The sequence below is a fragment of the Phoenix dactylifera genome, chromosome 14 (assembly GCF_051530095.1).
Source record: "Phoenix dactylifera cultivar Ajwa chromosome 14, Ajwa_hap1_PhDact_Kaust_v1.1, whole genome shotgun sequence".
Lineage (NCBI taxonomy): Eukaryota > Viridiplantae > Streptophyta > Magnoliopsida > Arecales > Arecaceae > Phoenix > Phoenix dactylifera.
The window spans coordinates 18,887,921-18,960,009 of NC_143203.1; the positions used below are offsets into that span (position 1 = coordinate 18,887,921).

At 41.0% G+C, this 72,089-nt stretch overlaps 3 protein-coding genes across 8 annotated transcripts; all 3 read left to right on the forward strand.

Annotated features, from left to right (window-relative positions):
- The first annotated feature begins 3,042 nt into the window (after positions 1 to 3,042).
- LOC103717828 (phytyl ester synthase 1, chloroplastic-like) lies at positions 3,043 to 41,460 on the forward strand. 6 transcript variants are annotated; one of them, XM_088710472.2, is made up of 13 exons: positions 3,043 to 3,614; positions 3,718 to 3,769; positions 7,939 to 7,994; positions 11,502 to 11,660; positions 11,776 to 11,880; positions 16,243 to 16,349; positions 20,093 to 20,214; positions 27,866 to 27,974; positions 28,553 to 28,683; positions 28,770 to 29,139; positions 29,846 to 29,959; positions 36,805 to 36,887; positions 37,006 to 37,319. In XM_088710472.2, the coding sequence occupies exons 1-13, from the start codon at positions 3,308 to 3,310 to the stop codon at positions 37,289 to 37,291; spliced, it is 2,001 nt and encodes a 666-aa protein (XP_088566598.1). In that variant the 5' UTR covers positions 3,043 to 3,307; the 3' UTR covers positions 37,292 to 37,319. The 6 variants fall into 6 exon arrangements, with proteins under 6 accessions (XP_088566598.1, XP_088566603.1, XP_088566602.1 ...); XM_088710473.2 differs by lacking the exon at positions 37,006 to 37,319 and adding an exon at positions 40,506 to 41,460 and having other exon boundaries at positions 3,049 to 3,614; XM_088710477.2 differs by lacking the exon at positions 7,939 to 7,994.
- A 6,157-nt stretch (positions 41,461 to 47,617) lies between these two features.
- On the forward strand, positions 47,618 to 50,808 carry LOC149751382 (uncharacterized). The gene is made up of 2 exons (XM_089927141.1): positions 47,618 to 48,295; positions 48,378 to 50,808. The coding sequence occupies exons 1-2, from the start codon at positions 47,973 to 47,975 to the stop codon at positions 49,441 to 49,443; spliced, it is 1,389 nt and encodes a 462-aa protein (XP_089783267.1). The 5' UTR covers positions 47,618 to 47,972; the 3' UTR covers positions 49,444 to 50,808.
- On the forward strand, positions 49,506 to 50,339 carry LOC149751383 (uncharacterized). The gene has a single exon (XM_089927114.1). It carries the CDS (start codon positions 49,506 to 49,508, stop codon positions 50,337 to 50,339), a length of 834 nt encoding a protein of 277 aa, XP_089783240.1.
- Positions 50,809 to 72,089: the final 21,281 nt, after the last annotated feature.

The following is a 72,089-nucleotide window of genomic DNA, read 5'->3' on the forward strand; positions in this document are numbered from 1 at the left end:
TATATATAGAAGTGGAGTAAGGATCTAGATTAGTTAGTGATGCTAATGGGTCTACCCATTATAGAGCTCATTAACTGAATTAGGCCTACAATAATATTCACTACATCACACGACTGAGACAATAAAACCCAAAATAATCATATGATCACAATAATTATGGACTCCTTAAATATTTATTTAGACGACAATTTAGTCTGTATTATGTTATAAATCAAAATAAAATCAGTTTATAATCAATGGAAGCCCACCTTATGAAAAATTCCAACACAAACAGCTTGGAGAAATCATTTAATAGTTTTTCTCCACTATTACCATGAATTTGACCCACATTTCGAGTATGGTTGTGCTTTGGTGACAAAAATATCATCAAGCAACTTGTGCAGCATATTCTTCATTTAATTCCTCATTTCGTATGTATATGTATATCATTTTTAAATTTCATACTGTTGTAGTATTTATACAGAAGTGCATTATTCACTGGACATAGGTTCAAGGGATTTGTTAGACAAAGTAGTATTGCAATATTTAATATGTTGAAAATTTGTGTATAAAAAACTTTTTTTTTAATTGTTAAATGCACTTTTGGAGGTCAGCAGCCATCACCTGTTGCCTCAACTTAAGCATTTACCAATATAATAGTCTTGCTAAATGCCCTTTTTTCCTGCAACCCGGAATTATTCCTACCATTGCTGTGATCCTTATTGAAGCAATTTAGAAGATTAATCACCATTCTATATAAAGGTGTGCTTCAGGTAGGCAGCTCTGTAAAAGAACCATTAAATCAGGTGATAGATTTGTGCACTTAATTGAACTGTTTGGAAAAGAAGCACCCTATAAGATGTGAAACTCTTCGATAAAAATAAAAATTATTAAAGTAAATAAATTACACATATTTGGAAAGAAACATCACAAGTGAAGAGTTTTGAGTAAAGCTTTAAGATTTGTTGAGCATAACGTTTTCATTAGGATTTTGTCCGACATTACCTGCATATATAGAAGTCACAAAATAGGCACCAGGGAACAATGCCACCAGGGCAGGTTACAATATTTAGAATAAAAGTGCTGCTACTTTTCCTCAAGAAATCCCTTGGATACAGTGAGAACCTAGTTTTTTTTATTTTCAGGAGGTCTGGATGTTAATTTGTGTAACTTCTCTTATGATGTTCTTGTGTTATTCATGCATTTCTATCTTTGGAATAAATATCTTACTGTATAGGAGAGGAACAATTTCTTATAAGTTGGAATGCAAATATTAGGTTGCTATTTTTCGAGCAGCTGAATACGGGTATGTCAGAAAGCTTATTTAACATGTCTCATGGCTAGGGGTACATGCACCAACGTTCCATCAACGTTGGATTAGCCAAAAATAGGATGATTATAGAAAGATAATGAGAGCAACGTGGTTCCAGATGCCTTGACTTTTAATAACTTTTTTTGCTACCACCACTTCGCCTACTATGAAAGAAGATAAATAGAATTGGATAGGATATAGTGGAGGCTATGATCGAAGAGATATATTGCTACTGCTACACCTAAGGGTAAAGTAGAGTCCTACTAGTAAACTATGAGCAAGATAAACTAAAGGTAAGGCAAAGATAATTAAAGATAAATTGGATTCATTGATATGCCCAAAAGGTTCTTTTTTCAGAGTAGAATTCACTTATTTATATTAAAAAGCAAACAACATAGCAACTGCCCACTCTCCATAACAGTCCATGTTTGGCCTCCACTTTTAGTAATTTTGATAATTGCACTACCCATCCTTCCGCTACACATATTCATCAAAATGGCTAAACTTTATACCGCATATCAAATCGATAATCATACCCAATTAGTCTCAACTTGTTGCTAGCCTCCATTCGGCCTATCCTATAATAGTTTGATTTGGCCATCCCCCTCTAATCGGCCTATAACACGGTCCTTTGCACTTTGAGAATGTCTTTGGACTGGGTTGATTAGCTTTTTCTATACTGTACTGATTCACTTCGGTACATCGAACATCATTTTTACTTGCCATCTGCTCAATTACTAGCTTTAGATCTTAGCTCAAGGTTTTGGAGTTACTATCTAGTCATACTGTATAGCCACCATATGTACAATGATTCCCAAGCATCAAGATGTTGTCTAAACAGTTACATAATGAATAAACTTTTTATATAAGATAGAGAATCATGGTTGCTCATTACATATTTTACTGCGATTCATCCTTTGGATTGACTGTCATCTTATGTACATCCTCTATTGGTTGAACATTTTACTACCCTCTTCTTTCAAACTATATATCTAAGCAAGATTATATATAAACACATATCGTATATGCAAATCAGCAGCCAAGCTGTGAATGCGGATTAGAAGCAAAATTTGCAAGATAATGAGAAGGAAAAATAAAGGTTTCTCATAGAAAAAAGTTATTTTGAAAGCTAGTTATAAGTTTTCTAAGTTTGTTAATTTTTTTAAAGAAACAAACTATTAATAAAATAAGGTGCCTGTTGGTCATCGTTGACGTTTTTCTATTTTTTTAAAGAATTTTGTTCAAAAAATAAAAAATTATTCCACCGTAATTTTTTTTTCTTCTTAGATTTTTCTAAAAAAAATGAAAGTAAAATAGAAGCAGATTTTTCGGGAATGTTTTCCGAGTAAAACTGAGTCCTAACCCACCTGGTGGTGTGGCTCATCATCTGCTTTGAAATATTTGGATGATGATAAAGGATAAAATGATCTTTCAGACTAAGTATATATTTAGAGAGATTATTGGAGCTGCAGATTGAGTGGCTGCTTACATAGTTAGTCATTTCAGAGGCATCATATGGGCCGAAGAGGGAAGCATTTTCGGACACTTTGTAATTTTTTATTTTTTTATTTTTATTAAATAAATTCGTACATGAAATACCTATTTTAGAGAAAAAGAAAAAAAAAATCCATCCTTTCTCACCTTCCTCGCGTGACTGGTGCCTCCCCAGTTCCCGCTGCGTCGGCTTTAAACCTCCCAGGAAAAAAAAAACGGGAAATTACTTTCCCGTCCCTCAAAAGACCCCGCTGGAACAAGACCGCGAAGCAAATTCCCCAAAAAAAAAAACCTCGGAAGAAAATGTCCGCCTGCACCCTCACACCATCCACGCCCTCTCACTTTCCCCACGGCGTCATCATCTCCAACGGAATCCATTATTCCCGTGAATCCTCCGCGGAGGCCTTCCCGGAGGCATGATTCCAAGAAACCCCCTGTCAAAGAACAAAAGGAACGAATACAGATTTCTCCAAAGAAACCATTCCAAAGGAGTCGGGGAAGCCTAGCTCGAGCCCAGCGACCATGGCCTCCTCCCTCCCTCTTATTACTCTCTGCCCATCTCTCCTCCCATCCCGATCTCCTCCTCTTTCCCTTCGCCGCCTCCTCCATCGCAGGAACCAATGGCTCGGCAGGGGAAGGAGGATCAATGCGAGCCATGAAGGCCTTGAGGCGTTGTACGATGACGGATACCGGAACGCCGGAAGCCTTCACGACTACCTCCAAGCGGTGGGTGATCTGCTGGAATTCGACCAGGGCCCCCTCCGCTGGTTCTGCCCCGTCGACGGCGGGCCGCCGATAAAAAACGCCCCTTTGCTTCTCTTCTTGCCCGGTACTCGTGATCTTTGTCCTCGTTCAAGATAAAAAAAAAATCTCTTCTTTTTGAAACATATGCATGTGAATTTGGGTTTTATATGGGATGTTGGGGTTTGTAGGTGTGGATGGCAACGGCTTGGGGCTCTTTATGCATCATAAAGCTCTCGGAAGGTATGCATCGGATTTTTCTTTTCCTTTCCTTTAATGTTTCCTTTTCAAATTTTAAGTTTTTGGGTGCTATCTGTTTATGTTGTAACGCTTTCAAGAATTTTGAAGCGGATTGATGGATGCTGGAAGAAGATTATATATTATGCCCTTGGCAATTTTTAAGTTCTTTGTTTAATTCTTGCTTATGGTTTTTATATTCACTGAATATGGATTTAAATTCTTGTGACACTTTGGAATGTGTTTCTTGTTGTTCGATTAACTTTGGCAGATATTTTGTCTAGAGTTGGACTACTCACTTCTTGTTAAGTCTTCGTGTGATTTTTGCTCAATTTGATGCTTTCAATAAGTTGAAGGTAGTTGATATTTGTCACCAGAAGATTCAATCTGATGTTTGGAAACTTCAATGCTTACTTGTCTATTCTTCTTGCTCGCTGAATGTGGATGTAATTTTGATTCTTGAATTTAAGGGGAAGGTTTAATATCTACTGTTAGATTTTTAAGAAATATTTCCCAAGAATATTTATTCATCCTTCTACTGAAGAGTCATGTTATTCATTAAGCTCTCCATTATATCCAAGCTGTTTGGGGTTCAAAGTTCAATTCTTGTATCACTCTTTATGAAAATTTTCATGCGAGCTCCACATGGATAGGGGTGGGCATTGGGCCGTGCCTGGCACGGCCCGCTGCTATAGTAACGGGCCGTGCTAGGCACGGCTCATAAAAGAGGGCCGGGCTGGGTTAAGGATTTCTGACCCGCGGGCCGAGTCCGGTACGGCCTATAAGGGTTTGGGCTGGCACGATTCGTGGGCCAAGCACGGCACGGCCCGCGGGCTAGCCCGGAACGGCTATTTTATAGGACTCTAATTTTTTTTCCAAAATACCCCTCAAATTAGCCGTTTTATGGCTGTTGGGAGGGGCAAAATGGGTAAAAAGCCACAAATAGCCATTATGGGCCAAAAAAATAGCCGTTATGGGCCACCCATAACAGCTATTTGTTTTTGGACAGACGGGCCGTGCCGGGCCTGGCATGGCCCGCCACCCCACGGGCCTAGGGCCGTGCCGGGCTTAGCCTTTAGGTTAAGCAGGCCGTGCCAGGCATGGCCCATTTGGTCTGTGGCCCAGTGGGCCTGGGCCGGGCCGGGCCCGGCACGGCCCGATGCCCATCTCTACACATGAATGATATTCAAGGATGTTGTTTAGGAGGTTGAAGAAGGGAAGATAAGAAGAAAGGAACCTGCTCTAATGATTTCATATGAAAAACTTGGGAATGTATGCATATGCTATTTTGACATTTTTCTTACATGAATGGATGCTAATAACTTTGAACAACATTAGGGTGAGATTAAAGTAAAAAGTATGGTCAATAATCTCCTAGATATTTAAATACTTAGCAACAAAAATAGCAAAAGAAATTGCAAGGAATTTATTTTGAATATGATGGAAATGTGAAACTGATTGCAACAAGTCCACGGATAAATAGGCTGGAAAATATTTTAAACAAAGCAATGACTGAGGTTCATGAGTTGCAAACAAAAGGTAAAATGGGTGACTCATTGGTATCTAAGCTGAATCCAAGACTGTTTATGTAGAGATCTACAACTCCACGGATAAGAAGATAAAGAAGTGATAATTAGGACCAGAGAGGTAATTGGTGAAGGAAGGTAGCAAGAGAAAACTAGAAGAAAAGTTAGGGAAAAGAAGAGCAAAGAAGACAAATCTTACCATGAAGCAAATAGTATGCATAATCTACCATGCCTTCCATCCATGCATGATATACGGTGAAGAAGAGGAGAGGTTTGTGAATCTGGATTAACCACAATAGAGATGTCTGAAAGGGAACCTTCCTGATAAAATCTTGAAATTATCTATTGTCTTTTGCCATGCTAGATGACACTTATATATATATATCTAGAGAGAGAGGATTTTGGGCTATAGTTGATTCTGAACACCCAAATCAGCCTGTGGATTTAATTATTTGCATTTGATCAACCACTAGATAGAATATTAATGTTGTCCACCCAAACCTTTCCCATTGTGTTCAACTAGAAAGAGGGGCACTTAAAGAGCCAAATGGGGCTTTCGATTAAGTGATTCCAGTTACCCCAAATTAGCCTTTTAGATTGAGTTATAAGACTCTATTCAAATCGAACATCAATTTTGATGGGCATTTTAGCATTAAATAGATCTCTTTTTTTTGACATTTTGTATATTAAGACATTTTTGATGTTTTGATGAAGGCATGACTCACCCAAATTACTATCCGTTAGAGGCCACAGAAAGAAGGATAGCAAGAATTTAAGTTTTGGCATGTATGGTAGATACTATACTATACTAGTAAGGAACGTGTATACTGCGCTCCTTGATAATTCTGCCATATAGTACATCAACTCATGTTTGAGGTGTTGGCATCAAAAGGTGTAAGATGTGCCAATATGGTACCATACCATACTGATACTTTAACCTTTATGGAAGAGGGTTAAATGCTGATTTTTTCCTAAATTTCATGATTAGAGGGCTTACCGCTTCTTTCTTGTTAGTAAACTTGGAATTTCATTAACAAAACATCATCAAGCTGCAAGTTCTGCAGATCAGGGATGAATTGCCACACCTAGTCAAACCCTACATGCTTATAGCAAATAACAATTTAGTCAACTCCAGATTTTTGTTTTATTTTTAAAAAAAGATCAGAATAGATAATTCTTCTGCTAGGTTTTAGAGTCCTATTTAAATAGAAGTGGTATGTGATTCCTGCATAAGGTATATACTGGGTTGCGGAAGTCATAGTCATTAGGTTTTGGCTTTGAGCTGTTTTAGGCCTTTTTTTGTATAGGATTATGCCGGATTTCAAAATATTTGCATTTTTAGAAAAGATTTTGAGGTTCTAGATAGAAACTGTTACTTGATTCTCAAGAGCTATAGATTACTTGCTGAGCAAGTTACAAAGAGATTATGGAAGGACATATTAGGGTTGGATGATAAATTACTATACATAGAATATTTGAATAAATGAAAGAATTTTCATGACCAAGTTTGGTTCTTCGGTTCTTCCTATCCCCTCCATCTCTCTCTCTCTTTGTTTGTCTGTCTCTTTGTCACTCTCTTCTTGATCTCTTTTCTATATCTTTGATTTTTTGTTATGTGATCTCTATATCTAGATTTTAACATATACTACTTTGATTTTCTTTTGTACATCAACTCCAGACCCTCATCTTCAGCCAAAAATGTTTTAGAACCTTTTTCATCTTTGCTTTTCCATCACAAGAATCCCAAGCCATGTTTTTCTGACTTTTTGTTTGCACCCTTAATCTCCAAAGATCATTGCTAGCCCATATACAGGTCTAAGGCAATAAGCAATCTAATCAATCCTAGCTCTAAATAGATCCCTGTCCTAGGTCCATCTACGCCGTGGTCTGCCGTACCGATCGGTACGGGCCGGTACGTACCGGTACCGGACGGAACCGGTACGGTACAGCTATATTTTTCGGTTCCGACTATTCGCAATCCGTACCAGTCGGTCCCGGCCGGTACCAACCCGTACCGATCTGCTATCGGTTGTACTGGCCTGTATCGATCCGTACCAAACCGGTACCGGCCTGTACCGACCGGCTCGTACCAACCTCAAATTTTTTTTTGGCTTTTGGCCCGAACCAGCCGAACCGGTATAGTACCGGTTCGGTTCGGTATGGTACTGGTACTGTACCGGTATCGGTGCCCATTGGTACATCGGTATGGTCGGTACAACGGATCTTGACCTACGCCCCTCTCATACCATGCCCAATTTATCTTGCATCACATGCCTGATCATATTTGTTGCGCAGATGAAGATTATGACAGAAATTTGAGGTATGACACTTGATAATGGCAATTTCCTCCTTGAGAAAATCTCTATCTCCTATATATAATGTGACAACATAAGATTATGTGGTTTGTTCTACTATTTACTCAATAACTCTGGTATATGATGTACTACATAGATCATCAAAAAATAGAAATTAGGCATCTTTAATAACTCTGTTCAATTTTATAAAACGTCTATTATTTTATTTCCACTTCATGTATTGGTATATAGTTGTATGATAACATAAGCCTGACTTTTTAATTTTTTTTAGTTCTGTTGGTTGTTGCAATGTCTATTAAAAAAAGAATACTAACTTATTCAAATTGAATGGCAGGATTTTTGAAGTTAGGTGCATGCATATACCTGTTTATGACCGCACGCCATTTAAAGGTCTCTCTTTGTTATGTACAAAGTTAGAGTTTTGCTTTAAGTTTAAATTTATGATTGATTTGCAATTTTTTATTAAATGCTATAACAAAAGAAGTATTGAAATTTCTTATATGACAACTATAAATACCAGAGTACGCCGTCTCTATACTCGGCCCTGTATTGGTGCCATGCTATCATTGTGTCGGTACGGGGCTGATTCAGCATACTGAGTGTCAGTACGCCCTCTATACCATGTACTGGTATCGAACCGGTACGATATGATGTACTATGGTAAATACCGATTTGGTGCACTTACAGTTGTTGGTGCTGCAAAATTCTGATCTTGGAATGAACTATTTTGTTGCTGGTTGAAATATATGTAATATTTACATATATGGCTTTGTAAGTTTAATTAGTTAACTAATAACTACTTAAATTTTTAAATTTTGTACAACTTGTCTGATCAGCTTTCACAACATTTATCCCTTGTTATGTTTAGCATACAGTGCAAAACTAGGTTCGAGGCTGACTTAGCTTAAACTTGAAGGATGACCTACCTCTAAAATCTCCACCACAAATAATAGTTTCTTTTTGGTATGGCATCTAATAATTTCTTTGAGAATCATTCTCACCAAGGACTTGCATGGTGATACATTCATTAGCTCAATAAAGATGAGGTTGTTGGAGCTGATTTCTTGGGCAAGGTACTTTCTTGTCAGGTGCATGACAATAGATATGTGAATGTCTTCTTGCCTTGTGACGAGATGAAAAACTAATTAGGAAGATAAGGGGGACTTTTATTATCTAATGGAGTTTTGAATATCCACTGGAGTTTGTCTGCTTACACTAGTCTATATGTTAAGTGCACAAGATTAATGTCTCGATTATATAGTCTATCGCACTCTTGATGAGTATGACCAGCACCTTTATGCAAGTGTTGATAGAAGGAAGCTAGCCAGACTCTAGAGGCATAGTATATCTTCTTCATGAGTAGGATTCAAATATTTATGTCATCCATAGGCCAGGTCAAGAGCATGCGCATTGCAACATGCTGGTCGATTCTCTGAATGCAAGTAAAGAGCATGACAATGCTGAAAGATGTGCAAATCTCATGCTATGAGACACATCCAAATCCTTTCTTTACATTTAAGGTGCTTCGAATCACTTCTTATTATGTACATGACATGCCTCAAATATGTAAACATTATTGTTTAGAGAATTTTGATACTCAAAGTAGCATAATTTGCATTATATTAGATCAAACAAACAACTAGTGGTTGAAGCTTTAGTATTATAATTTATAAATATTACATGAAGAGCCAAGGATACAAAACAAGCTGAGCACAACATGCTTTTGTGCTGTTGTCTTTTAGCCCATACAATAGTTTGCAACACCAAATGCTGTCGTACATGATATTACTATGTCATATAAATTGGTATCATGGTTTATGATAGACATCCAGTGCCATGTTGGTCCTCCACCCTTCCTAGGGAGGTGGGCTGTAGGCTGTACACTGGTGCCTTGAGGCTCATTCCATAGGTGCTGGGAGATCTGTTAAAGAGATTAACAAGTTTATACACCCAGGATAGTAAGTTGTTCACTTTTATTTTTTCAATTTGGATTGGGCTATTGCTTTTCATAATGAAATTAGATCTTTTTATCCTTAAAACCATGGGAATGGACTAGGTATAATATTTATGCAAAGCTGTGATCTTCTAATGGTACAGAATTCGATGCTACAGAACAATCTATGCTTGCAATTGAAAATTAAATCACATAATCTGAGAAGATCAAATGATTTAATATCTTTTAAATATGCAAACTTCTATTTGAGAATCCTAGTTTGTATTGACCTACTGTTTTTCGTTATGAAATGGGATAATGTTATCCTTAAAACCATGGGAATGGTGTCGGTCCAATATTTTATTTGAGATCTGTGCAATGCACCCTGACCTGAACATCTAGCGATTGAATCACTAATCAAAATTGTAACAAACTAGGATCTTACCTAAAAAGCTAGCTGGAAGGTATTATTTGAGTTCTTTAGATATATAAGTATCCAAGATCTACTTAGTGCATAATCGACGTGGGACAGAAAACATGCCCTTACGGATTCTCACAGATTCTCTTTATTTAAGTTCTGGCATCCTTGATAGTTTAAGGATCCAAATCCAATTGCAATTCTATTCAAAATAAATCACAAATACCATAATTGGCCTATGGTCAGGCCCAAATGTGCCCATGCTGCAGTGTTCCCTAGTCCACATAGGCTATGAGTGTGGTCCGCTCTGATGCTATTTGTAATAGTTCTAGTTGATACAAACCTTAGATTCGGAAACTCTAGAAGCATAAAGTTACTGTATATCCCAAATAAAGCATCAACTCTTTATTTAAGCTTTTCATCATCATCATCATGTTCTTCTTCTCCTCATCCTCCTCGTTCTCTTCCTCCTCTCTAGCCTAGCTACCCTTCATCACTCTCTAAAAAGCCTACCCTCTTCTTCCATCCTCCCTAACCAGCCCCAACTGGCCTTGTTTTGTATGCTTCCATGGGCATTTTAGGAAGTGGGACCCACTAGGTCAGTTCAAGGGTAGGTTAGTTCCCCCGCCCTAGTAGGTCGTTTGGTGGCTAGTCAATGAACAAGTTAAGTAAGCCGAGTCACTAATAAGTGGGCATAGGAGTAAAGACAGATAAACAGCATGCTAGAGATAGACTTATTTACTAAATATCATTTTTCTAAATGCCATTTGAGCCATTACATGTAATTCAGGAAATACCCACCATTTGAATTTAATAAAAATACTTAAAATACAAATTCCTTAACAAGAAGATGTTGATTTCCTAACTTTAGTTCAAAATCCAGATTTTTGGCCTTGTCCCATTTTTAAATGTAGTAGTATTTCTAAAGTCTTGAAATCTTATGTTTTTATAAATACCTACACTTTGTGGAAACTCAAAAATCTGGTTAGAAAATTCTTGGAAATTAGTTGCGAAAGCATTTAACCTAGAATGATGCTTAACAGTACTTAGTGCTTCCACAGATTGATCCATTTTTAAATTTTCCCATGCATCCACATATATTTATTTTTTTTAAGTATAAGTTGGGCATTAGAAGACTAAACGAAGCTATAGTAGTGTAAGGAATTTGAATTTGAATAAAATTGGTGTCGAGTTGGAGCGGTGAAAGCTTGGGCTGAAGTTACAAGAAGAATATGAAATTGTTATGAAAAACACAAAAGCAGACCTTATATAGATCCTTTGGGTCATGGTACAAGTTTTGTTGTTTATTCATCTTAAAAGCTATTATATTTTGATATGTTCTTTGGTTCTGCAGGGTGGCATTATGTATGAGTAATGCGTAGTTTTTTTTATTCCTTTTTTTTTCAACCATGTCTTTAGTTAATATTAAACTTGTTACTTTGGGATATTATTTTTATGTTCATCCTGTTATTGGCTTTTGTCATAATTATGTTTCTTTATTCTCTTTTAAGACATATTTTGTCTTTGTTGTTTTTTAAACTTGAAGGACTAGTAAAATTTGTAGAAGATGTTGTGAGGTTTGAGAATTCCATTTCTCAAGATAAGCCAATTTATCTAGTGGGCCATTCCCTTGGAGGATGCCTGGCACTTGCTGTCGCTGCTCATAATCCTGATATTGATCTAATACTAGTATTGTCTAATCCAGGTGAGTGAGCAAATTCTTGAAAGTATATTGTGTTCAAACATGTTGCAGGTTAGTTTGTAAATCTAGTTTAATAGTGTTTTGGATGGTACTTATTTTCTCTTTCTTTTCCTGTTAGCAACATCATTCAACAGGTCACAATTGCAGCCATTGCTTCCAATTTTAAGAGGCTTGTCTAGCCAGCTAGATATTTTTGTGTTCTATCTGCTAAGCATCAATATTGGTGAGTGGGTTAATTTGAATCTTCTTGGTGGTCATCTTGCTTTTTTGTCATATATTATAAGGGAATCAAACTATCTGATCTGATGATATGAATTTATGCTCTGCTTTTATTGTCGGTGCTTATATTTTACTATATCCCATGATATGACTGCAAAATCTGTATGCTATCTATACATTCTTGTGGCTTTGTTCTTCTTGAAATATAGAATGTGCATTGTCAATAAAACAAGTTTATATGAGCTAGTATTGAAGACATCCAGGTCATCCATCTATTTGTTCCTCTATTAGGTCTTCAGTTGACAGCTAAATAGACTAGTAAAATAGCCAAAGAGATTTTATTCTCCTCTTTTTTGTATTTTTCTTTATGTTCTTTCTCTATGATGGCGGGTCTTAGCACGATGGTGAGGTTGCTCCATTGTGATCTAGATGTCATAGGTTCAAAACATAGAAATAGCCTTTTTGTATGATGGGGTCAAGTTGCGTCTAACCTTACCCAAATCCCGTAATGATGGGAGACTCATGCACTAGGATGCCCTTCTCTTTACTGTCTATCTTTTTACCCATCTATCTATCTCTCTTTCTATCTATTTGTCTATCTATCTATCTATCTATCAATTTATTTATCTATCTAGTTATCTATGTATCTCTGTCTATCTATCTATCATATACTTATCTATCTATCTATCTATCTATTTATCTATCTACCTATCCTTCTACCTATCTATTTGTATATCGAGCTATCTATCTATCTATCTATTTGTTTATCAGTCTGTCTATCCATCCATCCATCATCTATCTGTCTAACTATCTACCTATCTATATATATGCTTGTTTGTCTGTTTATCTATTTATTTATCTATTTGTTTGTTAGTCTATCAATCAATTTATCGATGTATCTATCTGTTTGTCCGTCCATCCATCCATCCATCCACCCATCTGTATATCTATTTGTCTATCTATCTATGTACCTGCCTACATATCTTCTATCTATTTATCCATCTATCTGTTTGTTTATCTGTCTATCCGTCTATTTGTCTATCTATCTGTCTATCTGTTTGTTTCTCTCCACCTCTCTATCTGTCCGCCTTTCTGTTTTGCAATGATAGCCAAAGATTGTTTTCCTCCTAAAGTTAGTAAGCTCTTGTTTTTCCTCTTAATTCCTAACTTCTTTTCTAATGTTATCCACATTCATATGCTGTTGATAAGGAAACTCTTAATTATTTAATCCAAAATTCTTGTTGATTCCTAATGTTGATTAGTACTGACATAAAATAGTTGAAACATATTAAAAATTGTTAAAATACGTAACAACAGTAGAAGGATCCATTTTATGGTGTGATGTCTAATTGCTTGATTCATTGAATTTGAGAACAGTAAAGTGTGTTAAACATTTGAGTTCTTGCTTTTGACAAAATTCTAGGGCATGGTGTATTTATCTTACCTCATGAGCTTTCTAATGTATATGAATCCTTGACCTTGAGAAACAGCCTGGCACTTTCAGGCAGATCTACAACCGAACTTATTGGTTATTACTTTAGATACACTTGATAGGAAAATATATTAGTAATTATACATTCTTATATCTTTGACATTATGATTATTTTCTTATCTAAAAATTATTTGCTATTTTTTCTATATATAGAATGTTGCACATTTTACTCATCTAAAAGTAAAGGCATTATTATAATATTTAGCAACAAGTTAAAAACTCACAAAACATATAAGTCCATCAGATAGATATGACCAACATCAAATACATATTCAAGAATTTTTCCATTTTTTTTGATACAAAATTGTTGATTTTGTAATTTCCATCCCCAACCAATCCACAACAAATATTAATAAATTCAAAGTAAAGTGCCATCAACATTAGAGATTCATGGTCATTCTATTCTAGATACAGTCATTGCATCTGCACATCTGTAATGATCTGCACCTAAAAGAATAAAAATTGTCATTTTTGATAAAAATATTTTACTATGATTTTTGAAGCTAGCAATATGAAATAATGTACAACTAATGTAAAACAAATAAAATAACAATATGCCAAATTAGTCTATCTATCTCAAAAGGAATTATTGTACAACTAATGTCAGAAAGATCAACAGAAATTAATTAAGAAAATATCCAATTTTAAGGGATCAACAAATACTGTACCACTTATGTTTGCCTACAACATACTGATAAGCACAAAATTCATCTAGTAAACTACTCACTGCAGAGCCCAAATTACAAAGTCAAAGAAGAACATAATTAATAGCAATAAATATGAAAACCTCCAAAAGCTTCTGGAAAACGAGACAAATAATCATGCCTAGCATGACGTATGTGTAATTTCTTTTACCTTCTCTTTCTACTAGTTCCCTTTATCTCTTTGCTTTTACAACTTCTTCAATTTTTCCTTTTCTCGCCCCTTTTACTTTTCCATTTCTCCCATGACCTTGCTTCTTACCTAATAATGATGTTTATGTGTGTTCATCTGTACATATATATATATATATATATATATATATATATATATATATATATATATATATATATATATATATATATATATATATTATATACACAGCTAAGTAATGGAGCAAGCAGGTAAGATCATCTCAACTATACAATTCTGCGATAGGGGAAAAGGAGTCAAATAATCATAGCTGAATTATGAAAATGTACGACCACCATGCAAAACCTAGAATAGAATGCATCAAAAAATAACCATTTACTGCAATAGACAAATAAAAGACAGATAAAAATAAGCTAACTTAACACCAAAAAGATATAAAACAGGCATCACAATTCATTTGCAAATATATATGATGCAATAAAAAATGGCTTAATTGCTTTTCTCTCAAATCATTTTCCAATAAAAAAATTTGCCATGAAATGTTTTCTCTTACATCCATTTCATCATATTCTCCTTACGTGTGAAAAGGGACATCTGCAGTTGTTGTTTCCTGCCAAGGAAGGAAATACAACACATTACAATTCTACCCACACAAACACCAACCCTTTTTTTTAACCAAGAAAACTGCCAGTGAAAGCAATAATCCAAAATCACAGAATGAATAAAACATAAATAATAGGACTAAATAATTAAAAAAATGAAAATCTCTTTCATTGAACTTGTTTTGTATGCTGCCATATATAATCTCTCAGAAACAGTAACTATTGTTTCTAAAACAAAAAGACAAATCGTTCATTATAGCCCAAAAGTCAGAACTAAAAGAACATCCTTATCCCTTCATTCGAAAATCAAAGAATAATGTTTTATAATCAGTAGCTATCAATAAGCATTGTGATTTAAATCAGAGAGTCGGAGCCATCATAATCATTTTCTCTTATAAAAGAATTAAAACCTAGCAAATTTATCAAAGAAACATATAACTACTAAAAATATAAAGAAACAAGCAATCCTAACAATATATAATGAAGTTTAAAATAAATTTCTCACTCAAGCAATGGCAAAATCCAAAAGACATAAATGACAAAAAATGATACATACATTCAATTAAGAAAATAGAAAAACTTAATAAGAAAAGGAAAAAAATTAGTCATGAGTTACCTTCCAATCACTCCATAGTAAAGCTAACAACCACCCAAAACACAAACAAAACCTAATTTACTAATATATTCAATAAAAGAAATAGCATTTGCATGTTTATTACAGAAAAATAGATAAAGTAAAAAGAAATAAATTTGCAACACCCCTCATACCACTGATAACAAAATACTATCACATCAAAAGTCAGCTTAAACTCAAATTTATATGAAGGCAAAAACTTTCGAATCATTAAGCATCTATAGCCTATACTATTTAGTACCCACAGAAACAAACTAATCTATACCATTCTTCACTCAACAACTGTTATACAACTTCAATCAATATTTTTAACTCCCTATGCAAACAGTTATCTAAAACAACAAAATATCTTGCTAATGGTTTTCCTATTTCCCTCATTGAGACCAATCACTAAACTTTAAAATCATATTGTAGAACCATTTAAAAACTAACCAGATGAAGTTTTGAAGTAGAATCACCGAATATCTGTTGCCTAGCACCTAACACTCAAACTATGCTAACTAACATATCATACAAGTTATTATTCCAATAAGTTTGTATACTGATCATTTTATGCAAGATTTCTATTATATAATTTGATGGAACCATCTGGATATTATTTTATGGCCATGTCTATTGAGGATAAAGTCGATTTGAATCTTCCATACTCATATATACATTTGCTATTGTTTTAACTGTAATATTTTACGATCGAGTATATGTTGTTGAATACAATGGTTGAATAGTCATTTAATATTCAATTTGCATATGCCTCTAATGTTTTTTTACTTCTGCTCTTGATATTAGATAATCAGGTGAAAATGGCTTTGGATAGTATTGGAGATGGGAGCCACCCTTTACAGACACTTTATAAGCTTTCAAGAAATCATTCGTCACCTCTACCACGAATTTTAGTATGATCATTTTGTTGCTTTATTGGATATTCTTAGATTTTATACCTCTTGCCGTATGGAAAATGCTTTCTTACATATCTTATGTTCCTCCTTTGTTAAACTTTCAACTTAGTAACATACAATCACTTTGGTTCAAGTCCATCTTTTGTTAAGGAAACAAACTAGTGGATTGTGCAAAAAGTATGTCGTGTGAATCATATATAATGAATAACAAAACACGCAATAACCAAGGAATTTTCTTGTGGAAGATTATGAACAAACAATATTGTTAGCAAGCATTGGAATATCGGAACCGATCGTGGTACTGCTTTTTTGTCGGGTTATCTGGTACCAATCTATCCCATATTGACTCATGGTTCGGGCCTGTGTATCAATATCATTCCGTGGCACAATTTTGAATCCTTTTTCTATTTTTTAGACTTTTTTGTATAATATGGAAAGTAATCGGGCTTTATAATTTGGATTTTTTAACTTTTTTTCTTTTGAGGTGCAATATGGATGGTAATTAAATTTTTACTTTTTTCATGTTTCAATGATGTTAAAGTAACATGGCTTTTCCCTACCCTTAGGTTGTTATCTTAGATTGTTAGAATATAGTCACTATAAGCAATTGCTCGCTAGATAGTAACCAATAACTCGTAAGTCATACAAATTTAAAGGATGACTTACCTAATATTTTAAAAATGTACCCAATCATCAAAAGAACATAAAAAGTTTAGAAATGTACCTGACTAAAATAGGGTTGTGGTAGGGGAAGCCAATTCTCTTGTCTAGGTTCAAATCAAATTGAAGGGCTTATGCATAAGAGTTTAGGAAAAAATACGTCCTCATTCTCATATAAATTTCATCCTCTCTCTTCCTAGTCATATCAGAAAAGGGGTTCAAACAAAAGAAACTGTTAAACAAAAGAAACTATTATGTGTGGAAAAAAGATAATTGAAAAGTCAAATGTTTTCAATCATCTATTTGCACCATGGTCCGCCGAACCGATACCGGTAGGCGTAGCGGTGGCCTACCGGGCCGGTACGTAAGGGTGTCGAACCGGTCTGCATAGCCAGCGCGCTCGGGCGTGGGTGCGCTTCCTAGCGCACACGGGCGTGGGCGCGCTGCCCCGCGCGTGAGCACGTAGTGGGGGCTTACGGTCCCAACCCCGCACTAAGACCCTTTCTTGCGCTCCACGGCATGCACCCTTGGTGATTCGGACCGATTTGTAGGTAACGCCTCAAGGAAGTGCTTGCTTTCAACGATGGAATCCTAGATTTAGCCGTGGAACTCCATTCTCACGCCTAAACTAGACAAATCAATAATTCAAGAGATGAACAATGAAAACAAACTAATGATTCAATTCCACTCAACAAAAAGAAATACAAATGCAGAAAAATAAATCTATTGAGAGATTGATTTATCCCTTAATAACCTAAGTCAAAGATTTTAGACCTAAGACCGAAAATAGGTGCAATGCCTCCCAAGCCTTGCGCCCGACTCTCACAAAGAGAAAACAATGATCAAACTCGACTAGAAGATGACTCACAAAAGGCCTTAACGACTCTTTAAATAGACTAAGACCTTCAACAAAAGGAAAAGACTCCAACCCTAAGAGATAAACTTCCAAGTTTATCTAAACACCAAAGATGGCCGCACGAGGGACCTAAACTTGGAATGATCCCTTGTGGTGTGCTCTAGCAAATCCTCCACATATAGTAGGCGGGCTCCCGGGACGCGCATCCTGGTTGGCTGGGATGCGTGATCCGATTGGCATGGGAGATCCCCTGCTAAGTCTGGACTCCTCTCGGGACGCGTGTCCTGGATGACCAAGTCATGGGATCCGGTTGAGCCTTGCCATGTGTCCCGCTGAAGCTTCTCTTGCTGTTGGCGCCTTCCCACATGGCACCCATGAAGAACTCTCCTCTTTTGGTTGGTCGCTTGGTAGAGGAATCCCACTAGGTTCGGAATCTGCTGATGTGGGCGTGGAGTCCTGGCCAAGCTAGGACTCTCTTGTTGCTGCACTGGCGGAAGGCCATGCGGCGCGCATCTGGGTTGCGCGCAGCCTGGACGCACGCTGGGAGAAGTCCCAGTCCGCCTAGGATTGTGCTGATGGGCTGACCGCCTGCTGCCTGTGCATGGGCGCCTACTGGTGCATGGCCCCGCTGGCTGAGGCCCTCTAGTTGTGCACAGGCTTGCGCGCGGTCTCCTGCTATGTGCGGTTGCAACATGCCAAGGTCTGCTGCACGCGCTATTGTGCATGGCCGCATGTTGTCAGACGCTCGCGCGCGCGGGCGTGGACATCGGGCACGTGCGGGCTGGCTGTGTGTGGGCTTGTGCGCGCGATCATCGCGCGTGGCCTGCCAGGCGCGCTGGCCGCTGGGCTACGGCCTGGCTGGGCGCGTGCGCGAGCACTGCTGGGCGGGCGCGCTGGTGCCACGCCCACTGGTGCTGTGGCTGCTCAGTCGTGGCCTATTGTTGCTGTGGCCGGGCGGGCCTGCGCGCGTTGCTGTGTGCGCACGGGCTGGTCCTTGTGTGTTGGCGCCCGTTGGTCTGACGGGGCGAGGTCTGGCACGCAGGCTATGCCTGCACGCTGCTGCTGGTGTCGTGGCCGCGCACAGGCGCTGGGCATGGCCTGTGCCCGTGCCCATCCGTGGCTACTCCCCTTGGCTGGCCAAAGGTCGGCCAGCCTCAAGGCTCATCAAATGCCCCATCTGGTGAGCGAGGGGTTTGGAGGAGGGAGGGGATGGAGCTTGGGTGGCTCCAGTGAGGAGAGTGTGTAAAGGGCGATCCTAAGTGGTGGAGTGGGAGGACAGGAGAGCATGAAAAAATTGCGGATGGTGACTAGGTTGCTAAATGTTGAACACCTAAACTGGGCACTAGCACTTAACCAGCTCTGAACCAGAACCTTCAAAAATATAATTCGGGTCGGTTTGGTTTAAGTTTTTTTGGAAACTTAAATCGAAACCAAACTAATTTTTCTGGTAACCAAAACTAGATCAAATATGAAAAAACCTGACCCAAACCAAACGGTAATAATAGGTTTGGGTCAGTTTTGTGGTTTGGTTGGTTTTCTTGCACACCCTAACACGAATGTGTCCTTACAAAATTAAATACCAAATAAAATATGAAATTGGCTTAACACATGCATGGTTAGCTAGCTTATCTTGTGCTCATCCTGCATTGCACACTCATATGGCATGGTTGGTGGAGCTAATATAGGAAGTTGCATCTCACATGCACAGCACGTGTCGTTTAGCCTAGAAGCCAACGATCTGCCTAGGCCTTTTTGTGGAGGGGTTTAATAAAGGCACAACGTGTTTTAATTTATTGCATGTTGGGCTACAATGCAAGGAAAAACAGGATAAAGTGTTTTCTTTTCTTCCCTTTTTGAGAACTAGAAGGGAGGAATCCTAGCCGAATTTGGGCTGAGGGTGGGACTCAAATCCGGAACCTTGGTACAGACACTCAAAAGACTTTAGCAACTACATTATTGGGCACCTTCAAAGTTGTTTAAGTATTTAAGAATTGAATCCTTCAATGTAGATTTCAGACACGGACAATGGTAAACTTCAAAATAAAACCCAATTAAAAACCAGAAAATTTCTTTGAAAATGTAAAACTTGGGGGGAAATTTGTTCAATGCAGACACATATTTGTGTTAAATAAACTGGCTATTTATTCAACTGGACTTTTTGGTATTGCTACATGCATAGATATTTTTTCCGTAATGGGAGATGATTTTGATGAGTTTCTTGCAGAAATTACTGGATACAGTACCCAAAGAAGCTTTTTCTTGGAAATTAAAGCTACTTAAGTTTGCTTCCTATTATGCTAATTCCCATCTTCATGCAGTTACAGCCGAAGTACTCGTGCTTGCCAGGTTTGTATCCCCTCAATTGCTAGGCCATTCCGCTTATAAGCTGATGATGCACAGCATATCAGTTTGATGGTTTGCTGCTGATTCGTAAAATAAAATTAGAGTTTGGCTACTTGTTCATATTATGTTAGACATCAAAGATATCTACTCTTTTTGTGAATGCATTGAATGCATATGCACTTAATAACTGGTTTTCTGTTTTGTTTGATGTCCACTGAACATCTTTCTGCTGTCTTGATGAGCATGGTTCCGCCTTTGTTTCGTGCTTAAATAAAGCTCCTTATATTCATTAACACTCGGTATCCTTGGTCATTTAATGCTAATTTTGAAAGAAATTCATTTATGGGACATTTTTTAGATTTATATACTGTTATATGCAGTCTATTTAAGAACTAAATTACGAAAAATACAAGTAATAGAGTATTGGAACTAAGAGAATTAAGAGGCACAATAGAAGAAATAACTGATGAAAAAAGAGAACGTGGCACAGACTGCATATATTTTATGAACTATGGGTTGGTCAAACTGCTGTAGCACTATCAACTATAGAAGCAGAAGATGTTGCTCATTGTGAGGCTACTAGATATGCAAGTTGAAATATTTCTCACTGGTCATAAGGTTGTTGATGGGCTTGATAGATCTGTGCAGATATTTCATGACAATAATACAGCTATATCTTTCACGAAAAGATTCAGAGAAAATGGTTTACTTTTTTATAAGTTGTGAGCCCAATAGTCCCACATCGGAAAGACTCGTTCCAGAGCCTAGGCATATGAGGCGGGTGTCTCCAAATCCTGCAGACGTGTTTTGGGTGGAAAACAAAACCGGAGAAGGGTGAAGGACGCTTGCGTGAGGAGGAATGAAGGACGCTTGCGTGAAGCCCCGGAACCGGACAATATCTGGTAGAGGAGCCCCGTGTTTCCCCCCTCACGTGCCCCGCGGAGGCGGGGGCGTGACATAAGTTTCCTTCATAATCTCTCCAATCTAGTGACTAAGGTCTTGATCAGTTGCATGTGAAGCCCATGGCTAGTTGCATGTTTTGAACAGCAGGATCCTTGTATCAAACTTTTGGCTTGTTGACATTTGTCGTTTGAGCATTTGCTTTTTGCAATGTTGATGTTGTAGACATTGCCTTTTTCCTACCATGTGGTATGCGTGCATACTTTGAACTCATGAATTAAATTTGGTTACTTTCATTCTGAGTTGTGAATTAGAATAAATTTAGTATAGACTCTCCAAATAAAATATGCAATTGCTATCATGTAAAGCATTGTCTTCCTAGAGTTGGGAGCAAGGTTCGTTGTACCGACACTAGGACTTGTACTGGTTGCCTAGCAATACGGTACGATACAATATCAGTACCATGCCGTTTCGGTTCATTTTGGACCTTTTTTATTTTCAAATTTTGAACTGAAGTCGACATATCGTTTGCCGACTTCAGTTCAAAATTTGAAAATAAAAAAATAATTCGAACCCTCACTTGTTCGACTCTCCCCTGTTCCGAAATGAAGACAATTGGAGAGAAGGGGAGAGGGAGAGGAAGGAGAGAGAGAGAGGAAGAGAGATTGGGGGAGGGAGAGGGAGCGGAAGGCAGGGAGAGAGAGAGAAGAAGGAGAGGGGGAGAGGCAAAGAGGGGGAGAGGAGAGAAAGAGGTTGTTGTAGAGAGAGAGGGGGAGACAAGAAGAGAGATCTACCTAGGGCTTTGGGGATCAGGGTCTGCCGAACCGGGCCAAATTGCCTGGCTTAGGCAGTATCGAGCCGACCTGGTGTGAAACTGGTCGGCTCAATAATCCTATTCGGTTCTAGCCGGAACTGCTCTTGGACTGGTGAGAACCGATCGATTCGGTGCCGGGGCCAGTTCGCACCTAGTCAACCCAATTTCGAATTGGGTGGGGTATGGCATGAGGTGGCATTGGGAATGCCCGAGAAGGCCTTCCCAATGCAATTTGAAAGCATCTCCGCAGTTCCGCAGGGAGGGAGTGGAGGACAGGAGACCACTGTTTACGAGACAGTTGCAAGTTGGTCTTTGATTTACCAGTAAGTCCCAGTTTATACATACTACACAGGATAGAAACCACAATACACGATCTGGTGGAACCCGCGAGGATACAATTGCATATAGGAAACAGGCTCTTGAAGTCATTTAAGAGGACACGATGCAGCTGCAGATAACCTCGCACGTGGAGTAGGATCTATAGACGTATCAGATTTCGAGTCGTATACCGAATTCTATTATCGGTATCTACAAGCAGCCTAAGACCCATACGAATACAGATATGGATATGGTGCATCTGAGGCATTTTTTGGCAGCTACTACTCTACACAATCCGGAGCATCTTATGGGTCGAATTTTGCTATCGGCATATTCGGATGGGCTCCTCAGCTGTATTATCAGCCAAAGGATACCTCTTAGAGGCAGAGCTTCAGTGAGATATTCAAGAGTGTTTATAACCCGATGCGCATTTCTTATGGGATGAACGTAGAAAACTACAACGCTCCTTGGTTAGAGGATGGGTTGATGTGCCTCCTGACTATACTAATGATCCGGATATCTACGAAAGGCATCGCCACTCGCCCCAATTTTAGATATCGGTATGGATGTTGGACTTTAAATGTATATAATTGATTGTATTATTTTTTAATTTTTACGTCACTACTTGATTTGAGGATATTTTATATTGTTCATTTTATGATTTGTATCATTTTAAAGCAATAAGATACATCATGTAGGTTAAATCAGGACCATAGAAACATTAAAAAACATCAAAAGATATCAAAAAAATATCAAATTAGACTTAAATTCATTGAAAAAGTATAAAAAGGATGATTACTAATTAATTTTTTTTGAGAACTCCAGAAAAAATAAGGATGTCGGTTCGTGAACCGGCACGTCCTACCAGTTCGGTACGGTACCGAACCGTACTGGGAGCCGACCGATATGGATCCCAATACCGGTTTGGCAGACCTTGTTGGCGGCTGCGACGTCATCATCAAGCACTGTGGATGCAGATTAGGGTTTAGGCATCAAGAGGGTGTGTCAAAGCTGCGATCAAGAAGGGATTTTAGCAGTCGATTACTATAGGGAGGCGAACCGGATTTATATGATGAATTATGCTGGTAGCTGGCTAATCCGGTTTCGTATGCACCAAACCAGCCTGTTCAGCATGGTTCGGCTTTCCTTGGTCGAGAGATTTAGATCACAGGTCACTATGTATGTTGATTGTGAATTCCTATAAGTTGACCTTAATGATCAGTTGCAGTGAATACTGAAGTATTTAAAGCTAAAGTATGAGCTGGCATGATAACAACTATTTCTCCCACTTCAAATAATGTATTTATCACTTGCAGTGGGCCCTGGCCATGATTTATATATGTGACATATATTTGGTAAACATTAAGAAGGGTGACAGGAAATATAAAAGACTCTAAATTATGTTAGTAACTTGATATTATTTCTTGATTGATAATTTTATGCGCATTAGCACATTATCTATGCTTTCTATATATCCTGTGATTTGCTCAACTTTAATAATTACTTTCCTTCTTTAACATGGAAACAATTTGTGTGGAAAAAATTGGAGGGTATTTGAAAGGCTACCTTTTTTAGAATTTTGAAAAAAAAAAAATTTTAAGGTTTATCAAAAACAAATCTAGAAACCAAGTTGGAGATTATTGGACTTATGTGACCTCGTAGATTGTTATTATTTTTTCTGAATTATGCAAATTCTGTTTGTTGAATGGTGCATCCAAGGTCCACCAAACTAGTATCGGGACCCATACCAGTCGGCAGCCAATTCGGTATAATACACACAAAATGCAATGGCATGCCGGTTTTGAACTGGCACACCATTTTTTTAAATATTTTTTAAGTTTGAACTAATGATAATCATTTTTTTTATTTTTTTAATGATTTTAAATATAATTTGATGTTTTTTGATGTTTCTATGATCCCGATATATCCTAAATGATGCCTCTTCATGTTTTGAAGTGATACAAAACATAAAATGCTTTTAAGTGTAATTTCTATTTCTAGAATGCTTTGCATGCTTGAAAAAGCAATATGAAATATCCTAAAATCTATTTGTAAGATAAAAAATATAAATGATCTAATTAATTATATATATTTAAAGTACAACAAGCATACTAATATTTAAAATCTTGTTGAGTGGCGATGCTTCTCATAGATATCTAGATTATTAGCATAATCAGGAGGTACATCAACCCACCTCTCTAACCAAGCGGCGTAGTCCTGTTCGCTCATCTCATAAGAAATGCGTTCTACATTATAAGCACTTTCGGTTCTCTCATTGAAGCTCTAGCCCTAAGAGGTGTCTTCTAGTTGCTAATATGACTGTGAAAGAGCCCATCCGAATATATTGGCAGCAAAATCTGACTCCTAAGATGCTCCGAACTACATAGGATAGTAGCCACCGGAAGACAATGCCTCAGACGCACCATATCTATATCCAAATCTATATGGATCATATGCTGCATGTGGCTGCAGGTAATAGGATCCAGTATACGACTCGGAACCTGATATATCTATGGATCCTACTCCACGTGTGAGGTCATCTGCAGCTGCATCATATCCTCCTGAACAACCTCGAGAAGCCCATCTGCTATATGCAATCGTATCCTTGCGGACTCTGTCAGCTTGTGCACCATGATTTCTATCATGTGTGGTATGCATAAATTGGAACTCATCGGTGAATTGAAGACTACCCTGTGGCTCCTGATGGAATCTCTCTGAAGGATTTCTTTCTACTGCTAAAAGCTTCCAGCATAGATGCAATACGGCCACCGCCTCTACTAATAGCCTCTCCAACTGAGGAGGTTCTCTTGAACTCTGGATCTGCCCTATTGGTCATAAAACCAGAGCTCGACTCGTAGTATGAGGGCCCAAATCGAGCCTTATGCCTAGCCACCTCATCCTGCTGCATTGATCATGCAGACTCGCCCGAATGGCAGACTTGATCTGTGTCTCATCATCTAGAGCGGACGCCTCCACTGACTTTCTAGAGTGATATGAAGGCGGCTCTGCCACTCGGTGGTCCACCTCCGTCTTCTTCTTGACAACCCTCTTCTTCACTGCTATAAAATTAGTAAAAAGTGCTTCTTCACTTACCGTTGTACCTTTTATGGGCATTTTCGACACGTAGATACGTCGGGATAACCACCAGTTAGGTGTTGTTTCAATCTAGTTATTCCTTCTTCCTTGAACTCTATGTTGCACCTCCAATGGTGCCGATCCGGAAGTAATTGCCTATAATCCCAACTAGTGTCATGCTTGGTTCTTTCTTTTTCCTTAATAGTTCCATTTATGCAAGTTTATCAAGCACGTCAGTTTATTAATTGTTTAAAAAAATAAAATTTCGTTACAATGAAAAATATATTTTCTACTTTAGAAAATACTTCTTACTTATCTAATATATAATACTAATTTTTCATATTTTATGGTTAATTATATGTTTTAATATTTTTAAATATCATAAATTCAGAAAAATATATTTTCTACTTCAAAAAATATTTCTGAATTTTGTAATAAATAGTACTAATTTTTTATAAAATAAATATAAATATTTTAGAAAATTAATTTGAGCACAAATCTATGTAGAACCCTACCATTGATGCTAGATATAATTTTTTAAGCCTGTGAATATGCATCAAAGGCTACTTATTTTTTATTTTTTTTAAATTTAGGCCTAGGCCATTATACGCATGATCGCATCAATACATGAATAAATGAACACCAAATTTAGGCCGAGAGTAGCTTGCATACTCCTAAATAGGTTTCTATTTTTATAGTTAGTTTTGAATTTTATTTTTTTAATTTTTAATTTGAATATATATTTTTTAATTTAAAAATTATATATATAATGAGAATTAAAGATTGTAGTGAGACTGTGTAGATCATTCATATATCTATATTATATCATGAAATTATGCCAAAATTGAAAATTTGGGCATGACCTTTGCTTGTTTTGGAAGTTTCTCGGCATTTTTGGATGTTTGAAAAAAAAAGAAGAAAATCAGGTAGGAGAGAAGAAACGTACCTTGATTTGGGTTGGATCTTCCTTGAATCATCGAAATTAGTGCATTTTTGGCCAGGGCGGGGGTGATTTTAGGAAGCGGTGAAGGAAGGCTTGAGAAGGCTTGGGAATCCTTCTCAAGACCTTCCCGTCGCTTAAAAAAGGTGGGGGCTGGTTCGAAACGGTGCGAACCGCTCGGTTTGTTTTGATCTCGCTTTGAACCGTCTGGTTCCGTGCGGTTCGGGGGTGGGTTCCGATTTTCATAGTCGAATCGATCCGATTCCACGCCGGTTCGGCTCGGTATGACCCAAACCAAGCGTTTCAGGCCGATTTAGTGGACCATGGGTGCATCACATGTGACCAAGATCATGCACATGGAGTCTAGACCAGTGGCAAGATGGCAAGCAGGGAAATTAAATAAATAACTGGAGTGGAGGTTATTTGAATTTATGACCTCCAGCAAATCTGGGATCTGATATGATATTAAGTTGCCAACAAAACAATTGATCTCGAAAGCTTAAGCTGAGAAGGAAAGGGTCAACAATGAATATTAAGCTTAACAATTACTGGAATTGAGTGGAGGAAATGCATGGTTGCCTCCTCTCTTTTCTCTTCCTCTTGTAGCCCTCTTCTCTACAATCTCTTCCTCTTCTGGTCACTCAGCTGGAGAAGACAACCTAGGGTAGGCTAGCTAATTGATCTAGGACCTCAAAATACAGAACTTTATGATCCTTTGTCTTATCAACCACCAATCTCAAGGCCGCAACAGGTTCATGTTTTTCTTTCAAGGACAACAATATTTTTTCTTGGTAAATTAATGGTTAACGGATAAAATAATTTCATGATTAATTGGTTTTAGATGCAGAAGAATTCAAAGATAGATATTGTTTGTCCAAGTTTAAGTTGTGGGAAAGTCCATAACTTATCAGAGAATGTGAAGAATTTTCAGACTTCAGAAGCTGCCATTAAGGGAGGGACACCCATAATCTTTCTGAAGAAAAGAGGTGCGTGGTCCATCTCTTTGTTAGTGTAAGATGAGGTTATAAAATTGGGTTTGGTGCCTAATATGAAGGAGGAAAAAATGAGAAAGAAAGAAAAACAGAAAATAAGAGAAAAAAGAAGGAAAGCAAAGGATAAAAAGGAAACAAAGTGAAAGAAAATAGGACTGCTCCCTTAGCTAGCCAGATCATCTTCCTCTTCTTCACTGCTTTTCATCCCTAATAACAGACATTACACATTAGCTTAGGTCAACTTTGTTCAAGAAAACAGAGTAGACATTATCTGACTTTGCAGAAATTAATCAAGCCAATTTCTCCATATTTTCATATCTTTTGTTTTTCCCTTCAAAATGAGGTTTGAGGAGTCACCTTCACAATGTTCTAATGTTCCTTGTGTGATGATTTGATCCCTTATGCAGTTTTTTCTGTGAAAATCTGAACCAAATTCAGATTTAAATCAGATAATCTGATCTGAATAAACTAACTTTTGGTAATAGACTACCTAGAGTAAACCAACAGGACACACTACTTATTTTTCGGATAGTGATAAGATATTTTGTTGGTTTACTAGATCTCTCTACATTGAAAAATGTGATGCTTTAGTTACTAACCATTTGTTGTATTCAGTTGCTTAGACAGGTTGCTACCTAGTAGAGATGAAGCTAAAAGACTTCTGACATTGTTACTCAATTGCAAGGTTCGCTACTTTGAGGATCATGGTCACTGCCTTCTGTTGGTAGGTGAAAAAAATAGTTGGTCACTGGGATCTAAGCTGCTTTACTAATCATATTAGAAGCATCTCTCTAGGCCTTTAATTTCATAAAATGATAGAAAAATAACGACAGTAATAATTGAATCACTCTATATATATTACAAGTTTCTTCTTTTTTTAACTGAATTTAACTAGAATTTACTTTAATTTTTGTCAGTGGCCGAGTGGAGACAACTAAATGGTTTAGGAAAGATTTAGGAGGTCTTATTCTCAAGCAATTCCATATAATTTTCTCTTTTGTGAGCTTTTATCATCCCTAAAAGGCATTCTAGCAAAGAGCCCTCAAACATAATCTTCTTGATCTGGAAGAGTTAGTGACTTAGCACAGTAAGCAAGAAAGCATGTTTTTATTCTCCCATGTCTATGGCCCCTTAGGTAGTGTTCGAATTCAGAGGGAACTCATTTGTTCAGACTGATGATATTTAGAACCTATGAGTAGGACATACATTTGGCCATGCGCTAAAATTACTCCTTCAGTTCTCCTTTCAATGTTAAGATGCTTTTATGAATTTGTTTATCCTGATGTCGTCTTATTAGTGCAGGAAAATGACATTCATTTATCAACTATTATTAAATGTACTGAATTGTATCGCCGGTCAAGAAAACATGACCGTATCTCTGATTACCTGCCACCATCTATGATGGAACTAGAAGCAGCCAGTAAGTCGAGCAGGTATACTCTCCATTACAGCAAATTTGTCGTGACCATATTCCGTGCTACCTAGTGAATAAATAATATTTTGAGACTTTTGCATGTAGAGATTTGTACCGATCTACTAGTCCAGTGATGTTTTCAACCATGCAAGAAGGAAAGATCGTGAGGGGTCTTTCTGGGGTACCTAATGATGGTCCTGTTCTGTTAGTTGGTAATCATATGTTGATGGGACTTGACATGATTCCTCTTTGTACAGAGTTCTTAAGGGAAAAAGAAATTGTTCTTCGTGGCCTAGCCCACCATCTTCTATTTCAAGAAAAAATTGAAAGTTCATCACAAGAGTATGATTTCTTTGATTTTGTAAGTATATTTGGTGCTGTACCTGTCTCAGATAAATACTTCTATAGATTATTATCAGAAAAGGCATTTGTTCTTCTTTATCCGGGCGGCTCTCGTGAAGCTCTTCATCGAAAGGTCTGTTGGACTTTCTCATTTTAGTAGACCATTTTCTGTACTTTCTCTTGAAGCCTTTTGTCTTCCTTTTTTTATTGCTTTAACTATTTCCTTCATCATAATCCAATATCTATCTTTGTAGTTTATCAAAATGGACCTGAAATTTTGAATATATACCAAGAATAAAGTAACTGAATTGTAAGATATGCCTTTTTATAATTAACTATTTCTTAAAAATAATAAATGCATATTAGATCTCACAAATTATCCCAGTTCTTCATGTTCACTGCTTTTAATTGACTAATATTATACATTTATTCTCTTGAATTTTGCATTGTTGATTCAATATTCACCATTTCTCTACTTTCACTGTGCAATTTAACATAATATTACACAATCATGCACCTTGGGGCATATTGTGAATATTAGCAATTGATGCATCTATAACACGCATCATGAAAAGAGAGGGCTTTAAGCTGGTTCTCCATGGATTATTGCCATGAGAATTTCTTGTTCTCATGAGTACATTTGCATTGTTCTATTAAATCCGTTTGCTCCAAATTTCAGTTTACCTGTTTTCTTTTTTCCTAAATAATTCTCTTTCTTGTTTTCCTGGGAATTTTATTTTGGCTTTCTTGTGCTCAGAATAAACTATATTAAGCTCATCATGGTTAAATTCATATGATCTATATGTGGTTATCCTTTTTGATGTGTGGATGATTGTTAGGGTGAAAAATACAAGCTGTTTTGGCCAGTTCAACCTGGGTTTGTGAGAATGGCTGCTCAATTTGGAGCCACAATTGTACCATTTGCAGTGGTTGGAGAAGATGACATCGGAGAAGTAAGTTATGTACTAATTTGTTTCATATTGCAATGGAGTTTTTAATAAAAGAAAAATGTTGATATTGTTATTGCATATCTTAACTCAGCCTCTTCATATATAGAATGGAGTAAACCTTTCAATTTATAGAACTGAGTGAAGGCAGTATGTGTACATCATAATCTTATTTTGTGAAACCAACTTGACCGACCATAAGGGAGGGAGGGCACTAAGGCTTCGCCATTTAAGAACACGGCCTGCAGGCCGCTAACAGGGAGTGCTCCCAAGCACGACCACTTTCAGGATATGGAGTGCTTTCCAAGCACGACCGTTCTTTTTAATAGCTCTCTTGTATTTCTGAAATTTGTATAACGAAGTTATATAACAAAATTAGTTCCTTAGTCTTTCAGCTTTCAATTTTTTATTGTTTTACACATCCAACTATCAATTGATCTTAATAGTTGATATAAGGTTAAATCTTATGGTATATAACTCCAATTATTTCAAGAAGTCGTTGATTATAGAGATAAACTAAATAGGTGTTCAAAATAGCAGGGCCATCTTTATAAATAAACAATGGTTATATGTCGACAAACAATCCCAGCCTCAACTTCTTGACTCATGATGAATCATATACGGGAATTCATTGATAGGAAAGAGAAACACAGCACAATATCCAACTTCATGAAACAACAACCTAGAGGGAAAAGGAAATGTTAGAAAAAGGATTATGATTATCCCAATAAAATTGTGTCTGGGATAGAAAAAGGAAGCCACATTTGTTTATGTGCTCAGTAAACTTACAGAATAGCAAACAGTATGCACATGTACAGCACTCCTATTACTATAATAGATGGGACAGGTCACCTAGCCTAGGAAAGACTGAAAGCTAGGAGAATAAGCATCAATAGTAGCAAAAGGTGCTCTAGAGGATTGAGGTTTGCAAGCAAGATAGCAGCACTTAGGAGCAAGGACTCAAGTCTAGGCGGGATGTCCTGGGGGAAACATGGAGGGGCTACATCCTGAGTGTCGAGGTAGGACCATCCCACCATTGTCCCAGCATCTCAATTGGCATGTCTTGGGACATCCCCTATCCCAAATGTTGGGACGGGGTAGGACAACACATCTTATTCCTTGGGAACACTGGGACAACCTCATCCCACGAGATTTGAAACTTGCTTAGGAGTAATTGGAACCTCAATATAGTCATCCACTAAGGAAATGAAACAATAGATAGCTCCAAAAAGAACCTCCATGGATCTATCCTTGCTTGTCCTATACAAGTTTGTAGATGGAGACCTAAGAACATTACACCATTGGTAGTCTTAGAGAGAAGGTGAAAAACCAATTGATGAGTGAGGTGCTGGTTGATAGAAGCAAGAGTATAGTCAAGGTCCGCCGTACCGGTCCAGATCGGCGTACCGGTGGCCGGCCGGACCGGTACCGTACCGGTCCGGACCACTTTCTTTCCCATCAAAAAAAAAAAAAAAACCACAGCGAGGCGCTGTGGTTCCCCCCCCCCCAAAAAAAACACCGTACCGGTGCGAACCGGCCGGTTCGCACCGGTACGAGGCCGGTACCAAGCGGTACCGGCCGGTACGGTCTCCGTACCGGCCGGGTCACAGAAGAAAACCGGAAATACCGGTTTTCATCTGTGTCCGGTACCGGTCAGGGACCGGACCGGTACGTACCGGCCCGTACCGGCCGGTACGGACCGGTACGGCATTCCTTGAGTATAGTCATGCCCCAGATCTGGAGGATGGCATGGTTGTGCTACCGAGGGGTACAATCCACGATAACACGAAGCCAACATTACATTTAGCTTTCAAATCCATCACACATATAATAAATAAATAGGAATCTAATTTTATTATTCATTAAATAAAAAAATATTGGTTCAGAGCGTCTAAATCCAAATATAAATATCAAACCCATAATCCTGACTACAAATTTATAATCAATTAAAGAACTAAAGTTCTACTCTGCTATATACATCACCAAATCTGCAAGCGCGAACTCCAAGCCTAGACCATCCTTCGTTCCTATCGATCCTATTTGTCTGAAGAGAGAAAAAGAAAAATAGAGGTATATGAGCGACACAGCTCAGTAAGTAAATCTTTTACTACCTCACTGGATCAAGCATAAGTTTTTTCATGTCAATGCATCATTTAAGAAAAATAACAGATATTCTAAAATAAGTATTTCATAGTGTAGTATATTAAGACAAGTCATAAAGCAAATCATGCATACATAAATCATTCATATTTCATAAACAAAGCTCCAAGTTTATTTTGCAAATAAATACATAAATCATTCTTCTGCCATTTAGCCATATGATAGTTCAAAATATTGCTCACAAATATTCGTGCTATGGTTACTTCATACTCGTGGCAGGGCTAGTGTTCGTAATTGGCATAAATTTATGTTTCGTATGCCAACTTTATACCCATTAACGGGGCTAGTGTTCGTATGGATGCTAGCTCCAAATGTCGATTTTTTCATTTCAAAGGATCACACATTACTATCTGAGAGCCTTTAGAAAGCTTATATTATTTTTCATAAAAAACATACATATAAATAGATGAAAAATACTAAATGGCATGATCAGATTCATATTTCATAATAAATTTATTTTTATTAAAACATTCATAGAACTATTTTTCATAATTCAAAAACTAGTAAAGAGTATAAGATTTACTTACAAATTCGAAAACTAGTAAGGAATATAAGATTTACTTACAAATCCGAAACTAGTACAGAGCATAAGATTTACTTACAAATTCGAAAACTAGTAAAGAGTATAAGATTTATTTGAAAATTCGAAAACTAGGAAGGAGTATGAGATTTACTTACAAATTTGAAAACTAGTAAGAAATATGAGATTTGCTTACCTCTTTTGTCTTAGACTGTCAGAGTTTGCTAGGCGACTTCGCTATACCTATTTAAAATATTAACAGTGAAATTAATTTCTAATTGATGACTTTAATAAAATAATATGGAAAGACTTGATCGGGTGTATGGTGGTTTCAGGTAGGTCAAATCTAGACGATTCGCTCAATGAATTGGATTCAATCAGGCCAAGATCAATCAACAAGGTTTATCAATGGGCTCAGTAGGCAGTCCGGACACCAAGGCAGTTTAGGAACTCATTCCAAGGGTCAACTCGGGTTCGTAAATCAGGTTGACAGGTTCTTGTACTAGATCTATAGAGCTTCTAGAGAGAGAAAGTAGAGAGAGTAAGGAGAGAGGATAGAGAAAGAAGAGAGGCTCTCTTTTCCAACTATGGTATGTTAAACCGGCCCGTACCGGCTGGTTCAGTCAGTACCGGACTGGTACGGCTGTGGAAAATGGTTACGTCCAAAGGCGTACTGATGCAAACCGGACCAGTTCGCACCGGCTCAAGTCCGGTACCGCATTGTACTCACCAGTACGTACGTCCGCGCGTTGGAAACCGTGCAGACGCGTGCTGGCTATGCAGACCGGTTCGGCACCAGTACGAACTGATCCAGTAGGCCACCAGTACGCCTACCGGTACTAGTTCGGTGGACCATATCTCCAACATAAGAGAGAGTCGATCTCTCCTCTTCTTGAATCAGACAGCAGCAGCCACCAAGGTGGCCCAACCTTCAATGACGACGGCCATGCGTAGCCCTTCGGCCGCGGCACCACCGGCGACGGTGGTCAGTCGAAGAAGAGGAGAAAAAGAAATCATCATGATCAACCCTTTAATCAACCTTTACAATGTTTGTTTTCCTCACCCACAACCGCAAGATCACAGGGTCCCAGAGGCGGCAAGGCTCGGCAAACACGGGAGGAAGAAGCGGAAACACGGCATTCCTATTTTGGATCAAATTTCGGTGATTTTGCCGGCCCGAATCAAGGCTAAAATACCTTGAAGAGAAGGAGAATAAGACAAGAAACACTTACTCGATTCGGCGAAGCTTCCGACAAGGTTTCTGGCGAGGGTTCAAGGAGGAGACTCAAAGAAGTAAACTTGGAATCGGCGGTGATTCTCGGCGATTTTGGTGGTGACAATTAGAGGAGAAGGGGAGTTAAATAGGTGCGATCCTAGACTTCGAGTCGAGCTCGGATTGCCCTAGATAACTCCGATTTCCGTCAGAATTGGAGGAAGAGCCTTCATCGTGCCACAGGGCACAGTGGCCTTGGGCCTGGCCTCTTCGGGCCGGCCCACAGGCCCAAAGCAAGTGCGGGTTGGTCAATGAACCGGGCCCTCACAACATACAATGAGTAGTGGAAGACATATCAAAGATAATAATGAGGTGCTCAAAGAAAAATGACATCATGAGATTGACATAAAGCCCTCGTGACAGGATAGTCTGGTACCTTTCTATATCATGTTGTTCTCTCAGAAAATAGATGGCAGGGTGACCAATCAGCTGCCTCTGGCCATTAGGATGAAGAAAGCAGAACAAGTACAATGAAAAAATCATAGATGCAGAAACCTGAGTGTACAGATATTCAGTGGCGGGGACTGCTGAAGAGACTGTATAATTGATCAGGTATGCATTGACTAGGGATTTAAGTAGAAACTAGAGATCTGGTTGTCTCAATGTTCTGACTCAAAAACTTGTCATTCTACATGTTTCTTGGAAAAGAGTAAGTATTAAAATAAATATTACGAGCACATGCTTTCATCATCACAATGTAAGATCATTTTCCTTGGACCAATTAAGTGCAAACCATAGTATTAAATCCTTGTAATGTTGACAGACTCAAGACTTATTGTGCATTCAGAAGACCCAATTACGACAAGTCTAGCCCTCGAGAGGCAAAACATGAGTTTAAGAAAATAGAAGTTCAAGCATTTAAATGCATTTTATATCTAAACTAAGTCTAGAGAGAAAGAAGCTAGTATAAGATGAAAAGGAAGACAGTTCATCAATTTTATAGTCTATGCATGGAGCCAGAGCTTAATATACAACACTGAGGACACCACTATTAACTAAATAACTATGATTAGTTGTAGGTAATTAACCTTGACTATGATGCTAGAGATATAGTTTCTCAAAAAGAAGAAAAATAAAGCTAGAAAACAAAATTCACAGAGGCAGTGATGATGAACAACATCGGGCCCGACTGGATAGATTCCACGCTCTAACCCGATTGCATCAATATCCATGCTGTTGAGTGTGGACTTCGGTCGAACACCAGGCATGCCGAGCTGATGGCAGCTTACACTACCAGTGCGCCGGAGAAGACAGCGGCCCCGAAGGGCAAGCAAGGGGATGCGACCACCCCCTCGTGGTCGGAGGTGGCGCAGGGTCCTCAGAGGCAAATGTGGACCAACCACCGGATTATGGCGGAGGAACTGGCGGTGATCCAATGCCTTTTCACATAGGTGCTGGAGCTACCGACCAATCATGTGGGGAGGGCGCGAAAGGCCTGGGCGTCTTCGGCAGTGGTGGTTTGGAGCTTGGGTCGCAGGGTTTCGGCGGAGTGGGTGGTGCGCGACCTCCATTCTAATTTTTTATATGATTCGGTTCTTATGCATACAACTCCAATCACAAAGAAGTTAAAAGAAAAAAACAATGAAAGGAGTGCTAGTCCACCATAGCTACGTAAGGACCATGAGATACCCATCGAGAAGCCCATTAGCTTGTCTCTCTACCTATCTCTTACCCCTTAATCTCTCTTCCCTTGTCTCACTACAGTCCCATTTAGACTGAAGGTTACTAGAGTGGGCTGCTCTCCTCTCTATATATGTAACTAGGAACACGCACACACCCAAATAAAGGCAAAGACCAAAGAAATACCATATTGGTACCTCACAAAGTGAAGAAGAGAAAACGGACAGAGGGAAGACAAGGGAAGAAAGAGAAGCAATTGAGGAATACTATTGATTCTCAAGGACTTTGATGGGTACATATGTTCAATTCAGTTATATAGAGGTCTTCTGCATCTTCTTGCTTTCATATCTATTCAATGGTTGTTTATCTGCTCTTATATTCTTGCTTGTATGTATTGAGCGGTGATCAACTGAAAGAAAAACCTTTGCACTCATTTCCTTTGTGCTTTCTCTCTTGAGCCTATTGTGTCCATCAGAATTTATGTATTTATGTGCATATTTGTATGCATGTACATTTGTAGTATAGATATCAATGTTTCACATGACTGCTCAGCAACAATTCTCATGTTGGCGTCCATACTCGACTTTCTTATAATTTTTTAGTAATGTGGAAAGATTAACTATTACGTTAAAGTTAGGAGCTTAAATTTTTTTACAGGTTGATGGGGATTTGGGAGTAATCGCTAATATTTCAGGGCTTTATTGTCATTACATTTTCTTAACATGTGTCTTTTTATACGTAGTGTATCTGTGAAAATGTATGTGTATATATGAAAGAGAGTGCCAGAGAGACATACACACACACACACACACACAGAGAGAGAGAGTACGTTTTTGGCATAAGGATATATAAAGGATTCATGGCCCTTTACAAATTCTAATATGAAGTGCCCTCTAATGATTGTACCATCCTCTGTAAACATATGGGGCTCTCTACATATTATCCTTTGTTTCTACCAATACTTAGGAACTAATAAAGGGCATGCTTTAATGTATTTCTTTTTCTTCATATAACAATCAAATAACTTTATGTTGAATTGTTTATTCTCCCCATAAGGGAAACTCATTAAAATGCTGTTAGCACCAAAGTTATTTTTTCAAGAATTGTTCTCTTAAATAATTCAGATTAGTTTCCTTTTAACATTTATGTACCATGATCTATGTGCTGTCCCATTCATTGCTTACTTTTTGACTGGGCTTTACTTGGTTTTAGTTTGCATGCTTGTGAATTTATTTATGAACTGTTTTCCTGCTTGGTACGTCTATAAAATGGTTGCAGTTGCTTATGGATTATGATGATATGATGAGCATTCCCTTCGTAAAGGATAGAATAAAAGATTTCAATGAGAACAAAAATATTAGGTAGAGTCCCATGATCCCATCTATGTTCATCTTTACATTATTTTAGTTGATTATTCTTCCTGTAGTATCATCTTGGTTTTCAATGCTATAGTTGACATGGAAGTTACTCTTTTTATAGGAATGATGATAGAAACCAAGATATCTTTGTTCCTTTTGTCTGCCCCAAATTACCTGGCAGGTTCTATTATTTATTTGGAAAACCAATTATAACAAGTGGAAAGGAGTTGTTGAAAGACAGACAGACAGCAAGTGCCTTGTATTTGCATGTAAAATCTGAGGTTGAGCGCATCATATCTTATCTACTAAAGAAGAGGGAGGAGGATATCTATAGGGGTATCATCCCAAGGACTCTGTATCAAGTTACTTGGGGCAGCGACCATCAAGTCCCCACATTTGAACCTTGATTAGTTAAATATGCTATGTTGTATAAAAGACTGTAGTTGCATCTTCCATGACTTTGCTTGATTAACATTTAAGACATTGTTTAACAAATTGACTGTTCCTTGTAATCCAGGTTCACTATTGTTCATGATCAGAAATTAGTTTATATGCTTGGAAATCTGGATATGAGAATTGGGAATGCCATTGATTACTGCAAATTAGAAATGGATAATGAAGCAAAGAGAATCTAGGAGATATATAAGAAGAAAAATATGAAGATGTCTTTTTTATTTTTGAATTAAAGATGAATAGCATACCACTTTAATCCGCTAGCACTATCCCTACACTGAAGTGGTTTGATTTATTTTAGTTTATGTTTTTCGCTATGGACATACACATACTAGGTAAGCGTCATTTAGATGCATACACAAGATTAGCATTTATTCCCAACAAAGTTTATCATGCATTTAGTGCAATTGGCTAGAGTCCATAATATATAGCTGCCTAAAATAGATCAAAACTTCCAACTGAAATATATGCAAGGAGGCTATAACATACAAAGGCCAAATAATAGAAAACCAACAACCAACAGAAAATAAACTAAATCTAAATTTGAAGATTAAGATAGAAGTTTAAAGAAGATGCCTTTGCATCAACTGTCAAGCTTTGCAAACTTGCCAATTTTTCCTATCCTCTCTTTCAATATAAAGCCAATGCGCTTGGTAATGAAATAATAATCTCCGTTTACTATGTCTATGAAAACTTTCCTAGTTCTCTCCTATTAAAATAATATAAAACCAACAATCAACAGAAAATAAACTAAAGCTAAATTTGAAAATTAAGATACAAGCTTAAACCACATGCCTTTGTGTCAAAAAAACAAACTTTGCAAGCATGCGAATGTTTTTTCTACCCTCACTTTTGCTCTTGGTGATAAAATATTAATCTTCTTTTACTATGTTTGTGAAAACTTTCCTAGTTTTCTTCTATCGCTCCTCCCACTAGATCATATTAAGGTTGCGACCCTCAGGTGTTGCTAATATTTTATTTATACCATTAGGCTCCTTGGAAAGGCTTCAAGTGGAAGAGAACCATAGCATTTAAGAAGTCTTGCATGGACTTGGCCACAGATAAGATGTAAATCTAACATTACATGAGCTGGTTTGCAGAACTCTTCTCCTCTTACGTAACATATCCTTCTCTAGATTTTCTTTTTAGACTTTGTACTCTAGAGCTTAGATTGAGAAAGGTTTGGCTCTTCTGCAATGTAATTGATCTGCAAACTTTAGAGGACTAGAGCATGTGCCCTCATCGGTAAGGATGTAAAAGGAATGACTACATTGTGAGGCAATTAGCATCTCATCACCAGCATATGACTTCTACTAGGGTAGTAGAATATTCTGTGGAAGCTCATATCTTGCCCTTGTTATGCTTGAGGTTAACTTTGGAGACATTCCTTCTCTCTGGGGACAATTCTAGATAAAGGCCTCTTACAAAATAAAGAGGAAGCCACCTTAGAAGGGTTGGAGATCAGGGGGAGGAGAAAGGCTGCCTAGAAAATACCTTGTAGCAATACTGAAACATAGTCCGGCTCTTTTTCTTCTGTCTTTTTTCTTATTTTTAGAAGTACCCAAACCCTGAACTCTTTTAACCTTCCTAACTACTAATTATGCAATCTGCAGCGCAGACAATTGGGCCAATTACAAGCTTTTAATATTTTCGAGAACTAACTGACCTTTGTGGCTTTGGAGCATTTTTTTTAATATCTATTGTTCCATAGTTTCCTTTGTTATTATTCCACTCTTGTTTCTTCATGCACACTTTAGGTCTGGAAACCAAGAAAAGGTGCATGAATGCAAGATCTAATTTTTTTTTTCCTTTTTTGTTAGGGTGATAAACATACGCAATTACAGTTTCTCGTGAATTAGGTGTGAACAACTGACTGTCTCCCTGTGGAGGGGATATCTTCTTATAAAACTCGCGGAAGCTTATTCTCTCATTAACATTGGTGCCCCTATGTCCTGTCTCCTAGGAGTCAGCTAAGCTGAGACACATTTGATGGCAATATAGGGAATATAAAAAATCACAGCTTCTCAGCTGTTGCTTTCATTTCTACCATGGAATATGCCCTTTTCTTTTAGAAAACCACGTTGTGTTCAGTCCTTTCAGTTCACCTTCTCCACTCAGATTAAAGCTAAGACTGCTAAAGAGAGCAAGAGAGCATTGTGCTCATTTTTTCCCTGCAAGAATGCAGTTCTCCTTGTTCTCTTTTCTCTGTTTTTGGTCAAGATTTGGTTAAAGTTTTTGATTGGAGGAATAATAGTGGCTGTGAGATAGTGCTCTTGGTCAAACAATAATCCAAAAGTTTAAATGTGCTAGAGCCTTAGCACCATTTTACCTAACTGGCTCACATCACAGTGGGGAGGTGGTACTCACTAGTTCATCATTTTCCAGGAGCTAGTGTGCTTGAAGTTTTGAACCGGCACAGTCTGAGCATGTTCACTATCACAAAGTTATGAAGCAAGGTAGCACCTTTGGATCTATAGGTGATTACTCATTTGTTAGCGTGTTTTCCAAATTTCAGTAGTAAATTATAGGAGCTTACTAAGTAGGGGACTGCCTGAAAGAATTTGAATAGTGATGCTATCACAGTCATTTGCATGGTTTTAAATAATTATTTAACTGTCGAAATCAAGATGCAAGACTGTCAGAATAAGGAACAAGGACCTTAACAGATCACACGGAAGTCCTTTCTTTGTTCTCCTCATTATGAAAACAATTTCAGCTTGATCATTCCAAGAACAGTGATTCTAAAATGGAGATGGTGACACCATATCCATCTTCGTTTATGTTCTGGCACTTTGATGATAAAAAGAAGCTTTCTTTCCAAGCTCCTACACGAGAAATGCTTTCTCCACTAGATTGTTGTGGGGATCAATTCCACTCACTTTTGTTCTGCTCATGCATGTTCATTTAATTGGGAAGGTTCTGTGGCCCTGAGATGGATTTTCTTAATTAGCTTAGTCACATATTCCCTTCTTTTTTAGGCATTATGATGTAGAAAAAAGCCTAGCCACTTTATCTTTATGCCCTTGGGGAGGCCATCTAGATTCTTGAAAATGCTAACATTATGCTGGCCTACCAGCACATCTGATAGTTGAAAGAACTTGTCCTGCACTTCATATGATGCCCTTCTCTTAAGCAAGAATCTGATTCCAGACCACTTCTTTTTTTTAGTGGGTGCACCGAAAGGAAAAGAATCCTCCTCCCTGCATATAAGAAGAGGCAAAAGCTGAAGTTCGAGTTCAAGTTCAGGCTCAAATCATATTCTCAGAGTGAAAATACTGAATGGCTGGTTACAGCCGCTCAAATGGAAGGGGCAGGCTGGGCTTCTTCGGGGTCTGGGGAACTGCCGAAGATGGATCTGAAACCAGAGATGGATGGAGCAACTCAGCCTATATTAACAGGGCTGGGGTGAATCATGATCATGTCTGCAGGACAGTTATCATTGGCAGCGATGGGAGAGCTATGCCTGGGGTGATATTTGACTGCCCCAACCATCACAAGGATGGCGCCGTCGCGAATGGCTTTCGCAACAAGGGAGGAAACTATCAAAGTGGAAGCCACTATGGAGGAGACAATGTCCAGAATGCATCTAGTGATGGAGGTACAACAGGCTTTCCTGCAGGTATTTTTCGATGTCAGAAGTTCAACTATGGTGACTATGAAGCTGGTGCAAATGACATGAGCAATAACGGATGGAACAGGCCAGCCTATGGAAGATATGAATCTTTGGCGGATAATGTGTCAAAGGAGCCTGCTTTGATCACCACAGCGGGGTGGGCTCGGCCAAGCCACACAACTAATGACACTGGCACTGCCGCAGAGTACCTCAGGGAATCTGCAAGGACTTCATCTGGTGTGGTGGTTGGCGCAGGTCAGTGGAACTCACCATTGCCAAATACATATCAGCCAAGGAAGAGAGACTCCGTGACCACAACCATTGACAGCAGTGAGGCTGCCAAGAAGTATGGTGGGTTGTTTGTGTGAAACGAACAAAGTGAGTTTGTACTTGAATATTTTCTCCAAACAGCTGAAATATCTATGACTGGTCTGTGTCTTGTGATGTAATTTTTAGTATTGCATGGCGATCTGGATGCTGGCAAGTAAATAAATCTAGGTGTTTGCTTTATGTTGAACGAGTTGATTAGAACTTTATTACTCTTATTGTATCAACCTTATAGGAACTCGCCTGGTTTAAGAACCTGAATGTTTTAGAGGCAGGAAAAGTTAGCAAATAAATATTTTACAAAATATTCTTGAAACTTAATGTAAAAAATGCTTTAGGCACAGGCAATCATAGCAAATAAATATTTCTTATGAAATATTTTTAGAAACTAATAAGTTACAAACAAGCAAAACAGTTGTGAAAGGATCAGTTTAATCAAGCCTTTAGCTTTTGTTCTCGTCCATCGGCTACATGATGTGAGCTCTAGAGGGGACTGCATTGGTGAAGCTCCATGCACTGCTGATTCTCATCTGCATGCAGCATGTTACAGTTGTTGATATATTAAACCATTTTAGTAAAATTAATGGGGCTACGCCCACTTAATTTTGATGTATTAGTTCTTCTAAGAAACAAGGGGACACTTTAACTGTCACCAGAAAAAAAAAAAAAATGGTCACTTTAAAGAAAGTGTCATCTTGGAAAAAATAAGAAGCAAGAGAGTAAATTGTATGCATTAAAATTATTTTCAATAATGTTACTGTCTGATAACAATGGGTGCATCATTTTCTGTTTAGTTCTTCCTCTTTGAAAGAAACAAGAGAATGCACCGGTCATCAAAAATCGAAAGCACGTCCATGTAGCTACTAAAAAAAAATTTAAAGTCAAATGAAAAAAAAAGGAGAAGAAGAGGAAGATCTATCCTGTTATTACACTTTCTTCTTCTACAAGATATTGCTGTAGTAATCATCAATAATTAATTAGGACTCTCAGGATATGCTTCGATCTTTTTTAATTAGATTTATAGTTTTCTTTTATATTCTAATCTCCTGCATGGTGTCCATAAAAAACTTTCATAATTACATGATAAGATTTCGGTGAAACAGAACTGATAGTTCACAACATGTATAATAGATAGCGAATATATTAATAGTTTTACTCATAACTTTTTTTATTATAAGTGTATCTGTAATACATAGAATTTGTCCCCTTTTTTTTCACAAAAAAAAGGAAATAGAATCTTTCTTTCTTGAAATCATTCAAAAATGTTGAGAGAATTGGCCCTATTAAATGCTTCTTCTTCTCCTCTTCCTTTTTTTCTAACATAATATATATCAATTAATAGCCTTGATCTGAAAGCAATGAGTTACCAAATAAAAAGTAGATTAACTTCAAATAAATTGTGGTACTCAATTGGGATCCAAGTGCAATTCATAGCTGACCAATAGAGTTTTATGAAAGCTCACCTAATAATCAAACCCAGCCTGACCTGACTCTTTTTCCTTTTCTTTTTTTTTTTTTATGTTGGGGGATGCAACTCCAACTTAATCTTGATGGACGGTTTTTGAGCCAAAAGCCTAAACCCTAGTCTCAGAATGGGTTCGGTCCAGATTCGACTGTACCGAATAGTTAGATCTACCTTACCTCAATCCAATCAACCGATTAGCACCCTTAGATGCAATTACATAATAAACTTTTCTTGGTAATTAAGAAACATGCTGCAATCCATCTTCTCAAAACATTTTTATTCTTTTATTCGCTGTGACTTAAGTGAAAAGATGTCATTTCTTTAAAACCTATGCTCGAAAAATAAGATTCATCCGTTGTTTGCGCCGACCTCAGAGCTGCATGGGAGGGCGTTACCTATGCAAGACGGATAGTGGGCGCGGACTGCATCCTCTTTGGAGGAGGACTCGACCACTATGATCCAGTGGGTTCGGAGTCGGAGGTGCGCTGCTGCGGAAAGGCTACTGCTCCACTTTTGAGGGAGTATAACTCCTACCTGGCTACACATGTTTACAGAGAAGCAAATTATGCTGCTGACTGAGTTGCCTCCTTTGTTGCACATCATTCAGGAGGTTTTATTTGGGGAACCACGTGTTTGTGCCGAAGCTTCTTTGTATTCATTTGTTCTCTGATTTTATTGTCCACATTTATACCTGATGGGTGTGAGCCGCTGCTGTACCGAAAAAAAAAAAAAATCATCTAATCTATTCTCATTAAGAACTCTTATTAGAATCCAATAAAATAACAATAACTCAATAAACCAAGTAACCCTCATGTTGGTACATTAATTTGATATTAAAGACAAACCCTCAAATTCCTTATGTGAGGCTTTGCACCAGGATGTCTAAATAAAAGAAACTAAGCAAGAGAAGTAAACCTCCTAAACTTCAGTGTTTATTTTTCAAACTATATAAATAATTAATAGTTTCTAATTATGATGGAAACCATTCCTACCAATCTCTCACATGCACTGTGCTTGTCCCTTGCCAAACTCTAGTCAGAAATTAATGTAAACAACTCCAAATTTAAACTTGTTTCCAAGGAATTTAGTGGACAAGGTTATCTACAGCAGCAATGATCACCTTTTAAATCCCTTTATTTTCCAATACAAAATTTTTGAAACCTAGTTCCAAGGTCTGTGTTTATGAGCTTTAGAGAGAGATGATGGTAGAAATGGCAAAGCCTACCCCCCTTTATCATTAGTGCCGGAGCCAGCAACTAAAGGCCCCCACCAGAGAGAGGCCCAACACTTGCCTTCGTTGCCTCCCATTGAACCCGTTCTTCGGCCCCCTTCAATTCTCTAATCCTCCACGGCGATCTTCTGGGAGCTCCCAAGAGGAAATCCGCCGGCTTCTATCGAGGTCAGGTCCCATTTCCCCTTTCCTTTGCCGCTCTCCTTATTCTTCTTCGAGTTCTGATCTGAGGGGTTGCTGGATTGTTTCCGTTGTTTCGGGAGATCTCCTGATGGGTTCTTTGATTCAAAGACGTTTTTTTTAATCAAAATTTTTTATTTGGGCATCATTTTAGACTGATTGGCAAGGTTGAGAATGCTAGATTTGGATTTTTTTTTTTTCTGGTGAACTTGGAGGAACTCGGTTTGGGATGATTGATGAGATTTTGTTCAAGTTGCTTCTTTTTTTTTCCTTTTATTATTATTTAAATTTCTAAAAAAACGACTTTTTGAACTTTATTCGATGGGGCTGTTTTTCTGATGTGGGAATTCACTTCATGTTCCCTTTGCAGTGCTTTATCCAGAGCTTTTGCTGAAGTCTCATGATGAACTGTGAGCCCTTAAAGTTTCTTTATCTTATAAGAAACAGCTTGAAAGGCCTGTTTGCCCATTTCTGCATGCTATTTTTATCCTGCACTAATAAATTTTAGTAGTGCCCACTGTTAGGTCCCAGTCAGAGAAGGGAAAGACAATGGAAAGTAGTGGAGATGAACTTCATTAGCTACGGAATTCACAGTGAACTACAAAGGACCCGCCATGCAAACAGCGGACAGCTCTCTTCGGGTGAGAGTAACCCCAAGGAAATAAACAAAGAAAGATAAAATAACAATATCTCCCTACTCCCCAAGCCAAGACATTCTCTCTGTATTAATACTTCCGTCCCCTTGACACGAAAGACCGGGCCATCATGTGTCAGCTCCTCACCATCACTTATCATGTCGTCACGTTGGCTTCCTTCCGCTTTGGAGCGCATTCTTTCTCCTCGTCGCACGTAACCGAGAGACTCGGCCATGCACTCTTCCCCAGAACGTGCTCCGCTTCCGCCTTCTTCGCCGCAGAGCCCAGTCTTCGTTCCGCTCCCCATTCCTGCGTGGGTGGCTCCCCTTCCACGTGCATGGCTTGGTCTGGAACTGTTGTTGGCTCCCACGCTTTCGACTCGGCGAGTTGCATAGCCACCACCCCACCAAGTAACGTGGATTGGGTCTTCGAGTCCGTCGTGATCTGGTAGGCGCAGCGAGCCTATCATCCCTCCCCCCTTCAGCTAAAGCCTTATCCTCAAGGTTTGCGTTTGGGTACCGCTGCTTCAGCTGATGGTATTCCTTCCAGTTAGCGTCTTCTTCTGGTAGCGAGCGCCACTGCACCAGTACTTCTTTGATGATCTTCCCCCCCTTTTTAACCCAGCGGTAATCTTTGATAGCGACTGGTTCTATCACCGGTTGGCCATCTTCATGGATGGGTGGAGGATTTTGGCAGGGTGCTTGACCTTCTCCCATCTTCCGTTTGAGAAGCGATACATGGAACATTGGATGCACCTTGGCCTCCGCAAGTAATGCTAATCGATAAGCCACCGGCCCGATTTGCTCCTGAACTTGATATGGCCCAAAATATTTCTGGGCGAGCTTCTGATGAGCTCGCTAGAATATGGTTTGTTGTCGGTATGGTGGAAGTTTTAAGGATACTTATTCGCCTTCAGTGAAGACAGCTTCCCTCCTCTTCTGGTCGGCTTGTTGCTTCATGCGGCCTTGGGCTCGGGCCAAGTTTCCCTTTAGCTCTCCTAGCAGTTGATCTCGGTGAACTAACGCTCGATCAACTTCGTCCACTGCGGAGATCCCTTCCATGTACTGGTTGATCATAGGCGGTGCTCGTCCATACAACGCTTGGAATGCGGTCATGCCTGCAGTAGAATGAAAGATGGTATTGTACCAGTATTCCGCCCATGCCAACTGCTGTTCCCACATCTTTGGATATTGGTTGCACAGGCACCGGAGATACTGCTCCACGCAACGGTTAACTACCTGCGTCTGACCGTCGGATTGAGGATGGTAGGCTGAGCTCATGTTGAGCGATGTTCCCTGTAGCTTGATGAATTCACGCCAAAAGTTGCTCATGAATATCGGATCCCTGTCACTGACTATCGACCTCGGCATCCTGTGCAATCACCCTACTTGGTTGACAAATAGCTCAGCTACCCCCTTTGCGGTATACGGGTGGGATAACGATAAGAAGTGTGAATACTTAGTGAGTCGGTCGACAACAACCAAGATCACATTCTTTCCCTTTGACCATGGTAAGCCTTCTATGAAATCCATTGAAATGTCCTCCCACACCTGAGAAGGGATTGGTAATGGTTGTAGGAGTCCGGCTGGTACCTGGGCTATGTACTTATGTTGTTGGCAGACTACACACTCGGCCACAAACTTCTGGATGTCTTTCTTTATGGAGTCCCAATGGAAAGCTTGAGAGACCCGTTTGTAAGTTCCGAGGACTCCTGAGTGGCCTCCAATTTTGGTGTTGTGAAACTCCTCCATCAGCTTAACTCTTAATGGCGAGCCGGGAGGGATTAAGATCCAGCCCTTGTAATATAAAATCCCTCCTCTGGATTGGTAATTCCTCATGCTATCAGGCTCGGCTCTTAGCTGCTGACTTTTTCGTTGCATATAAGGGTCTTCTCGATGAGCAATCCGGATTTCTTCCCCAATGTCGAAGATGGGTCGACTGAGGGCGTGAAGCGCTGCTTCTTTAGGGAGTCGTGAGAGAGCATCTGCGGCCGTGTTATTTTTCCTAGGTTTGTAGATGATCTCATATTCATATCCGAGGAGCCACCCACTTGTTCCGGGGTACTTATTCGCTGCTCTAGGAAGTGCCGAAAGCTCTTTTGATCCGTGCGTATTTGAAACTTCCTTCCCAGCACATACGGTCGCCACAACCGAACTGCCTCCATGATCGCTAGCATCTCTTTGGCATATGTAGACCATCCCTTCTTTGCCACACCCAGTGCCTTGCTCATGTAAGCTATTGGCTTCCCGTTTTGCGTAAGAACCGCTCCAATCCCACGATCTGAGGCGTCTACTTCTGATGCAGAACAGGAGGGCATTGCTAATTGTTCGAGCAAGATGAAGGATCCAAAGACTCCGTGAACGCGTGACAATCCCATGAAATCTGGAAGAGATATGGCTGAATAATTCCTATTTCTGTTAGCTGGTTATTTGCTGAAAATTTCTGTTTCTGTTTCGTTTCAGCGTCCTATTTAGTTTCTGTTTCTGTTTCTTAGTTTATTCGGGAAATTACTTTCCCGTCCCTCAAAAGACCCCGCTGGAACAAGAGGTCCCGGTTGACCCAAAAACAAACTTCCGGTCCACCGCTTCATGGATCTTTAATTCCCGGTCCCTAAGTTACTGTTTGCTTTAAAATATAGTACCCAAAGTGCCCCCAGGTTACTTAAGTACCCCCCAGGCTACCGGAAGCGGGAAAAAAATAGGTACCGCGTTCTGTTTTGGAACCGGAAACACTCTGTTTTTGTCTACCGAAGATGCTCCGAAGTAAAAATCCGACTTGCAGCCCTTAAGCGTGGATGCCCCTGGTGATCCCATGGAAGGTGTTTACCGAAGATGGCTTTCGAGGAAGATTTTGAGACGGAAAAAAGGTGTAAAAATAGGCCGCAACAGGGTATGCGTTTTGTCTCCGTTCTTCTCTGTTTTGTCTTTGCCAATGGAGATTGTTTGGTCTGGGAAGAGACAAGCACCCATTAGGATGGATGCTAGATGGATAGGGAGAGAGCATGTCGAGCCTTTGTGTTGACCTAAAAACGTTGAGACTACATCTTACTCTTTACCGGTTCTCTGTTTGAGAGAACGCTGATAGTCCCTCTTTCTCTGTGTAGTGAGACTCTGCTCCACTATATTCCTAAGTCTGTTTGCAATTCGGAATTATCTGTTCATTGCCTCCTCTTTTTTCCATTGTCATGGCTTCGGAAGACACTGGTAGCTCTGTTTTTATGGCCATTTGTTCTTATGGTAGTGAAGCTGTGATTATTTCCATCTCAAAAGACACAATTCTTGATCAAATTTTTAAGGAAATAGTTGAAAGGTGGAGACATTTATCTTCTACAATGATAGAAGTTAAGTTTTATATTCCAAACAAGTCTAAAATGCTTGTTACGCTCATGAGCGATAAGGATGTTCGTAACATGCATGAAATACACGTCAACTTAAATGCCAAGGTGATCGAGATGGTTGTTACTCATTCTCCAACCTTGATCGAAGGTGCTGCTGTGGTAATTGAGAGGTATTCCCTTTTTTAAATATTGTTTTGTGCAACGGATTTTAGTAAGTTTGCTAAAATAATGTTTATCCTATTGTATGAACAGTGGCTCATCGCATTGTGCTGAAATCAGTTTGAGAGGGAAAAATTTTTCGAAGGGTAGCTCAAGTAATTTTGGTCAAGTTGTTGAAGAAACAAGAGCCGCAATTGAAGAGGAAGCAAGTCAAAAAAATTCGTTGGATGATTGGAAAAATAGTATAGAGGGTGTTGGTCAGGAGTTCATGAATGTGGAAACTCTACGTGACACCATTCGCAACTATTGCATTGCAATTTGCAGGGATTTTGTCTTCGTGAAGAACGATCGTGATCGAGTTACTGTAGAATGTGTTTATGAAGGTTGCGAATGGCGTATTTATGCTTCTCGCCTTGGGAATGGTGAAAAGTTTGCAATTAAAAAAATGCACTGTAACCACACATGTGGAGGAGGATTGCAAGTGCGGTCTCATCCAAAGGCTTCAAAACGTTGGGTTTCCAAAATTGTTAAAGATCAACTTCAAGATATGCCGTTATATAAGCCGAGTGATATTGTAAAGGATATTCGACGACAATATGGTGTTGAATTGCCGTATCATCAAGCTTGGCGTGGTAAGGAGGTGGCCATGATGGATCTTTATGGTAACAGCCGGCTATCTTATGAACGGATTCGCTGGTATTGCGATGCCATTCGTCAGACCAACCCCGGCAGCATTGCAGAGTACGAAACAATTGATGGTCGATTCAGACGTCTATTCATTTGTTTTCATGCTTCACTAATGGGTTTCATAAAAGGATGTCGTCCTCTGATTTTTATGGATGGCACATTTATAAAGCATAAGGATGGAGGTGTATTGCTTGGAGCCACTTCCAAAGATGGAAATGATGATATGTTTCCTATAGCTTATGGTGTTGTAGATATAGAATGTGATGAAAATTGGGAATGGTTTTGCCGGTTTCTGAAAGAAGCTATTCATAGTTGTACTGAGTATAGTGGTCAACAGTTCACATTTATGACGGATAGACATCAGGGCATTATTAAATCCGTGCCTAAGTACTTTCTTGATTCTTACCACTCATATTGTATACGTCATGTGAAAGAAAACTTCAAGAATCAGGTTTGCATCGTCATATTATGAATAATTTAAACTACAAAGTATCTAAGTAATGTAGCATGTGGTATATTTGATTTTAATTATCAATGCAGGTCCTTGTCCATTATCGTGCAGCTGAGAGAAAGAGGCTTATTGATTTACTAAATGCTGCTGCCTATACACCAAGGCTTACTGTATTCCGAAAGCTAATTGCAAAGCTTACATCAGAAGCCCCTGGTGCTACCACCTTTCTCCTACATGCAAAGCCGGAGCATTGGGCGAATGCTGTATTTCCAGGTCCACGCTGGGGCATCATGACATCGAATGTGGCAGAGTCTTTTAATAGTTGGGTCCTGGAGGCTCGTCATCTCCCTGTGCCTCAGATGGTTGACCATATAAGGATCCAAATAATGCAGATGATGCATCAACGGCGTAATCGAGGATATAGCATTCAATCTCAACTTTGTCCTGATGCGGAGAAAGTGTTGCAAAAAAATGCGGAAGATGGTCGGAGATTAGCTGTATTTACGTCCAACATAATGATATATGATGTAAAGGATACCAACTACTCATGCAAAGTTGACCTGCATATGTGTAGCTGCTCTTGTGGCGAGTGGCGAATCTTCCGCATGCCATGTAAGCATGCTTGTGCATGCATCGAGAAGGACGGCAGATCACTATACCAATTCACCGACAATTGCTTCCAAGCTGAATTGTATAGAGTAACATATGCCGAAGCAATCAGTCCAATTCCTGACATGGAGAAACCCCAAAGTGCCTCTGAAGAGATTCACATTCTACCCCCTATAAGAAAGACACGTCCTGGCAGGCCTAAAAAGAAGAGAAGACCTTCGCAAGTGGAGTCAGTACGTGAAATGAGATGTGGACGATGCGGGAAGGTTGGGCACAATAGAAGGACTTGTAATGAGATCATCAAGTAAAGAATATGGACATTATGAAGAATGTATCGAGATACCTGCAATGTATTTTCATGTTAGTCACAGCATATTAAGAACAAAACTCTTGTATTGATGTTAATGAAGTGCAAACTGAATTGTATATGTTGATTTTTTGTTAGATTTTAATTTAGTTACTTCAAACCGGAATGCAGTTAAAAAATTGTTACAAACATGTAATGATACACAGTTAATCAACGGTTGGCATAGCATTCGACGTCAACTCTGACAATTACAATAGTTGAATATGGCGTGGAAAAATTTATATTGACACCTAAAATCCCGTTTTCCGGCTTCCCTTCGACTTTGCCTAATCTGAGACTCTTAACGAGTCGACTCCGAAAATATTGGAGTCGACTCGATCTGTCCCGATGTCGACTCGGTAGGAAAAGAGGTCGACTCTTAGGCTTGGCTGAGCTAAGGTCCACTCTCTGTCTTTGTTCTGTCCCACTTAACGGGGCGACTCGCCTTTCACTGGGGTCGACTCGAACTGCCCTGGGGTTGACTCAGAACTCCGTGAGGTCGACACTTAGGCTTCGCTTATTTTGGCTGCTCTCTGTCTTTGCTCTGTGCCAGCTAAGGAGTCGACTCGCTTTTCACCGGAGTCGACTCCCACTGCAAGGAGGTCGACTCAAAACTCGGTGAGGTCGACACTTAGGCTTTCCTTAATTCGGCTGCTCTCTGTCTTTGCTCTGTGCCAGCTAAGGAGTCGACTCGTCCGTCACCGGAGTCGACTCCCACTACAAGGAGGTCGACTCAAAACTCGGTGAGGTCGACACTTAGGCTTCGCTTATTTCGGCTGCTCTCTGTCTTTGCTCTGTGCCACCTAAGGAGTCGACTCGTCCGTCACCGGAGTCGACTCCCACTGCAAGGAGGTCGACTCAAAACTCGGTGAGGTCGACACTTAGGCTTCCCTTATTTCGGCTGCTCTCTGTCTTTGCTCTGTGCCACCTAAGGAGTCGACTCGTCTTTCACCGGAGTCGACTCCCACTGCACGGAGGTCGACTCAAAACTCGGTGAGGTCGACTCAAAACTCTGAGAACACAGTTAGCTTGTCTGGGAACACAGTTAGCTTCTCTGGGAACACAGTTAGCTTGGTTCTGGGAACACAGTTAGCTTGTCTGGGAACACAGTTAGCTTCTCTGGGAACACAGTTATGGAGTGTCTGGGAACACAGTTAGCTTGTCTGGGAACACAGTTAGCTTCTCTGGGAACACAGTTAGCTTGGTTCTGGGAACACAGTTAGCTTGTCTGGGAACACAGTTAGCTTCTCTGGGAACACAGTTAGCTTGGTTCTGGGAACACAGCTTATCTGGGAACACAGTTAGCTTCTCTGGAAACACAGTTATGGAGTGTCTGGGAACACAGTTAGCTTGTCTGGGAACACAGTTAGCTTCTCTGGGAACACAGTTAGCTTGGTTCTGGGAACACAGTTAGCTTGCCTGGGAACACAGTTAGCTTGTTTCTGGGAACACAGTTAGCTTGGTTCTGGGAACACAGTTAGCTTGTCTGGGAACACAGTTAGCTTCTCTGGGAACACAGTTATGGAGTGTCTGGGAACACAGTTAGCTTGTCTGGGAACACAGTTAGCTGCTCTGGGAACACAGTTAGCTTGCTGTCTGGGAACACAGTTAGCTTCTCTGGGAACACAGTTAGCTTCTCTGGGAACACAGTTAGCTTGTACAGTTAGCTTGTTTCTGGGAACACAGTTAGCTTGTCTGGGAACACAGTTAGCTTCTCTGGGAATACAGTTAGCATTCTGTCTGGGAACACAGTTAGCTTGTCTGGGAACACAGTTAGCTTCTCTGGGAACACAGTTAGCTTGTTTCTGGGAACACAGTTAGCTTCTCTGGGAACACAGTTAGCATGTATGTCTTTGCTCCGTGCCACCTAAGGAGTCGACTCGTCTTTCACCGGAGTCGACTCCCACTGCACGGAGGTCGACTCAAAACTCGGTGAGGTCGACTCAAAACTCTGAGAACACAGTTAGCTTGTCTGGAAACACAGTTAGCTTGTCTGGGAACACAGTTAGCTTGCTGTCTGGGAACACAGTTAGCTTCTCTGGGAACACAGTTAGCTTCTCTGGGAACACAGTTAGCTTCTCTGGGAACACAGTTAGCTTGGTTCTGGGAACACAGTTAGCTTGCCTGGGAACACAGTTAGCTTGTTTCTGGGAACACAGTTAGGTTGTCTGGGAACACAGTTAGCTTCTCTGGGAACACAGTTATGGAGTGTCTGGGAACACAGTTAGCTTGTCTGGGAACACAGTTAGCTTCTCTGGGAACACAGTTAGCTTGGTTCTGGGAACACAGTTAGCTTGTCTGGGAACACAGTTAGCTTCTCTGGGAACACAGTTATGGAGTGTCTGCGAACACAGTTAGCTTGTCTGGGAACACAGTTAGCTTCTCTGGGAACACAGTTAGCTTGGTTCTGGGAACACAGTTAGCTTGCCTGGGAACACAGTTAGCTTGTTTCTGGGAACACAGTTAGGTTGTCTGGGAACACAGTTAGCTTCTCTGGGAACACAGTTAGCTTGTTTCTGGGAACACACTTAGGTTGTCTGGGAACACAGTTAGCATGCTGTCTGGGAACACAGTTAGCTTGTCTGGGAACACAGTTAGCTTCTCTGGGAACACAGTTATTACGATTGAGTCGACCCGACTGATATTTGGAGTCGACCCCATAACTCTCTCAGAGTATTCCAAATAGCGCCTGTGTACGCAGCCAAGCTACGAGTCGACCTCTCATCAAGATGGAGTCGACTCCATTTCGTAGGAGTCGATATCTTCTTGCCTGAGGTCGACCCGTAACTCCAATAAGGAAATAAAACCTGAGGTCAATCGACTCCCTCTTCCCTTCTATTTTCGTGGAGTCGACCTAAGTTCCCTTCCCGTGCTCCTTGCGTCTCTTCGTTCGTCCAATTCCTTACTTCCCTCCTCTCTATCTATCATCCATCCGTCGCCATGCCGAGGAAGCAGGTCGTGCGGCCTTCAAAGAAGAGAAGTAATGTTCCGGAAGCAACCGAGCGAAGGTCCAAGGCAAGAAACGACGTTCCTCCTCCTCGTCCACATGCTCCATCTCCTCCTAGGCAAGTATCCTTGGTGACTCGTCGTGTTTCTCTCGGTAGGAAAATAGATTTCGACTTCTTAGAAGCCCAGGGTTTTACCATAGGTCTGAAGCTGAAAGCCATGGGTTGGGAAACCCTATGTTCCCTTGACATTCCGACGTACCCGAACCTTGTTCGCCATTTCTATGCCAATCTCAAAACCGGAATTGCTACCATTGAAAGTGTGGTAAAGGAAACCCCAATTCTGCTAAACCCGGAAACCCTAGGGAGTCTTGTGAACATCCCAACCTCTGGTTCAACCGAAGATTTTTTAGAAAATAGAGTGTTGGGCATTCAATATCTTCTTGGCACAGAAAATGTTAGTCCACTTGAGCAAATTTCGGCCAACCGACTTAGTGTGGAAAATCGACTATTACATCATATTGTTAGCCGAATCCTCTTTCCGAAAACAGGTAGGTTTGATTTTGTGTCCGAAAGAGATATTCTTGTTATCTTCCACATTCTGAACGGTAGCCCCCTTAGTTTACCTCACCTGATTATTAGACACATGGTAGAGTCTGCCTCTAGAGCTAGGGCATCCTTGCCATATGGAATGCTCTTAACCTTAGTCTTCGAGGAGTTCGGTGTAAATACTGAAGGGGAACCATCTACAACTCTTGGTCATTGGGATACTTACAATGACCGGTCGCTACATCGAATGGGTTTTCGTAAGAAAGATGGTCAGTGGATAAGAAAAGATGAAGGGAAGAGCAGTGCGTGCCATAGAGAAGAGCAGCGACCTGTCGAAAATGAAGAATCATTTCATCCTCCCACTGAAGAACCAATTGCCCAAACTCAGCAGCCCACTGAAGTTAGACTTAGTGCTGAGCAGTTCAGAGCACTAAGGGATGATATCGTGCAAGAGCTAAGAAATTCTAGAGATGTTGCTTGTACAGACTTGGTACCTTCCAATGCAACCGTGTGTGAATTGGTCGCTGAAATGAGGGCGGAAATGGTCAGTCTTCGATGTCTTCTTCAAGGACAGTACCAGAGATTTGTGGACATAGAAGAGGAGACCAAAAAGCTTCAACAATCTGTCAGAAAGGACATGGAGAATCTGAATGAAAATGCACAGGATGTATGCGACAAACTTCTACAATCACTTCATAAGATCAATCAGACTTTAGCTGACCTGAACAAGTTCTATCTCCAGTCCAACTCTGAAGTTGCAGCCATTCTGCAGAAAGTTTCAGAAGTTCTGGGTCTTGTAATGGGGAGACTGCCAAGAGCTTCTTCGAGTTTCACTGCCCCATGATTTCTTCTTTTCGTAGAAACTAAGGTTATTTTGTCTGCAAGAGTTTAATAGGTCTCGAGGAGACTCATTGTAATATATTTATGTAATGTCAACAATTGCAATGAAATGTTCTATTTTTGACCAACATGGCTTGTATAATGATATTTTGATTCTATGGTAATTGTGTATTCGTAACATCCAGAAGATTGCTAAAAAAGGGGAAAGAAATAAATGTTAACTAGATTAAGGGAGTCGACCCCAGTGAATGGCGAGTCGACCCCTTATGTGGCACAGAGCCAAGACAGAGAGCACCCAAAAACAGCCAGCGACGCATAAGTGTCGACCTCAGGCATACTGGAGTCGACCTCTGGACATAAGGGAGTCGACTCCAGTGAATGGCGAGTCGACCCCTTAGGTGGCACAGAGGCAAGACAGAGAGCACCCAAAAACAGCCAGAGCCTAAGTGTCGACCTCAGGCAGACAGGAGTCGACCTCTGGACATAAGGGAGTCGACCCTTAAGAGTGCCTGGTGTGCTGGGGTCGACTCCAGTCTAAGGGAGTCGACTCCAGTGAATGGCGAGTCGACCCCTTAAGTGGCACAGAGGCAAGACAGAGAGCACCCAAAGTTAGCCAGAGCCTAAGTGTCGACCTCAGGCAGACTGGAGTCGACCTCTGGACATAAGGGAGTCAACCCTTAAGAGTGCCTGGTGTGCTGGGGTCGACTCCAGTCTAAGGGAGTCGACTCCAGTGAATGGCGAGTCGACCCCTTAAGTGGCACAGAGGCAAGACAGAGAGCACCCAAAAACAGCCAGAGCCTAAGTGTCGACCTCAGGCAGACTGGAGTCGACCTCTGGACATAAGGGAGTCGACCCTTAAGAGTGCCTGGTGTGCTGGGGTCGACTCCAGTCTAAAGGAGTCGACCCCAGTGAATGGCGAGTCGACCCCTTAAGTGGCACAGAGCCAACACAGAGAGTGGCTGGTGTGCCAGAGTCGACCTCCGGATATTCAGGTTTGCATCCCTTAAGAGTGGCTGGTGAGTTAGCTTGACTCGTCGCGAACAAATGTCGACCTCTGAATTTAGGATGCTGTGCCAGACTCGACTCGTGGTGTGCCAGTGTCGACCTCTGAATTTAGGATTCAACCACATGAATGTTAGGCGACAGTTTCTCAAACTCCGACACGCTTTATGAAACCACCAAAGTTGATGCATATCATTGTTACTTTTGTGCAGGATGATATTGTTACGATAAACTCGTACTGTATAAATCAATTTTTAGGTGGCTCAGTTTAATAAGTCACCGTAGACTTTTCGTTTAAGCGATGAGCATGACAGGGAGTTGGAAAAATTGCCAATACATAAGGACTTTGCACGGAATAATGATATTATGTCTGAAAATGTTTTATTATAGAGAACAAGAAAATTACAGTTGGACAAACATCCTTTATAACACATTTACAATCAAGTTTTACAACTAATTTGCATTCATGTGATACAACACGTAGTCTACGATTTCTCTATACAAGTCTTCCCAGGGTACATTGACCTAAACCTAACGCTGGCAACGCTCCCGGAATGCAATAGAATACTCCCTGCAGCCCAGCTCCTGTATAAAGATGGATCCTTCAATTCTTCCTTTAATGGTCTCGTGCTGCCTCGGGTAAGTCCCTCTGCAAACATAAGCATGTATGCCCCGCAGTCAACACTATCATTTCGTTGTTGTGCATATTGTCGAATTTCAGAATATGCTAATTCTGGGATACGAAATCCGACAACGTCGTTTAGCCACGATCTCACAAAAGAAGCCTGTAATAATGTGAAGAATGCAAAATTTTAAGAACATACGCCTGCTAAAGAAGGTTCTCAGTAATATTAGGTTTCACAAGTGATACCAACATATCTAACAGCGTCCTCCCCAACGTCGAAACTCCACAAGGAGTTGTAGCATTCGAAACGCTGGTCCTTCAAGTCCAGAGAAAGTAGATACCAATGCCATCCCGTATTCATCGGAATGAAGAGATATCTACACTTTTGAAGATCGGCACATCTGAATTCCCGAAGCCATGTTTGAATACTGGGCAGCAATGCCTCTATGATTCTTTTGGTAACATCAGTGGTAATTGAGAGGTAATCCAATGGTAGATGCTGGAGCACGGCAGCCTGCATACAATTTATTTAACACAGCTTAGATGGCACGCTGAATTTCAATTGGAAAAATGTAAGAACGAGACATCATGAGCAGTAATTCAAAACCTGGATCTCGCAGCGCAAATATAAACATGGATTGTCAATAATCTCATTAGTGGCACGAGGCAGAAGCTCCAAAATGCGAAAGTACACATTGATTACCTGTACGCAATAAAAGAAGTACGCACTCAGTACCAAATTACAATTTGCAGTAGTAGTTCATTGTAGGAGCATACGTCACTCCGTAGAGCCTTGTCATGCAGGAGCTGCACTAAGGCATCAGGGCTGCATGCAGGTTTGGTACGATCTTCGTCCTCCCATATTATATCCCTACATAAAACAGTTATGTTTAAGAAACTTGAAATGCGATAATTGTCAAAAACGGTCAATTAATATAATTAACTTACCCAAACTCATGTTCTTCGAGGAAGAATTTAATAGCTTCTTCATACCTAATAGGGAGTATACTTGTCCCCTTCCCATGAAAGCTACGTTTCAGTGCCACTCTCTGAACATCGTTAACTTTAAATAAATGGTGACGACAGATATTTTGGTTAGGAAACTTAACTGTATAGACTTAGCAAATTCAATATGGATAAATAAACACATATGGACGAGACAACAATTCTATACCGCTACCGGGGGAGAGGTTTCCTCCCATGTTGGAGCCGATTTTTGGAGCTCCATTAATGAACTTGTCGGTGGGTCGAATATGTTGGTTGACCGAGCGGGCGAATCCTCGGACACAATAGTAATTCCCGTACAAACCTCACCTTTTTCGGCAACTTTGACCCTTTTTTTAGCCCTTTTATAGGTCTTTGGCTGGTCTGATATGGCCTTCGCTTTCTCCGATGGCTTGCGCTCGCGTGCTCCCAGCTTCACGCGCTTGCATAAGGAGGACACATATGACCTGGGAGCTCTCTGTTTCTTCTTAGCTTCAGCATCAGTGGACGAAATAACCTGATTTGAAAATGCATTTCAAGACAATTTATACTACCATTCTCAAAACTACGAACACTACGTACCAAAAAATTACATACCTCCACCGAATCAGCACTATGCTGCATATGATCTTTATGAAGAGCATCGTCGTGAATAGGTGGATCAACTGTAGTATGCTCCTTCACGTAACCAAGGAAGAGGTTGTTTAAATCAAGCAAGTCGATTCATACTAGAACTGGTAGTTAACTTGTCAGACCTTATACAGAGGAAGCATGCTTACCTCAGGAGGAACAGTAGCATGCCCACCAGGTTTGTCATCAACCAGAAGGCCCTTATCTCGTAGGACCTTCTCTATTGTCGACACCCTCTTATCGAGCTGTTCTATGCGGGTATTCTCAACATCCCCAATAGGATGAGGGTCTGCTAAACTAAAACCATGTTGTACCAAACACGTCTCAAGCACTGTGATACATGTGTGAATTTTCCGCAGTGGATGTCGATCACTTTGGCTAGATGACGGAATCTAAAACAACACAATAATGAATTAGCTTGTATGAATTGAACAAACTGTAGGCATACATCAATGTGTGCAGACTTGAACTATGTGCCGACAAGTGAAAAGTGCATGCCAATTCAAAAGTGCATATATTTGTGTTTGTAAATGCTATGTCACAGTAAGCTGCTAATACCTGAGTTCCGTCGTGCACGGATTGTTGATGTTCTGTCTCCGTACGCCTCTCATCAGACACACGTAATTGTGGCCTTCCAGCTGAGAGAAGGTGCAACTCCTCCTCTCTTGGTTCTAACTTCTCAATAACCTAAAGCATTCGAACAGTTAAATTAACGTACAAGTTAAAATATTTCCAATGTAAGAATTCAACATTCAAACCTCAAATCGTTTTAAATTTTTCATAACATCCGCAATCACGTCCACCCTGCGGGGAAATGGGGTGTTGTTCCAGCGTACGAGACGTGGATACATGAACGGTGGCCGGTGCCTTCCAACAATGCTGTTAGCATGCTCAACAGCCCATACCTGCCATTCATTATTGTAAACATCAAATTACATCTAAATATATATATCGTAACAATGAAATTTAAAAAAAACATCTTATGATGCTTACCACCAAGGCGACCGTGCAGCCATCCATGTATCTACCAACCCCTTTACCTGTGACGTTCCTAGTCTTCACACTATCGGCTAGACTAGATATTTGCTGCCGAAGAAAAGAGAAAACGGCAAGACCCCAACTATACGAACCTAAGCGGTCTAAATCATCGACATATGAACATAATGTCTTAGGGACATAGTAGCGTACGGTTGGGAAGAGGATGGTCCCAAAAAGATAAAGAATCCATAATTTTGTAAAATCCTCCACATCTTGTCGACTGCTCTTACCGACAAGGAATTGTAATCTACTTTTAATTGCATCTCTACTGGCTTTCTGGTGGTCACCATCAAAAAACCGGTTGATGAGGTCACACGTAACCCTCCCCTTCCTATGCAGTTGCACCTCATCACCCGTCGCACTCTAACCAAGGATTAGTGCGAAATCAGTCCCTACAAAAGGCACTATAACCCTACCAAACCAAAAACCCTCCTCAACATTATCCCAAAGGGAGAGCAATGTGTCCAAGACAGGCCTACTCTGTTTTATATACGGTAGACCTAGCATGTGCCCAAATGGAGTGCCACGTATTCTTTCCTTCTGTTCATCAGACATGAATGGGATTAGGGTGACCATAAAATTTACAAAGTGGTTGAAATAACATCTTCCATTAACCATAGTACTCGGGCCAACAGAGGATTTTTGGCCGATACTCTGCTTTGGGGCCATCTTAGATTTCTGCATCACAAATATAGTTACAAATTATGTTTTTGATAATATCAACAAAAAATAAATCATCCTAAAAACTAAAACAAAGTAAACAATTAGCACGGAATGGAAGAAATTTTCCACAACAAATTTCTCAAATGTGCTACCACAACCTCTCTGTCCATTAATCCCGCAAAACCACTGGACCATTCCAACAACTACCTGGAATGCCGTATAATACTGCATATCACGTCCGTGTTCAATACATTATTCGAGAAAGTATGCGGTGACAAACCTGTTGAAGGAATGCAGAAAATATCTCCTTGCTTCCGCCTAAGCTTCCGCTACAAACGAACAGGGCGAAGTCGGTTCGAAGGGGACAGAAAATAATCTCCTTGCTCCTCAGAATCGGATCGGAAGGGTTCTACTTTTCCAAAAGGGGAACGGCTAAACAGGGGAAAAGAGGAAGATCGAGTACCGTTGGGAAGTGATTTGCAGTTCTAGGGTTCGAAACCGAGGCGTTCAAATCAAGCGGAATCGGGCAAGATTTTTATGGAATTCTTTCCGTCGGAAGAGAGGATTAGGATACGAAGATTGGGGACGAACGAGGGCTGGAATTGAGGGACTTTGAATAGGGCTCGTTCAAATGAAGACATGCATACGAGGAACGACGGAAGAGGAAACAGGTCAGGGGTATTTTGGTCTCCTTTTGAGATTTGATATGTCTTTGGACCGCTTATTAAATGCACAGTCAACAGGGACTATTCGTTATACAGGGGTCAAAATTTGGACCGCGAAGCAAATTCCCCTAGTTTATTTCTTAGTTTGTTTTAGTTTCCTATTACAGAGTTCTAATTTAGTTAGGACTCTAAATCTTAGGAGTGGCCTATAAAAGGGGCAGCGTCATGTTTGCAAGAGTCAAAAAAGTTCATCAATGAAATTGTTTCCGGGAGTTTTCTGAAACTCTGAATTATTTCTGTTTTTTTTCTGGTTCAGCGTTTGCTGAATCCAATCCCTATTGTTTCCTCTGCGTCAATTGGTATCAGAGCAAGGATTTGCCTGACTCGATGGCCAATCACGGAAGTGAAGGAAGCAACCCCAGCGATGTTGCTCGTGGGCAAGACGCTATATGGGTGGCGATTGAAGAACAACGGCATCTCATGGAGGAGCAACGTCGGCAGATGGCGGAGCTTCGTGAGTTACTCACCGGAATGGGACTCAACGCCAACCGCAACCGATACAACACTGGATTAGGAGCCGGAGGATTCGCCCGAGGCCATCAAGGAGGCAGGAACGAGAGACGTGAAGAGGGACGCAATGTCCGCTTTCAGTATCGGCGTCAGCATGAGGAAGACGAATCGGATGAAGAAGAAGAGATCGGTGAACGCGGCCAACCAGACGGACGGAACAGAAGGTACGATGAGTACCGACTGAAGGCGGACATCCCAACTTTCAATGGGAATATGCACATCGAGGATTTTCTCGACTGGATTTCTGAAGTAGAACGATTCTTTGAGATGATGGAAGTCCCTGAAGAGCGGATGGTGAAGTTGGTAGCCTTCAGACTCAAGAGCGGAGCGGCTGTTTGGTGGGACACCCTACAGAGGACTCGACAACGTCGAGGAAAAGCACCGGTTCGCACTTGGAGGAAGATGAAGCAGTTGTTGATGGAAAGATTTCTACCACCTGATTATGAGCAATACCTATTTCAAATGTACCAGAACTGTACACAAGGAGGTAAATCCATTGCCGATTACACCGCTGAATTCTTCAGACTTTCTGCACGGAACAATCTGAGTGAAACCGAGCCTCAGAGAGTAGCGCGATATTTGAACGGCCTAAAACCAAAAATCCGTGAGAAGATTGGGTTACAGATGCTATGGACGGTGGATGAAGCTCATAACATGGCGTTGAAGGCAGAGCTAATGGAACGAGTCGGGGGGAGGTCTGAGTTCATACCAAGAAACAACGCTGATGGTGGTGGTTTAACAAGAAAGGGAAAAGCTTTACAACCTGCTAACCCACACCCATTAGACCACGGAAACGCATGGGGCCGGGGTGGCGGAAGTAGTACTGGAGGCGCCGGGGAGAAGGCACCTGCTGGAACCAGCAGCAAGGAGCCACCCAAGTCCACGAACACTTATGCCAAGGCTGCACCAATGAAGTGTTATAGGTGTGGTAAATCGGGCCACCGTTCCAATGAGTGCCCAGCAAGGAGGCCTGTGAACCTGGTGGAACCTGAAGAAGAGTCCGAGGAGGAAGAAGGACAATTAGTCTATGACACTGGCGTGTACGAGGTTGGGGAAGAAACCCAGGGCGAGCAGATCAATTTGGTTCTGCAGAAGATTTTGTGTTCAGCCAAGCACGACGAACTGTCACAACGCCATAGCATATTCCAGTCCTTCTGCACTATCAACAAAAAAATTTGTAACCTTATTGTTGATAATGGCAGCTGTGAGAATTTTGTGGCAAGAAAGTTGGTAGATTATTTGAAGCTATCCATCGAGGTACATCCCTCCCCGTACTCCATAGGCTGGGTAAAGAAAGGTCCAACAGTTAAGGTGACAGAAGTTTGCAAAGTTCCTATTTCAATCGAAAAATATTATAGGGATGAAGTTGTTTGTGATGTGATTGATATGGATGCCAGCCATGTTTTGCTGGGAAGACCTTGGCAATATGACGTGGATGCAACCTATAAAGCCAGAGATAATGTGTATCTATTCACCTGGGAGGGCCACAACATTGCAATAGTTCCCACAGCAGGCTCAAATAGAAGCTCCAAACCCACTCGATCCGAAGGGAAATCCTTCCTTATGCTGTCTGGAACTGAACAGAGCTTTGAGTCGGAAGCCAAGGAATCCCAGGAAATTCACGTGATGGTGGTCAAGGGGCTGATTGATGGTTCAGAAAATTCTGCAGTAAAGGTGGTGCCTAGCAACGTTCAACAACTACTTGAAGAATTTAAAGACTTGGTGGCTGAAGATTTACCCAACCAATTGCCACCAATGAGGGATATTCAACACCATATAGACTTGATACCTGGAGCAAGCCTACCAAATCTTCCTCATTACCGCATGAGTCCAAAAGAGGGTGAGATTTTGAAGCAAAAAGTGGAGGAGTTACTGAAAAAGGGGTTTATTCGAGAAAGCATGAGCCCTTGTGCTGTTCCAGCCCTACTTACGCCAAAGAAAGACGGAAGCTGGCGAATGTGCGTAGACAGCCGATCCATAAACAAAATCACGGTGAGGTATAGGTTCCCAATACCTCGCTTGGATGATATGCTGGATATGTTAGCAGGATCTAAGGTGTTCTCCAAAATCGACTTGAGGAGCGGGTATCATCAAATCAGAGTCCGGCCCGGCGATGAGTGGAAGACTGCTTTTAAAACCAAGGAAGGGTTGTACGAATGGCTCGTTATGCCTTTTGGGTTGTCCAACGCACCGAGCACCTTCATGCGGGTGATGAACCAGGGACTGAAATCTTTCATTGGACGGTTTGTTGTCGTCTATTTTGATGATATATTGATTTATAGCAAAGATGAATTGGAGCATTTGACCCACTTGAGGGAGGTATTGAGGGTGCTGGAAGACAACAAGTTATTCATTAATTTAAAGAAGTGCAACTTCCTAACAACTAAATTGCTGTTTTTGGGTTATGTGGTGAGCTTTGATGGTATCCATGTTGATGAAGAAAAAGTGAAAGCTATCCACGACTGGCCCGCTCCCAAGACAGTGACAGAAGTGCGCAGCTTCCACGGTTTGGCCACCTTCTATAGAAGATTTATTAGAAATTTCAGCACCACTGTTGCACCTATCACTGAGTGCCTGAAGAAAGGAAAGTTCAACTGGGGGGAAGAGGCAGACAAGAGCTTTTCTTTGATCAAAGAGAAATTATGCAGCGCACCCGTGTTGGCTTTACCGAGTTTTGACAAACTCTTTGAAGTGGAATGTGATGCTTGTGGGATAGGAATTGGGGCTGTTTTGTCTCAGGAAGGCCGACCCGTTGCATTCTTCAGCGAAAAACTCAGTGATGCCAGGCGAAAGTGGTCCACCTATGATCAGGAATTTTATGCCGTTGTGAGGGCTCTGAAACACTGGGAACATTACTTGGTACAAGGAGAATTTATTCTATATACTGATCACCAGGCTTTGAAGTTTTTGAATAGCCAAAAGCATCTGAACAATATGCATGCTCGATGGTCTACATATTTGCAGAAGTTTCCGTTCGTTATTCGGCACAAATCAGGGGCTTCAAACCAGGTAGCTGATGCTTTGAGTCGAAGGGCTGCCTTACTTGTGACCGTGAGCCAAGCAGTAGTTGGTTTTGAGTGTCTGAGGGAATTGTATGCTGAAGATGACGATTTTAAACAAGTCTGGGCGACATATTCAGCTAGGCAACCATCCGGTGATTATCACATCTTCGATGGATATTTATTTAAGGGAAATCGCCTATGTATTCCCAGGGTCTCCCTTAGAGAGAAACTCATTCGGGATTTGCATGGGGGTGGCCTCAGCGGCCATCTAGGAAGAGACAAGACTGTAGCACTTCTGGAAGAGAGGTACTTCTGGCCTCAGCTGAAAAGGGATGTGGGAAATCTAGTGCGAAGGTGCTATGTTTGCCAAACAGCCAAGGGGCAATCACAAAATACAGGCCTCTACACTCCTTTGCCTGTTCCGAATGATATTTGGGAGGACCTATCTATGGATTTTGTGCTAGGACTTCCGCGTACCCAGCGAGGGGTCGACTCTGTATTTGTGGTAGTTGATAGGTTCTCAAAGATGGCCCATTTTATTCCTTGCAAGAAGACATCCGATGCATCCCATATTGTAAGACTGTTCTTCCGAGAGATTGTCCGATTACATAGAGTTCCACTATCTATCACTTCTGACAGAGATTCAAAATTCCTAAGCCATTTTTGGATTACACTATGGAAGATGTTTGACACCTCCTTAAAATTCAGTAGCACGGCACACCCCCAAACGGATGGCCAAACGGAGGTGGTGAATAGAACACTTGGAAATTTGATCCGCAGCATATGTGGTGATAAACCAAAACAGTGGGATTATGCTCTACCCCAAGCCGAGTTTGCATACAATAACGCCGTTCATAGTGCTACCGGAAAGTCTCCTTTTTCACTGGTTTATTTGAAACAACCCCGACATGCTGTTGATCTAGCACGCCTGCCCAGAGGTCAGGGACGGAATGTGGCAGCGGAAAATATGGCAGAGCAGGTCCAATCCGTTCAGGCAGAAGTTAAGCAGAGATTGGAGGTGACGAATGCTAAATATAAGGCAGCTGCAAACAAGCACCGTCGGCATCAAGAGTTCCAAGAAGGTGACATGGTGATGGTGTTTTTACGTAAAGAGAGGTTTCCCGCTGGCACATACAACAAGCTCAAACCAAAAAAATATGGTCCTTACAAAGTGCTGAAGAAAATCAACAGCAATGCTTATGTCATTGATCTGCCAGATGATATAGGAATTTCAAAAACTTTCAATGTATCAGATCTATATCCGTATTACTGTCATGAGGCACCCTTGTATCCCGACTCTAACTCGAGGACGAGTTGCTCTCTAGTGGAGGAGACTGATGCAGAACAGGAGGGCATTGCTAATTGTTCGAGCAAGATGAAGGATCCAAAGACTCCGTGAACGCGTGACAATCCCATGAAATCTGGAAGAGATATGGCTGAATAATTCCTATTTCTGTTAGCTGGTTATTTGCTGAGAAATTTCTGTTTCTGTTTCGTTTCAGCGTCCTATTTAGTTTCTGTTTCTGTTTCTTAGTTTATTTCTTAGTTTGTTTTAGTTTCCTATTACAGAGTTCTAATTTAGTTAGGACTCTAAATCTTAGGAGTGGCCTATAAAAGGGGCAGCGTCATGTTTGCAAGAGTCAAAAAAGTTCATCAATGAAATTGTTTCCGGGAGTTTTCTGAAACTCTGAATTTATTCTGTTTTTTTTCTGGTTCAGCGTTTGCTGAATCCAATCCCTATTGTTTCCTCTGCGTCAACTTCAATTATGAACGTTGTTGTGAAATCCAGAATGGCTAGCACTGGAGTTGTTGTCATAGCCCGTTTGAGTTGGTGGAAGGCTTGCTCCGCCTGGGGATTCCATTGGAACTGACCCTTCCTTAGCAACGCAGTGAGTGGCGCGGCAATTATCCCATAATCTTTAACGAACTTCCAGTAGTATCCTATTAGTCCTAGGAATCCCCAGAGTTCCGTTACCGAAATGGGTCGTGGCCAATCCTGCATAGCTTGGATCTTAGTGGCATCAACCTGTACTCCTTTGGCCGACACAGCATGACCAAGATACTCAACTTGATGTTGCCCGAACAAGCACTTGGAAGGTTTAAGGAAGAAATGATGCTCAGTGAGAATGCTAAGGGTTGTTTCCAAGTGCTGGAGGTGTAGTTTCCAAGTGGCGCTATACACCAAGATGTCATCGAAGAAGACTAGGATAAATTTACGCAGGTATCTCCGGAAGATAGCATTCATCGCCGCCTGGAACGTGGACGGTGCGTTGCACATCCCAAAGGGCATAACCAGATATTCAAAGTGTCCATTATAGGTGCGAAAGGCAGTCTTTGGAATATCTTTGGGATGAACTCGAATCTGGTGATACCCCGACCTGAGATCAAGCTTGGAGAAGTATTGTGCTCCATGAAGTTCATCGAGCATGTCATCATTGGTGGGAATGGGAAACCTGTCCTTGATGGTGACGGTGTTGAGAGCCCGATAGTCTGTGCAAAACCTCCAAGAGCCATCTTTCTTCTTCACTAGAAGCACAGGGGAGGAAAAAGGGCTCTGGCTTTCACGGATGATCCCAACTTCCAACATGTCGGCTACCTGGCGTTCTATCTCGTTCTTCTGGTAGTAAGCATACCGGTAGGGTCACACGTTGATCGCCGACGTCCCTTCTTGTAAAGTAATTCGGTGGACAAAGGCTCGTTCCGGTGGCAATCGTCGAGGTTCTTCAAACAGTGCTGAGTACTGTTGTAACAACTTCCGGAGTTCTGGGGCCTGCTCCTCTTCATTGGTTGGATCCTGAAAGTTGTCTCCCTTCTTCACAAAGATAGCAAATAGTTGGACCTTATTTTTTATTTCTCGTGATATCTTCTGTGGATGTAGAGCCTGGGCAAGTGCAGGTGGTTATCCCAACAGCTCGCATTCTCGCCCATCCCACCTGAACTTCATCGTTAGTTGTCTCCAGTCGCAGAGTACCGGGCCTAGCATTGCTAGCCATTGGACGCCTAGAACGGCATCCAGTCCCACCAATGGCAAAGGGTAAAATGTCACGCAGAACCTCTTGCCTTGCAGTTCCACCTCCACCGATCGAAATTTCTCCTGGCATTGGAGCGTGTCACCATTCGCAATCCGGACTCCGAACTCCTCCATGGACTCCATAGGAAGCTGGAGTACCTGAGCCATTCGAGCGCTCAGAAAATTATGGGTCGACCCACTATCTATCAGAACAGTTAATGGGTGTCCCCAGATGTGAGCTACTACTCGCGTCGTCTTCGGCCCGCTCCACCCCATCAATGCATGTAGAGAGATCATGGGTTGCGTCTCCTCTTCCACTTGCTCTTCGGCATGTTGGTCGATTCCTCCTTCGCAGGGTCCATCATCACCTCCCCCACTATCGGCTTCGATCAGGTAAGCTTGGGGCGTCTCGCACCGGTGCCCAGGTGCGAACTTTTCATTGCACTTGAAACAGAGTCCGCGTTCTCGTCGTTGCTGCATCTCCTCCCATGAGATGCATAGGATCGGAGCCGAGGCGGGAAGCCGTGGTGCAGATATAGGTGAGGCCGGGTTCGGTAGTCGTGGAACTCCGGCTGCTCGCAACGCGGTGCTCCGGCCGGCTCTCCGCTTTTGCTCCAGCCGTTCCTCTCGCATTCGAGCTACTGTGATGGCTTCTCGTAGGGAATGGGGCTGCCGCATGCGTACCTCCTTTGGAATCTCCTCTTTGAGTCCTCCGACGAAGGTGCCGATGAGAGCATCCGGGGGCCAACCTCTAACTCGGTTCGCCAACTTCTCAAACTCCTGCTGGTATGCTCTTACTGTCCCGAATTGCTGGACGCGTGACAGCTTCTCGTTGAAATTGATATATTCATTTGGCCCGAACCGAGCCAACAGCTCATGCTCGAACACCCTCCATGTAATTACAACTCCTTCGTCTTAGTAAGTTCGATGTAGCCACTGCCACCAGTGGTTGGCCTCCTCATCCAGGTAGAACGAGGCCGTGGAGACCCTTCGGTTAGCTGGAATGCTTTGGCCGTCGAAGTATTGTTCGGCTCGATCGAGCCAAACAATGGGATCATCCTCAGTGAATCGTGGAAAATCTATCCTGGGGTGACGATGGGCTCCAACGATTTCCTCCCTTCGTTCAAAGCCTCCTTCCCGCGGCGATGCGGTTTGTTCGAGTGGCATGGGTGGCTGGACAGAAAACCTGAAGGTGGTGGATGGCCTCCAAGACCTCTGTAAGACGCCCGTCTACTCGCGCCTCCATACTACGAAACTCCTCCTGCATCGTGCCCACCTCGACTTCGAGGTGCTTTATCCTTATTCGACATATCTCGTGCTCTGATACCAGATGTTAGGTCCCAGTCAGAGAAGGAAAAGACAATGGAAAGTAGTGGAGATGAACTTCATTAGCTACGGAATTCACAGTGAACTACAAAGGACCCGCCATGCAAACAGCGGACAGCTCTCTTCGGGTGAGAGTAACCCCAAGGAAATAAACAAAGAAAGATAAAATAACAATATCTCCCTACTCCCCAAGCTAAGACATTCTCTCTGTATTAATACTTCCGTCCCCTTGACACGAAAGACCGGGCCATCATGTGTCAGCTCCTCACCATCACTTATCATGTCGTCATGTTGGCGGTATCACAACGTCTACGGGACGGTCCGTGCCGTGCCGGTATGTGATGTGCCGATACGGGACATGTCGGGACGTGCCGTGCCGAGATGTGCCGATACGGGACATGTCGGAACGTGCCGTGCTGAGATGTGCCGATACGGGACATGTCGGGACGTGCCGTGCCGTGCCGGTACGGGATGTGCTGAGACGGATAACTATTTGGATATTTCTGCCATTGTTACATATTTTCTATCATTTGATATTATTTGCAGGTTTTTCGTACTAGAGCCCAGTCACATACGCCCATTATCTATATTGATGCTATTCCTTCTGCCTTGAGACCATACATCCAGCATATCAAGGATGTAAAAGCTGATGGGAATTGCGGATTTAGGGCAATAGCTGACTTACTGGGATTTGGAGAAGATGACTGGGTGCGTGTTAGGAAGGATTTATTGCAAGAGTTGCAATGTCATTCGGACCACTATCGCACATTATATGGTGTGGAAGGGACGATTGCTGAGATCACTCATGCATTATCATATTATGATGATTGTCCACCATATGACAGATGGATGACTATGCCGGACATGGGTCATCTTATAGCATCCTGCTATAATGTTGTCCTATACCATCTCTCGTTGCAACAATGTCTGACCTTCCTACCTCTCCGTTCTGTGCCAGTACCTCTTCTATCCCGCAAAGATATCGCTATCGGATTCGTAAATGGAAATCATTTTGTTGAGGTACTACGTTCACAACACTTGCGAATATTTAATTTTGCTTATTTATAATTTTGTAGCTATTAATATTTTCTTATTTCTAATTTTGAAGGTGTTCTTGTTGCCGGGACATCCCGTTCCGCCAGTAGCGACCAACTGGCGAAAATATCATCTTCCTTGTGCTACCGGATGGAAAAATTCATATGAAGCCCGGATTCAACAGTTCAAAGAGAGCATCTCACCTAATGTTATAATTAGCGAGACAGTAGAGTTAGATTGATTGTTTATATATGTACAATTTTTGAAAGTTGTAAATTTTTTTGGGCTCTTAGAGTCATGTACTGTGAAACTCCATCATCAATATAAATCAAAAAATATCTGTCTTCGCATTGTTAGATTGATTGTTATGTGCACTGTTATATTTGTGTAAAATAGAACGGGCCAGGCTTTACAAAGATTACACGTAAATGTACCAAAAATATATATTTTTCATTAATATCAAAGGCTTTACAAAGATTTTTGCAGGAGAGGGCGATGGCATATGAGCAGGCTCGGGAGAAGCAATCCTAGCACGACGTCTCCTAGCTGACGCCGTAGGTCTAACTCTGGCGGGACCGGGATCCATGTCTGAAAATATAGAAATTCAATGTTAGGCTATATCAAAGAAAATAATTCAATTGCATACATAAATGATAAATGATAAAACAAGCCAAAAAAGAAACAAGTTACTTCTTGGAATCTACATAATTGGGTTTTGTGATAAATAATTCAATGTTACTTCAATTGCATACATAAATGATAATTCAAAAGTATACGACTCGTAAACTCAAGACATAACTCAATAAAAGTATACGATTCGGTTGTAGCATAGCCCTACATATAAAATAATTTATCACCAAGAATTAATGAATCAGAGGATCTGTTCGGTACAAAATTCAGCACGGCACGCGATTTGGCACCAGAAGCCTTCTGTTCGGCTGCACAGTGCCGAACAGAAGGCTTCTGTTCGGCTGCACAGAGCCGGACAGAACCCTTCTGTTCGGTTGCACAGTGCCGGACAGAAGCCTTCTGTTCGGCACTGTTCAGCCGAACAGAAGGCTTCTGTTCGGTTGAGGGTTGCCGAACAGAAGGCTTCTATTCGGCACTGTTCAGCCGAACAGAAGCCTTTTGTTCGGCGATCCAGTGCCGAACGATTTGGCGAGGCGGGGGGGGGGGGGGGGGGGAGCTACCTCGAGGTGGTCGTGGAGGCGCCGGCGAGGTGCTCGTTGCTCGGGAGATGGCCGGGGAGGTGGTTCCGGGAGAAGCCGGCGAGGTGGTCGGAGATCGGGAGAATGCCGGCGACGAGAGGGAGAAGGGGGAATGGGGGGTTTTGGGCGTTGGCGAGGTGCACTGCACCGACCGGCGACGAGAGGGAGAAGGGGGAGACGGAGGGGGTTTGGCCGCCGGCGAGGTGCTTGAGGCGAGGTTTTTTGGGCGGAAGAGAGAAGCCGGCGGGTGTTTTGGAGGGGAAGAGCGGGGTGGGGGGGGTTTGGGGGTGTAGAGAGCAATTTAGGTGAGGGGGTGGGGAGGGTGGGGGGTAATTTAAGAATTTTTAATTTTTTAGGGGTGTCCTTAGCAAATGGGGGGGTGTAGAGAGTATTTAATTTTTTTTTAATTTTTGGGGGGTGTCCTGAGCAATAGGGGGGGTGTATATAGAACCACCCAGACATTCTCTCTGTATTAATACTTCCGTCCCCTTGACGCGAAAGACCGGGCCATCATGTGTCAGCTCCTCACCATCACTTATCGTCTCGTCACGTTGGCTTCCTTCTGCTTCGGAGCGCATTCTTTTTCCTCGTCCCACGTAACCGAGAGACTCGGCCATGCACTCTTCCCCGGAACGTGCTCCGCTTCCGCCTTCTTCGCCGCAGAGCCCAGTCTTTGTTCCGCTCCCCATTCCTACGTGGGTGGCTCCCCTTCCACATGCATGGCTTGGTCTGGAACTGTTGTTGGCTCCCACGCTTTCGACTCGGCGAGTTGCATAGCCACCAGGTAACGTGGATTGGGTCTCCGAGTCCATCGTGATCTGGTAGGCGCAGCGAGCCTATCACCCACTTGTTACTTTTGAGTGTTTTACAGTTTGTTATTGAAATGACTATATTTTTTCCTCTTATTACATGAGCTTAGTCCTTGGTAACTATTTACATTATGGGTGTTTGTTGTTGCTTATTGGGTGCAGGCATGTATAAGAACCAGTTGCAGGAACTTGCTTAGAGAAGCTGTTTCAGCTTGCCATCTTATGTATGCATACGGGAGGGGGCTGATCATGCTCCAAGGTTCAAGGCGACAGTTAATTTTAATGGAGAGATTTTTGAGAGCCCGACCTTCTGTTCCACACTGAGGCAGGCAGAGCATGCTGCAGCTGAGGTAGCTCTGAGTACCCTCTCGAAGAGGGGCCATTCTAGATCGCTTGCTGCAACAGTTCTGGTACACATGAGACCTTATCCATTATTTGCAACATTGAATGCGTTGGTACGCCTTTGTTTTTTTATATATGTTTCAGAATTTACCAAGGCTAGGTTGGTTTGTGTATTGGAAAAGCAAAGTACTCCATTTGCATGGAGGGAAAAACTGGAGGCATAAGCATTAAGTTCAACTTATTTGTTATGTCATGCCAATGATGTGAAAATACCCATGCAAATCATAGGTGCTGTTGTTTGATGACCATTTATTATGAACCTTTCACCAAACACCCTTCTCTCTTTCCGCATTGGTTGACGCGAGTGCAGAGTGCAGCAAATGATACACTAGTAAATACCTTTGTTCTGGGACTTAAGAGAGTCTTGAGATTGCCTTGCTAGTTCATATATATACCCTCTATCACCTTT

Excerpts from the sequence above, each read along its gene's own strand:
- LOC103717828 (XM_088710472.2), top strand. The coding sequence starts at position 3,308 with ATGGCCTCCTCCCTCCCTCTTATTACTCTCTGCCCATCTCTCCTCCCA. Across the intron at positions 28,684-28,769 it reads GCAGCCAGTAAGTCGAGCAG|AGATTTGTACCGATCTACTA; the intron begins GTATACTCTCCA and ends TTTTGCATGTAG. Across the intron at positions 29,140-29,845 it reads GTGAAGCTCTTCATCGAAAG|GGTGAAAAATACAAGCTGTT; the intron begins GTCTGTTGGACT and ends GATGATTGTTAG.
- LOC149751382 (XM_089927141.1), top strand. The coding sequence starts at position 47,973 with ATGGCTTCGGAAGACACTGGTAGCTCTGTTTTTATGGCCATTTGTTCT. Across the intron at positions 48,296-48,377 it reads GCTGCTGTGGTAATTGAGAG|TGGCTCATCGCATTGTGCTG; the intron begins GTATTCCCTTTT and ends TTGTATGAACAG.
- LOC149751383 (XM_089927114.1), top strand. The coding sequence starts at position 49,506 with ATGCAGGTCCTTGTCCATTATCGTGCAGCTGAGAGAAAGAGGCTTATT.